The sequence below is a fragment of the Pinus tabuliformis genome, chromosome Q, assembly GCF_031772625.1.
Source record: "Pinus tabuliformis cultivar Carrire ecotype Pingquan chromosome Q, CPIR1, whole genome shotgun sequence".
Taxonomy (NCBI): Eukaryota; Viridiplantae; Streptophyta; class Pinopsida; order Pinales; family Pinaceae; genus Pinus; species Pinus tabuliformis.
The window spans coordinates 468,565,702-468,637,790 of NC_142296.1; the positions used below are offsets into that span (position 1 = coordinate 468,565,702).

At 36.7% G+C, this 72,089-nt stretch overlaps 1 protein-coding gene and 1 pseudogene across 1 annotated transcript; both read left to right on the forward strand.

Annotated features, from left to right (window-relative positions):
• Positions 1-16,625: 16,625 nt before the first annotated feature.
• Positions 16,626-22,473, forward strand: LOC149220228 (uncharacterized). The gene is made up of 4 exons (XM_089387027.1): positions 16,626-17,318; positions 17,493-18,083; positions 18,257-19,904; positions 20,144-22,473. The coding sequence occupies exons 1-4, from the start codon at positions 16,626-16,628 to the stop codon at positions 22,471-22,473; spliced, it is 5,262 nt and encodes a 1,753-aa protein (XP_089243153.1).
• Positions 22,474-23,667: 1,194 nt separating this feature from the next.
• LOC149220229 (nuclear transcription factor Y subunit A-2-like) lies at positions 23,668-49,871 on the forward strand (annotated as a pseudogene).
• Positions 49,872-72,089: the final 22,218 nt, after the last annotated feature.

The window sequence follows — 72,089 nt, forward strand, 5'->3', positions numbered from 1 at the left end:
AACATTTTGGAACTAATTTAATTGAACTTAACTCAGTAAACTGAGTGATCTAATTTCCAATTGAATTTAAACTCATACTAGACCCCTAAAACTTAGGGAGAAGATATACATGACTATAGAAAGACTTCCAACTCGAAATTCCTAATTTAATTAAGTTAATTAAACTTAATTAACTATTTACAAGTTGCTATGAGAATAGAATTCGATTTTAATTCTTAGTTTAACTCAAGGACAAATTAAACTGGAATTTCTTGTTGCCATTTCTCAACATCTATACCTACTGTGGAATTTCCTCTTAGTTCAATGATATTTTCTATGGGTTATTTTTTCCTTGATGAATTTATTTTCTAACAATAATGGTTCTTCATGTTTGAATGGATTGTAATTACAATGAGACAACAAATTTATTCCAATCACAAATAAAGATATAAATTGTCTTCTCGTTACAAAAATTATCCTACAATTACACAAGAAGATGTATTGTCTTCCAATCTTAGAAAAAAGGACAAAAAATGTTTTCCAACTTAACAAGATAAAAGTTTCTTTCCAGTTATACTAGAAGAAAAAAAATTATTTTTCATTCCTCAACAAGACAATATTTGTCTTCAAAATTACTCAAATTTCCTTATAATTACATAAAATTTGTCTTCTGGTTACACAACAAGATAAAAAATTGATTACTAATAACATAAGTGAATAATAGAAGTATTCTTTCCAATTGCAAAAAAACTCATACAATTTTTTAACATAGTCTCTCCTCTTTTATGCTTCTTCACTAGTTTTTGTTTGGAAGTCATGTGAGTATCAAACACATGGGGAGAAATACTAGCAAAAGAAGCATACATCCTTTCTTAGGAATGCACATGCATTCTAAATAATGTGCACATATTTTCAATACTATGCATACCTCCTTGGTACTAACATCCAAAACATTAAATTCCCTATATACCTTCCTCTCTAAACTTTTCACGGTTGTTTTTTCATGGCATGACCATGAACACATAACAAAACATGTGTTCTTTCGTGGCATTAGTTTTCTCCCTTCTCTCCCATTGTTCCTCCTTCCTTCTCTCTCTCTCACCTCCATCTTTTTCTCTATCTCCATCCCTCTATCCTTTTTCTCTCCCTCTCTCTATCTCTTCCCTCCCATCATTTTCTATGATTCTATCTCTCTTCTTCCATATATCTCTTTCCACACTTGAGATTTATCTCTATCTATATCTTCCTCTCCTCTCTCAATCTCCCTCCATGCCGAGCATGATGAACTTGCATGACCTTTACTCTTAGAGGCTTTCATTCACATGTCAAATTTCTCCTCTAATTTATACCATGTTCTTTTTGGTTTTGTTGTCATATGGTCAATGTCTTGCACTTGAACTCACCGTGAGATCATTTGGTTTCCTTATCATGGGAAGATGGCCCTTTCCTTAGAATTCCTCTATTTTGTTGTGCTAATGTTCACACTAAGGCTCAAAACTCTAGGAGATGTTGAATTTTGTAGCTATGATTAGTCTTCATAATGTTCTACTATCCTTATAATATTCAAATATGAATTGTATCTGTAAAAGAAAAAATTTATAAAGCATGTTCTTCATGTTGGTAAGAAGAAATAAATTATTTATTTGTAAGTCCTTCAAGAGCAGGTAAATGAAAATGTTAAATTTGTAATTTTTCATCTACAAAGACCAAGTCATCCCTCTAAGGATCAAGTTGGCTTGCCCAAGGGTCGTGACCCTTCGCATGGATGAACAACTATAAATAGAACCTATTTTATCTCCAAAATAAACAACTTCAGATCACATATATCTTTGAGGCTTATGCGAAGATGTAAGGTAATACGAAGAATTTGGGGAAGATATATCTCTTTGTGGAATGTGAGTTCCAAGGCCTGAATTATTTTTGTGGAATGTGAGGCCTAAGGATGTAACAATGTGAGTTTTGAGGTTTCCAGAATATGAGTTCTGAGGCTATGACAGAGTGCAAGTATGAGGTTGTGATAGAGCACAAGTCTAAGGAAAATATATCTCTATAACAGTGCGGGTCTGAGGCACATAAACCTTTGTGGAATGGTGCAGATATGTGACACACTCTTTGTGGCATCATCCGAACTTAGAGGCAGATATAGAGGTATTGTTTAAGCCCCATTTGGATGTCTCATATCTGTGGCATATCTCTATTTGAGTGCAGATTCTAAGGCAAAGTTACAGGACCTCTTTCAGACCTTATTTATGTAATATATCTTTGAGATATAGTACACATTTTGAGGCTAATCTTTGAGACATAATGTGAGTTCTAAAGAAGGCTTGGAGAATGTTTTCTTGACCTTGTGGTAGAGCTTCTTTCGACATAATAGTGGAGGGTTGACTTAGTTTTTGGAGTTTAGTTGACTTTGACGTATCTCTTGTTACATTAATTCTCTAAGGAAAAGGTTGTGTGGGTTTTCCTAGGGTAAAACTTTGTGTTCTTTGTGTATTTATCTCTTTATGATTTTGCTTGTTATATGGTTTTTTTCTTCTATGTAATTATTGAATGATGGAATTAATGTATAAGAAAGTGAAAAAATTATAAACCTCAAAGATAATTGCTAGTAGCGAAGACTCATAGAAAAATATTCCCTTTCATGGGAAGGTAGTCTCCACATGGTTTCGTTGTACAAAATTTTATCCATAACACAAAGATTTCAAGTTCTTCAAGTTTTCTTTTTATGTACATTTATGATAATATACAAAAAATTGATTTTCCTAAAAGAAATTAATTATGAAAAAGAAAACTTTCTTAAAAAATAAAATTCTTTCTCATATTTCTCTTTGGTAGTCTTAATAAATTTGTCAATATAAATTTGTGTATTTAAGAAATAAGTGAACATTATAGTAAATAATTTTTTTAACAATAAATTTGTTAATATAAATTAGTGTATTTAAGGAATAAATGAACATTACAGTAAATACTTTTTTTTTAACAATAAATTTGATAAATATATGATAATTTTTTAAATAAAAAAGAATTTACCATTATGTAAAGTATTTATATACAATGAAATAATATTTTTAGAATTTCATTTAATCTTAACAAAAATAAATTTGTTACAGTATTAAATAAATCTATATATTTAATTCAAGAAGATCCCAATGGAATACATATTAATATAAAAATAATAAAATATCCAATAATATTAATAATAATCAATTAATTAACATCTTAAAATTTTATATTTTATAATTATATGTTTTTTCAACTTATTCAACATGAACCTCACTGTGATAACTTTCTAGTAATAACTAGCTCTCATTTTTCAATATGCATTCTAAATGTTCTTAAATTATATGAATTCAATAGTGGAGTTATATATATCCACTATGTATAATATATAGTAACTTATTTATTATTAAAAAAATCTTATTTTGATTATAAATTTAACCTAAAAATTTAATTTAATTAGGTAATAAATAAAGTTAAATATTTTATAAATTTGAAATTTTGTAATTTTGTCATCATTTTAATTGGGTTATATTATTTATATCAAAATCATAACTTCAAATTTAATAAAAAAATAATTTTAATATAGAAGTGGATTTCTCTATACAACATTAATTTTTAATATATTTAATTCTATCAATTTAAAATGATTTATGTTGGATTTCATTTTGCAATAACTAATATCACATTATTTTGAGAGACCCTAAAAGAGAAATTTTTAGTTTACAATATTTATAAGGGCTTCTCAAGCAATCACATTATTTTGAGAGACCCTAAAAGAGAAATTTTTAGTTTACAATATTTATAAGGGCTTCTCAAGCAACATTGTTTATAAAGGAATTTAATGCTAAAATGAAAGCTTAAGGATCTAGATTAGCATAAAGCAAGTAACATTAACTATTGAAAGCATCCCAACATACTCTCATGCTTACAACATTTAACAATATTTACATATAGTGATATTAGATTTTCAACAACATGATAATCATAATAATCATGTAATCATATAATAAGGTAGTAGGTTAGAATGACACAAAAAAAAAACCCAAAAATCCCATAAAAGTAACAAAATAGAGATGTGCTATTAAGAGACATTGTTCCAACCATGTGGTATAATGATATTTTTACCATTGAGGGGTAGTCACATGGCCAACACATGGGATACATATTTTTCATTCCATTCCTTTCACTTCTCCACATCATAGCATTGTATTGCTTGGAACAATTTTTTTTAAGGTATATCTTATAGTAAAATATTTTCTGAGTTTACACCACAATAATATTATCACTAATAGGCTAAATGGGAGTGATAATATATTATATCTTATTGTTGGAGTAATAAACAACTAGCTATGTTAAATAGTTTTTCTTCAATATTAGCAGTTAGCATTCAAGCTAGACTTTAGTTCCTATGCATATCTTTTTAAAACTTGGAAACTTATTTTCATAATTATATGTTTTTAAATTAATTGGATTGTCTTTAAATTTGAATGTTTGCTACTCTTTCACTTTTGATATGAAGTTGAAGGGGAGAAAATTTAATTGAACAATTGAGCAGTTGCAAGATCTTGAGTATACTCTTTACAATCAATTCATAACATTCAAATGCATAATTAGTTGAGATAATAAAGTTGTTTTGTTGGTAACATTTAAATACAAAATAAATAGATAAAGTAATATATTTACCAATAACTTACATAACTTACATCCTATTCTATCACAAAGTGTAATTAATAAACATTAAGTAGAATGTAATATCCATTTAAAATTTATATATTCACAATACAAATAGAATAAGATATTCTTACATTTCTTATTTTGAAAAAAAATTATGTTTAAACATATTAATGTTAGTAACTTAAAAATATAGATTATTAAAATTTTCAATGGTAAAAATATTTTGTGTAAAACATTTTGATTATCAAAATTTAATTTCTAGAAAAATGTAAAAAAAACAATTTTATTTAATTTTTAGTTTTATTTTTTACTGAGATTTCGCAATTATTTTCCATATTTACAAATTTACAAATCTATTTGAGTATCAGATATCCTTGAATGAGGTTTATGTTTCAGTGAGGTCTCATAATTTCCTTGGGATCTGTGAGATATGAACGTGATCTTATGATCTACAAATCTGATTAAGTGATGATTTGGATCAGATTTATTGTGAAAATCTCACGTCTTCAAGTTTAAGGGTGGAGCGTTGTGTGTCTACCCGCCTCTCGTTCATATTCACGACCAACAAAATCTTGCACTAGCAACACTCCTGGGCCATGGCTGTGGAGAACCGCATGTGGACGATCAATGTATAAAGCCAAATGACGAGGGATCGAATCTTGTAGAGATAGAAAACTCGATTAAGGAGTTAGAGTTGAGTCAACCAGGTAATCATAAAGCCAAAGCCGGGTAGCTGCAATTTTATGTTTTGGTTGTAGAGAATGAAAATTCTCACGCGAGCAGTTGCGATGGCCAGTGTGAGAATTTAAGTTGTCATGGACCACGTCAGGCCATGCATAATTTTTTTTAGGGTTCTCGGTCATCAACGGTCGTTTCACCACCGACCCCACCACTCCCCCCGAAAAAACACCTGCTCAACTAGTTCTCCTTGTAATTTCTAGCAATTGAATTCATTTCGGCTCCTATTTCGAGCTTGTAACTTGTTTGTTGGTTGTGAATAGAAAAATCCGCGATGAACACGCAAAAAGAAAGCTGTCTGTTATGGGATCTGGAGATTACAATCTCTTTCAAATGAAAGATACTCTCCACCATGGTATAAGCTCGGTAAACGGACTAGAACATTCGGGACTGTTTGGAAAGAAACATTCCTTGTTCTTGTTCAGAGAAACAAATAGAGCAGAAATTAAAAGTGCTTCCTACGAAGGCGTGGAAAATCTGAGATTCCTGGAAAAAAAATCAACAATCAAAATTCTGCCTGAAAATTCCTGAGATTTTTGTCTATCTTTCTTCAAGTGAGCGTGTTCATGAGATGAAATGAGAGGTTTCTTGGGCGTGACGTGTTCTTTCTTGCTGCCTGTGTCGTCAGTGCAAAGTGTTCGTTAACAAAGGTGGTTTTTCACTAAGGGTTTTTAAAGTTTTTTAAAGTATGGAGGACTTAAAAAAATTAAGGGGTAAAATTCTATGAAAATATGTGTTTGATCTATTCTTTTGGCTTAAGAATGGTCTTGCATTTTCTCTCTCCCACATCATAATTTTTTTTTACAAGTCATTTTTCTTTGCGGGTGTAACTATTGAAAATATATTTATTATTATTATGTTTTTAAGATGGGTAAAAGATGGTAGGAGCTTTGTGAGAAGAAAGTAACAAATGAATTTCGTAAAGAGGTTTTTCAATTGCAGTCAGTAATAGCCCTTTTGCAAGCAGAGAATGCAACCCTTAAAAATAGGTTGCAAATTTGAAAATCCAGAAGGTTGATCATCTGGATTCAACCATGGGAAATATTTCTAGATGCTTGTAGATGAATTCCAAGAGAAGATTGATCTCCTTGATGACTTGCAAGAGGAAGTTCAGTCTTTTTCTCACTCAAATCTGAAAACGAGGCTGGAAGAGAAAAATAGTCAACCCATTATGGAGATTTATTGTTTAAAAGAAACGATGATCAAGCAATATCATTTTTTGAAACAAGATTATGATGCCTTCTCTCAACAACTAATTAAGAAGGTTGAGGTCATTTAAAAGCTACAAGAATCTAAGCGGGAACTTGAATTAGAAGGTAGTCATCTTCAGGAATTTGAGATGGAGACAATTGATGTTAAGGTGTCAAGCTCTCCTTCTTCCACACTTGATGATCATGAATCATCACACGTTATTGTCACACCCAGTTTCAAAAACCATACAACTAGTATTGGGTCTCGATTGCTAAGAAAAATGGGATATATGGGAGGTGGACTTGGGAAGAATAGACAGGGAATTGTTGTTCCTATTAACCCTCTAGTGTAGAATTCAAGAGAAGATCTCGGATATGATCCTACTACTGCCTCATCACCTACATCCAACTTTGAGGTGCTTGAAGAAAATTCTCTTGTTAATTGTGATAAACATATTGATGACATGGCTTCTAATGTCATTCTAGATGAAAATGTTGTGGCACTCAACTCTGAGTCTACAGAGGAAAAAACTAAGCTATTTGTACATCCTCATCAGAAGAAATTACCTAAGCATCAGCATTCTTAGTCAATTACTAGTCCTGCATTAAGATCGTTATAGAAGAGAAGTGAGAGAATGAATCGTGGACTAGTGTTGACCATCAAGATCATTTGTGGATGTATCGATGAATGGTCGTGGCATCATTTGAACCAATGCTTGAAGAAGTCATAGCATCATGTTGCATCAATTATTCATTGTTGATTTCCATTGTTCCCTTAGTTGTGCTTCAAGGGATGGGGGGGGTGATTTTCTAACAATGAAGATGGTTGATTCTTGCTTCTTCCGCAATTGTGTTTTTTTTGGGGGGGGTGGTTAGATGGTGACAAATATTGTTGTCATTTCTTTGTTTGATCAGTGTAATGGTGATGGTGTTTAGACAACTTTAGGAATGTTGTTGTATGAAATTTTCCATACTTATAGGCCTCATTGTTTGTTTGTTGGTTGATGGTGTTGCTTCTGTTTGAAGCCTTTTTCCTAGTTTTTTACCAACGCCTTTTTTCTCTGGAGATTTTTTGGGAGAATTTGATAATGTTTTCCACCTGTGTGACTCTACAACAATCCTACTTCAGAGATCGACCAACCTCATTTAGGATTCATGGCTCTCATCTTCAAAGTTTTGGTACTTCAACACTCTGTACTTCTTTATTGGAGCAAGCCTATGTTATTTCCATTCAATGGATCATTATGGGGATCTACAGTTTCAGCCCCATGATAATTTGAGCAATGACATCTTTCTCCCTTTTGGGGTGAGATTTTTCCTACGAGTTTTCCTCTCTTTCTTCGCTTATGAGAGTTTGTACATGGGTACTTAATTAGGCCTTGAGGTTGGGACCCATTCTTTGTTTTTTTTTTTTTTAGTTACTCCCTATGTTTCACTTAAGGGGGGTGTTAGAGTTGGCTTTTCCAATGCTTCATTTCCCTATGAGCTAAGTATGGTGAGTTGTAAGCTCACATAGGGACTTGCATCTGTCAAGTTGTCATAGTTATCCTGATCCAACAATGGGCCTCCTCCATTGCTATATAATGGAGATATTTTATACACTTTGACACAATAACATTGTGAGTAACAATACACTTACATAGTATTAGAGCCTCGGCCTAGGTTCGATTCCTCGATTTGCATTTGAAAGGGGTGTTGGATTTTGACACTCACTTCTTTGGGAATCGATCACGTGGACTAACTGCAACTATGGGATCCACCCTGGGACCACTTAAAAACATAATGATAATGGTTTGGAAGTTTAATAATTCCTGCAGGTTTTGGTGTAATGGAAAACCTCAACATATATTCATTATTATTTTTATTATAGATGACTTCCTATTTTTATTTAGATAATATTTTTTTTCAATTTTAAAAGAGACACATATCAACTCTAGGTTTAGCATGAATGGAATCACACATCACCCTCATACTGCACTATAGAATATGCCTATTTTCTCAACAACTTAAATTTACGATTTTAAAAAATCTATACCAAATTTGGAGCAAATTTTACCATAAAACATGCTATAAAGATAACCGTTTCTTCCAGTAATATATATATATATATATATATATATATATATATATATATATATATATATATATATATAGATATAGATATATCCTCTTTAGAGGTTTCTTCATCGATTTTACCTACGCAAATAGGGTTTTCCAGTGGCGATTTCTTGTTGGGAGGATCCTGTATAGGGGAGATTGTTCACAGTAAAATTGACACAAAGGGGAGGCTTTTACAAAATTTTTGTATTTTTCTCCCACATATGACAGACATACTTAGTGGCTACCTGCTCCATTACAGTTTTCATTGTTTACTGTGAGAAGTTGTCATGGGGGAAATCTTGACGGATTATTTGGAGGACCTCGTGATTGTCCAAAGAATATTCATTGCACCTATTGTTAGACCAAGGCTTGGGGAGGTTTTGGGTCTTGGGTCCATGGCCCTAGATGTTGATGGGGATATATTTCATCTAGATGAGTGTTACGAGGAGGGTTTTCATTAGCATAAAATAGAACAAGGTGGTTGTTCAGTTCCCCCTAAAGCTTCGGGGTTACCAATATCTATTGTTGATGCTCCTACCCTCTCTGTGAGCTGGGGTCCACTTGGTTCAAAAAGGGATCCATGCCCTCATCTATCCCTTCCTCCCATGGCTACCACCAAAGATACACATTCACTAGGGTTCTCTTTTGGGGTTGATATAGTAGAAAAATCTTTTTTAGATTCAACCCTTCCTTTTTGTGGGTCTTCCTACTAATTTTAGCACAAAACCGTTGGACATTTTTTTCTCCCCTTTTCAGTTCTAGTTGAACCCTGCACTGTTGCAGTTTTTCCCTCATCCCACCCAGCATCAATTTTTGTTCCATTAGGTAGCTTTGAGGGTTTCTAAATAACCTATCTTCCAAAGGTGGCTTCTCTTGTGGGAGACTTTGATTCCACCTAAGACTTGGTTCCAATAGATCCCCAAACAGTCACCTCTAGGGTTTCTGCTCTAGATGATGACTATTTCTTTAAACTGGTGTTAAGTCCTCAACCTTCGGGAACTAGAAAATAGAAAAAAATCATCTGTAAAGGAAAGAAGGGGAAACTCTTTATGGTTCTAGGTGATAGTACTGAGATGCATCAGGTCATACAAATGTTCGATCTTTCATTGGTGGGATGTTCGAGGATTCTGCTTCATTGGGAAGACAATCAATGATTGGATGTCTAAGGAATGGAGGAATAGATCAATCCTTTTCCATATTTTAAGATCCTGGTAAGGGGATGATACCATTTTTTCTTCAACTCTTCTATAGAGTTTCAATGGGTTATGAATAATTTTTGGAGTATAGACACATATCCAATTCTTCTCAAGCATTGGACTCTATTTGATCCTATGCGTGAAAAGATGGATAAAACACCTCTCTAGGTTCCCTTTCCAGGAATAAAAGTACATTTTTTGTTAGCGCATGTGATCTGAATTTAAATAGGAACATAACAAATTACAGATATAACCATAAATACAGAGATGCAGCAGGAATAACACTTCATTTCATTAATATGAAATGTTGAAATATGCTTACAAATAAAATGGAAATAAGACTAGCTCGGGTGATGGTAGCTTATCTCTAAGAAGAAATGTGGCGGTTACATGCCTTTGAACTGTGTTACAATGAGGCTTGAAGGCCTTCTTATTATTGAGAAATAATGGAAAACCCTAAACATCTAAAAACATAACCTTAGGAGATGAAACACCAAACTATGGGCCCCGTTGGGGTAAGTTGGTACATCAACTTCTTGGGGTTGTAACTTTGGCATACGCTCTCTGTTTGACACAAAAGGTGCCTCGTTAGAAATATATATATCTAAGGATTACAACTGATAACAACAAATATCAAGTTGAAAACTGGTATTTGCTAGTGGTTTTCCCAAAGAACATCGTTTAAGGCCTCAAAACAGCTCCAGAAGTTCAGGACCCGAAAAACTGCTAAAAATAGTAAATTGTGCTACAATTAAGGAAACTAAAAAAATCAAAGAATGGTGGGGGTCTAAGTGGAACAAGCGGGTGGCCACGAATATCCACCTAGATCATTCCTCTCTCCTTAGGAAGCAATGGTCCCCATTGCGTTGAGTTTCTCCATGAGATGAGGAAACTTCTGCTGAACTTGGTCCTTGGTGAGCCACTTGTCCTGGTGAAGGAGTTGGCTTGCTTTGACTACTCGATATAGTTGGATCCTTTGTTGTCGGGTGTTCTTGGTATGTGTGTCCATGATCTAATCAGTTGTGACATTTTCCATGCAGTTTGGGTTTAACTCTATTGGTGTGAGTTGTTCTGCAATGTCGGATGTGTCCAATAATGGTGGAAAGTAGGGCTGAAGGCGGTCCACATTGAACACTAGGTGTAGACCAAGGAATGGTGGAATAATGAGCTCGAAGGAATTGTCCCCTACTACCTTGTAGATGGTGTATGGCCCATATCGGAGTGGGTGAAGCTTGCGATGGGGCCCAGCGAGGCACTCCTTCTACAAATGTAGCCAAACTTTTTCACCCACCTCAAACTTGTGTGGCACCCGATGCTAATCATTTCACTGCTTGTACTTAGCATTGGCTTTGTGTAAGATGTCATGGACCTGTTGGTAGATGTGTTGAATGTGCTCAATGAATTTGTTTGCCTTGTCGGCTTTGGACTGGACATGAGCTGAATTTACCTAAGTAGCTGCAAATGTTATGACCACATCAATGGGACATAGTGGCTAGAATCCCAAGCCCACCTGAAAAGGGTTGTGGCTAGTCGAGCTGTGCAGAGCACGATTATAGCTATGCTAGACATAGGGCAGGCTCTCCCATGTCTGTGGATTCTTTGAGTTGTAAATGCATAGAATGTGTACGATCATCCTATTGATGACCTCTGTCTGGCCATCAGTTTAGGGAAGGAAAGTTGTGGACTTAGTGAGCTTGGTGTCCAGCATCGAGCAGAGACTAGACCAAAATGTATTAAGGGACCTGTTGTCCTGATCTGAGATGATAGACTGTGGGATCCAAAAGTGTACCCACACTCGTTCAAAGAAGAGTTTAGTAGTAGCTTCTGCTATGATATTCTTCTTGCAGGCTTCCATAATGGCCATCTTCAAAAATTTGTTGACGACCGCAAAAACACAGTCATTTCCATGCTTGGTAGAAGGAAGGCCCTACATGTAATCCATGGAAATGGATTCCCAAGGTCAATTAGGGGTAGGCAGCGAAGTATAGAGGCCTTGCTTCTTGATGGTCGATTTGGAAATGGCGAAGTCAGTGCAGGATCTGATGTACTTTTCGGCATGATGTCGAAGATTCGGCCAGTAGAAATACTTCTGCAGTACTGCCACTGTTTTCTTAACCCCACAATGTCCAACGACTCGATTGTAGTGCATTCCCCAAATCATCTTGGCATGCTCGCTTGAAGGAACACAAAGGTGTCCTAGGTGGCATAACAGTGCATCTTGGAGGTGAAAATTTGGCACGTGCTGACCCTCCAAGAGCGTCTGGCATGTGTGGCCAAATTCTGGGTCACTTTTGTAGAGAAGTGGCCAATCAGAAGTCTTGTGCCCACAAGAGTTGAGCACAGTGGTTAATGCCATGATTGGGGGTCGTTTGAGGCAGTTTGCAACATTATTGGTGTTTCCCTTCTTGTACTTGATATTCAAATGGAACTGTTGCAAGTATGTGGACGACTTATGATTGAGTTAATTCTGCAACTTCCCTTGCGTCTGTATGAACTGCAGGAGTCGGTGGTTTGTGTGGATGACCATTTCCTTCCCAAAAATGTAATGCTTCCATTGTTTGTAGGCCTGCACAATGGAATACCTCTTTTTCATAAGTGGGATACTTCTGAACTGTGTTTGAAAGTGTCTCGCTATGATATGCCATTGGATGCCCCTGTTGAGTAAGGACTGCCCCAATAGCATAGTCGTAGGCATCTGTCTTGATCTCAAATGGTTGTTGCAAGTCTAGTAATGTGAGCACTAGTGCAGAGTAGAGGTGATGTTTCAACTTTGTGAATGCCTTATGTTGAGATTCAAACCAAAAGAATTTTTCTTTTGGTCCTCCCTTAGTGACTTGACTCAAGGGCCAAGTGATATGATAGAACCCAACACAAACCTATGGTAGCAATTGTTAAGGCCCAGAAAGCTGTCGAGCTCTTTTAGAGTGGTTGGGTCTGTCCCGAATTACTTGGATCTTGGATGGATCCACATGCACCCCCCGTTCATCAATTATGTATCCAGGATACTGGACTTGGGTCATGCCAAAAGTGCATTTCTCCAAATTGGCACAGAGGGAGGTGCTCTTCCTAACTCTGGATGAAGATAAAGATGTCATCCAAGTATACCACTACAAATGAGTTGGTGAATGGTCGCAAGATGTCACCAATCAGCCTCATGAAGGTTGTAGGAGCATTTTTGAACCTGAAAGGCATAACCGGCGATTCGAAAAGGCCCTCATTAGCTTTGAAGACAATCTTCCACACATCGGAGGGTTCAATTGCTACCTGGTGATATCTAGACTTCAAGTCAATCTTGCTGAAATATTTTTCCCCCTTGAATTGGTCCAAAAGGTCATCAATTTGTGGGATTGGGTACCTATTACTTATACTGATATTTTTCAACACCCGATAGTTAATACAAAGTTTCCAAGTCTTGTCCTTCTTCTGTACCAAAACATTTGGGCTCCCACAGGGTGATGAACTCAGCCAGATGTCACCTTTCTGCAACAACTCCTAAATTTTGCTCTTTATTTCGTTGTTCTCCAGAATAGAGCACTCAACACACTTGGGGTCAGATCAATGGAGTGCTTGACCTGACAGTGCAAAGGCACCCCTGTGGAGGGGGTGAATGTGTCCTCATACTACTCCATGACCTTGTCCATCTATTGTTGTCATGTGGAGGGGCTCTGTATGAAGGTCGTGGCCACCATATTCTTCTTTTCCTGAGGGCGTATCATTAGGAAAACAAAATTCCTGGTTTTGGAAATGATCTTACTGCATTGTTTTGGAGTAACCAAAGAGATGGCAATAGGCGGTGTTACCTCTAGTATCCTGTACAACTTATTTCCCAAGGTAACAATAATAGCGAAAGGCCTTGAATCATACACAACATGTTGCTTCCATAAGTATGGTTGGGCTAATAATACATCAAAAACATCAAGAGGAGCAATGTCACATAATACCTCATCCATGAAGGGCTTGATGTTGTATGGAAGGTGACACTACTGGCTGACGCGAAGATCCCATCCTTGGTGAAGCCACCCGATGGTGTACAGTTTTGGGTGTGCTGTGGTTAGTAAGCCCAACCGATTCATGACCTTTGTTGAAATGAGGTTCTTTTGGCTCCTGCTATCAACAATGAATTGTAGTGAGGAACCCTTTACCCACATCTGGGAGTCGAAGAGGCGCTTCTCCTCCTATCGATTTTCAGGTTCCTCCTTGTGGATCTTCATGGTCACAATAGTGGCATTGGGCTTCGCATCTATAATATAATTACCTTTATCATTACCCTTGTTAGGTTATGACTCAGAGTTGGAACATGCATCTGATTTAGAAGCCTTCAACTTGGCCACCAGTGACTGCTTGGCCTGACAGTCACTTTTGTTTTGAGTGGAGCTCTTATGGAATTCACACCACTTTCCTATTTCCTTCTTCAGCTTCATGGTGTTGTTCTTTATTTGTGGCTTTGGCGAGTTTTCCTGGGCCACCTCACCTTGGCTTTTTCCTTTGTTCTATGGTTTGGGGGCACCTTTCCATTGCTTCGGATTCACAGGTTTAAAGTCTCGCTTTTTCTGTTTAAGCCTATGCTCAATTTTGACAGCGTATTGGTAAGCCTTGCCAAGTGAGGATATGTCCAGGAAATTCATCTCATCCTAGATGTACCTGTGTAGGTAGGTGCAGTACTTGAGTACCAAATGTTTCTCAGAATCTTTGATACCCAACCTTCCTATGAAGGGTATAAAAAAAATTCGTAAACTCTGACACATCTTCGCCCCTTACCTACTATAGCATGGTCCACTTTATGTATTTATCCTCGTAGCTCCTGACAAGGTAGTACTGCTCCTTGATGGCATCCCAGAACAAATTCCAAGTGGGTGCGGCTGAAAATAGTGAGGGCATACTTTCATCCTTCTGCTCACAATATGTTTCCCACTAGTCCTTGATGTGGGGGGTGACTTTATGAAGAGAAAAAGAAATATTTTCCCAGATAGAAAAATCATGAACATAAAAATATCCTACTAGCAGATTTAACCATTTATCTACAATGCATGCCTCTATTTTTCCCTCAACTATGGGAATGTTAAAATTTGCTTATACCTTGAAAGGAGTGGTGCCTCAAGAGTGGCTCTTGGATGTGGATGCGTTGCTGGTGGGAAACCGTTGAACGAGCTGACAAAGTTATCCATCATCACATTCCTTTGTTTCTCAAGGGCCTGCTTGAGAAATATTTTGATAGGATATCCTACTCTCTCATTTTTCGTTTCTTGCCCCATGGGCAGTTGTTTGGGTTTGCGAGGCTAATCTTGTAAAGTTTCAACCAGTTCGAGCCCTGACTCCTTATACCCTGACCTCATTAGGGACATGAAAAGAAAAATAGAGAAAGAGAAAACCACTTTGATACCATTGATCTGGATTTAAACAGGAACACAAAAAATTACAGATATAACCATAAATACAGAAACACGACAGGAATAACACTTCATTCCATTAATATCAAATACTGAAATATGCTTACAAATAGAATGGAAATAAGACTAGCTCGGGCGATGGTAGCTTATCTCTAAGAAGAGATGTGGTGGCTACATTCCTATGAACTGTGTTACAATGAGGCTTGAAGGCCTATTTATTATAGAGAAATAATGGAAAACCCTATACATTCAAAAACCTAACACTAGGAGATGAAACGCCAAGCTATGGGCCCCATTGGGGTAAGTTGGTACATCAACTTCCCGGGGTCGTAACTTTGGCTTATGATCTTCATTTGATGCACACGGTACCTCGTTAGAAATATCTATTCGAGGATTACAACTATTGACAATGAATATTAAGTTAAAACCCATCTTTGCCACTAGTTTTCTTCCCAAAAAACATCATTTAGGGCCTCAAAACGGCTCCGGAAGTTTAGGACCCGAAAAACTGCCGAAAATAGTAAACTGTGCTACAATTGAGGAAACTAAAAAACTGAAAGATACAATGGTGGGGGTCCAAGTGGAATAGGAGGGGTACCACCAATATCCACCTGGATCAATAGGCACTGGTAGAGATTAGAAACAAACTTAGGGAGTGCAATGAGGTAGATAGGACTCTAGGGTGAGATGTTTCTTTCTCACAATGACACTATTTCCTCATAGTTAACTGGATTACGAAGGCATTCCTCTCTATTGTTGATGATGCTATAAGCATAGTCACAATGCGATAGACTATAAGTTCGGTTTCCATGGAAAGACATGGACGAATAAGTCCTCTCCACATCAGAAAATATATGCAAAGCATGCAACAAAAGAGGTGGTTGCGATATCCTGATCACTTGGGATTGTAGATAAATCACCTACTATTCAATAGTAGAAAATGAGAAATTAGTGACTAGGTGACTAAAAAATTTAGTCATTGCAACTTTTCCAAGTGAAATACTACAAAAAATGATCAAATATTAAATGACCCAACTAAAAATGACTACATAAACGACTAATTTAGTCCAGGGTTAAACGTATATGACTAGCTAATAAGTAATAGAACTAAAAATGACTAACATGAATGACTAATTTAGTCTACAAACAAAAATATGGTTATGTAACAAGAACTACAATAATATGGTCTAGTCATCATTAGCTGAGAGTAGGGATTGGACGACAGATGACCTAAGGATTCTGCAACCCATCCTAGGGTTTCTGCAGTCCCTGCAACGGCAGGCTTGACAGACACAGTACAACACTGAAATAACCAGAGCGGATTTGTGGTTAGCATGAGCCGGCCATAAGCAAACAGTAGAATGCAGTCCCCTCAGGGGGAGGGCGATGCACCTCCCCCCAAAAAGGACAGTCAAACGCAACCGACGAAAGAATCAGACAAAGAAAACGAACAGAGCGGAGGCAATACGGGACACAGCAAGCAACAGGGCAAGGAGACAGATCAGGAAGACAAAAATAAGGCAAGTTCCTCCACATGCAAGCCAGTTGCAACTCACAGGCCAAGAGTGGAGTTCCCCAGTCATCGTATCAATGCCAGAATACAGTATATGAGAGATCATGCGCTGATTGGCAAATTCATTGGAATATGGCCGACTGAGAGAGCGCTGAGAAGCTGGATAAGCACCAAATGGAACCCAAAAGGGCATATTACTCTGCATCTAGGGCCAAAGGGGTTCTTTACTGCAGTCTTCAACTGCCTGGAAGATCGCAATAGGATTCTGGATGGGGGTCCTTATTTTTTCAACTCTGCAGGATTATATCTCAAAGCGTGGGTCGAAAGATTCAATCCAGACAAGGAAGACCTTAGCTATGCCCCCGTGTGGATAAGGCTGTACTCGCTTCCTTGGGAATACTGGGAAGAAAAATCTCTTCAGGAGATTGGGAACACACTAGGCGAGTTTGTCAAGGTCGCAGAGGAAACAAAACTATGCAGATACACGTCTTATGCACGGATCTGTGTTTACATGGACCTTAAGCAAGCCCTGCCAGACACGGTAAGTTTCTTTCATGAAGATGTTGAATGGATTCAAGTTATAGATTATGAGCATGTACCATTTAGATGTAGGAAATGCCATGATATAGGGCATCTCTACAGAGACTGTCCACTGAACAAGAAACCCCCTTCTCAAGAAAGTTCAGATAACCAAACGCCTGATGGTTATACTAAGGTAACAAACCGTAGAAGAGGGAACAAAAGATCAACAGTCAATCCCAAGACAAATCCAGTCAACATGAAAAAACCCTCAACGAGTAATAGCTTTGAAGCCCTAGCTAAGACTGACATGCAAGATCTGGAGAAGGAACCGCAGAAGGACAAAGAATCTAATAAAGAACAGTTGGAAGAAACTTCACAGCAATCAGGAGATATCCCTCTCAAGAAATCAATCCTTCAATCTCAATCCAAATCTCAATCCTGGCATTCCCAGGGAATGGAAGTTGACAACACTGAACCAAGCGCCAAGTCACCAAAAGAAAGAGAGGAACCCTCTCAAGAGCCTCAAATCATGGAAGAAGATCCTGAGTCTTTAGACATAGGGGATCTGGATATCCTAGGACTGGAACAAGCATGCAAAATAGGGAATTTTGAAAAAATACCAGATCGGCAAGTGGACAACCTGGTAGAGGTCCTAAATCGGGCACAAAAGAAATACTCTTTAGGAGTCCAGATAGGAAGTCCATGGGATGGCAAATTTATCACCAAGGACAATAAGAAGAGAGGCAGAAAAACAACACTTGAGAGAACCATCAAGATAGGAGAGGTGTTAGTGGAGTCAGGGAGGTATGCCAAGCTGACCAAGTACTTTAATATTGACCCCCACCCTTCTCAATGAAGCTAATATCATGGAATATAAGGGGGCTCAATGGCCCAAGGAAAGGCATATTATTAAAAAATATGCTTATGCAAGAAAAACCAAGCATACTTTTTCTGCAGGAGACTAAATGTAACTCGACAGTTTTGGCAAAAATAGCAGCAAAACCCTGGCCAGGAGGGCTAGTAATAGCTGTTGATGCTCAAGGGGCATTGGGAGGACTTGCAATACTCTCGGATGCGCGAGCCATTCAACTAAACAACATACATGCTAATAAAAGCTTCATTCAGGCAACTTTTCATCTAATCGGCACCAACACCTATGGACTTGTAACTAATGTTTACTTCCCTCAGGATACTACTCACAAAGCTCAAATCCTGAATACACTGTCAGACCTCAACTCAGACAGGCCATACCCGCTTTGGATTTCTGGAGGTGATTTTAATATGATAGCAAGAATGGAGGAGAAGCAAGGTGGTAGAAGCAGAACAAATAATGATGGGAATCTGCTAAAAGACTTCATTCAAACCAACTGGTTGGTAGATGTTCCCTCAAGCAATGGCATCTTCACTTGGAGCAATAAGAGAGAGGGATCGCAACAGATTGCTTCGCGTCTTGACAGATTCCTCATTTCAGACAATGCAACTCACCTGGGAGGGGAATTCATAGCGTCCATCCTACCTGTCTCAGGATCAGACCACTGGCCTATCGAACTTCAATGGAATAGGCCAGGTAACAGCATCAGGCGTCCTTTCCGATTTGAAGAATTCTGGTTAACTCATCCGGATTTTGATGAATTAGTTAGATCAACTTGGCTCAACTTCAATCCTATCAGAGGTACAAAGATGTCCATGTTTCAGCAAAAACTAAAGCATCTTAAAGGCGAAATCAAACGCTGGAATCACAATACTTTTGGCAACATTTTTAAAGCTCAGGCTACTCTTAATCAAGAAATGAAGATGATCCAGCAAAGAATCATCACTGAAGGACGCTCAGATGAACTCACCAAGCAGGAGCAAATCATAGAATCTCAAATATTAGAGAGAGCTAAACAGGAGGAAACCCTTTGGAGGCAGAAATCGAGGATTAGATGGCTAAAGGATGGGGAAAAGAATACAAAATTTTTCCATAAAACTACAGTGCAGCGCAGAATGAACAATTGCATCACCCACATCAAAAATGAACAGGGGAATAGAATAGAGACTCACAAAGGCATTGAAGAGGAATTTCTCAGATACTTTAAGAAAGCACACCAAGAACCCAGTATGGACAGAATGCCGGCTATAAATAAGCTCCTAAAGGATATCCCAAAAGTAATAACAGAGGAGCATAATAGTCTCCTCCTCAAACCCATCAACTTGCAGGAAGTTGAAGAGGCTGTTCAACAATTGAAGGCAGGGAAAGTGCCGGGCCCGGATGGATTTACATCAAACTTTTTTCATAAGTTTTGGGACCTTATAAAAGCTGAGGTATGGCAAGTGGTGGAGGAGTCCCGCGCATTACGTTGGATGTACCCAGGGCTAAATGCCACATTCATTGCTTTAATTCCAAAGGTGGAAGAATCCAACACTCCAGATAAGTATAGACCGATTGCCCTATGCAATATTATCTATAAAATCGTCTCAAAAGTTATAGCTACCAGACTAAAGCCGCTGCTCCCTCTTATAATCTCGCCCGAGCAGTCTGGTTATGTAGAAGGCCGACAAATAACGGATGGGATTATTTTAACTCATGAGATAATCCATTCTTTAAAGCAGACCAAAAAACCAGGTATGCTGCTTAAGATAGATCTATCTAAAGCTTTTGATAGTATCAGTTGGGTTTATATTCAAAAAATTCTTACTGCCTTTGGTTTTGCCCCGTCATGGGTCAGATGGATTTTTAATCTTTTGTCTTCAGTTTTTTCTCTGTTCTTATCAATGGTATCCCCTCGGCAACGTATCGTCCCTCCAGAGGTATCAGGCAAGGAGACCCCTTGTCACCCTTTCTTTTTGTTATTATGGCTGAAGGACTAGGTAGAAGTCTAACCTCAGCCCGGCTCTCTCAGCATCTAAAAGGCCTTTCATTCAACAACTCCCCATCTTACTCCCACCAGCAATTTGTGGATGACAACATGCTTTTTGGTTATCCATCGGTGCAAGAAGCTCGCCTCCTCAAATCCCTCCTTTCGAACTTCTCTGATGCCTCTGGTGCCCTTATTAATCGCGTCAAATCTCAATTTTTTTTCTTTAATACCCCTGCTCCCACCCAGAAAGCCATAGCCCGTATCCTGGGCTTCACCATTGCTTCCCTGCCCTCCAAATACCTTGGAGCTCCTTTAATTGCCTCAGCCCTCAAACACTCTTCTTGGAAACACTTGCTGGAAAAGCTGGAGGCTCGGCTCACCCTCTGGACTCACCGAGCCCTTAATATGGCCAGCAGACTTGTTCTCATCAAGGCAGTCCTTCATTCCATGCCCTTGTATCTCTTCTCCATCCTTGCAGCACCAAAATGGGTACTCAAAGAAATTAAGAATCTCCAGCGCAACTTCTTATGGGGAAGCTCAGGCCACAATCGAAAATGGGCTCTAGTAAAATGGGACAAGGTATGTCTTCCGAAGAAAGCCGGGGGCATTGGGCTAAGAGATCCTGAGCACAGCAATAGGACAATGGGAGCTAAAGTCTGGTGGAGATGGCTAGCCAATCCTAATACCCCCTGGGCCTCCCTCTGGACAGCTAAGTATGCAAGCAACTGTCCTATGGAAGAGAGAATTCGAATGATGGAATTAAGCACGGGGTCGGTAATTTGGAACTCGGCTATTCAACATATAAATCTCATACAAAAGCACAGTTTTTGGGAAGTCAAGAATGGATGCACGGCTAGATTTTGGGAAGACTCCTGGCAGCAATTCCCAAAAATAAGGGACGTATTCCCTAACCATCCAATATCAGAGCAGGATATCAATCAGTTAGCCAAGGTTAGTCAGTTCTGGAACCCCTCTGCCACACAGGGACATAGACAATGGAAGGATGCAAATCAAATTATAACGCACAACTCTGAGCAAGTTCAGCAGTATCTTTCCACAGAATTACAAAAGAGGCAAATCCCTATCTCAGAAGAACCGGACATTCTAAGATGGGGATATGAAGAGAAAGGAACATTCACCACAAAGGAAGCGTATAAGATAATAGTCCAAGATCAGCTAATCAAAGACACTCTATGGGACAAAATATGGCACTCATCCATCTGGCCGAAGGTATCCACTTTTTTATGGCTCCTATGTCACAATAAAATTCTAACTTGGGATAATCTCCGGAAAAGAAGCTTCTCAGGCCCATCCATATGTCTCAACTGTATGCAAGAAGAGGAAACAGCTATACATCTCATGCAAACCTGTCAAATTGGACGAAAGCTGTGGGAGAAGGTAGCCTTCCGTTGCCAAAAAGAGGGCAGAGTGCAAGGAGATCTAAGAGCCACTATTCGCAACTGGAGTCAAACGCCATACCAAAGCAAACTCCTCAACACTCTATGGCAGCTTATACCTAGCCTACTGATGTGGAACATCTGGAAAGAGCGAAATAGAAGAGTTTTTAAGGATCAATCTATGCCCTTAGAGCAGATATGGACCAAAATACATCAGAATATCAAGGAGTCTCTATCAATTAGAGAATGGTACTCAGAAGATTTTCCCTCATTACCGCAGGAAAAAACAGTGTGGGATAATTGGAGGATCCAGATAAATCAGCAAACGATCATCAAAAAGAATCCTACCATGAAGGAAAAAGAATCAGGTAAATGGACTCCGCCGCCCAGTAACATGTTCCAGCTTAATTTCGATGGGGCCTCAAAGGGGAATCCAGGGAAAGCAGGGTATGGGGGGGTCTTCAGAGATCACCATGGCACTCCTCAGCTTATTTTTATGGGTTCAAAAGGTTGGGACACCAACAACTCTGCCGAATTGGAGGGATTATGGAGAGGTCTCACCCTGGCTCAAGAAAGAAGCTTTTTTCCGCTCATCATAGAGGGGGATTCACAAATCATAATAAGAATGGTTACAAAACTAATGCATGGATCCCCCATTCATAAAGTTAGTAATAGTTGGAGGATGGCCCAAAGGCTTGAGCTAATAGACAGATGGCTTTCTCAGCATCAAGCAATCTCCTTCAGACACACCAGGAGGGAAGGAAACAAGCTCGCTGACTTTCTTGCTAATCTCGGAGTGGAAACTGGGGTAGGATTCTTTGCAGGCACAATCTCCAGCATAGCCTCCGAGGACCAACTCTCTGAGTTCCAGAAAATTGTGATACAGGATAAACTTCAGGAGAATGACACACACCCGGATGTGGGTGGCATTCAATGATATTAATGGGACGCCGCACAGAGCAGGCAGCTGGCCTGGCACCTGGCTGGCGGATGGCCCTCATGGCATGCGCCTCGGGCTGGCAAACTCCTTCAAAGGCATGCGAAGTTAATTCGTTGCAGATTGGAATGATGGTCTCGCAGCTTAGCATTTATGAGCGCCTGGTTCAAGCGCATACAGGTCAGTTCTTATGTATGGATCCGTTTTTCATTCATGCAATTGTCACTGGTTTTATTCACCTCTGCGCAGAACTCTTCCCGCACTCCTGCCTGGTCCATCGAATTTGGAAGATTGCTTGGTCTTTGAATATCATTGGACTCCTCTGCGCTCAAATTCTCACCCGCTTGCTCCGCCTCAACCCCTTTCTCAGTCAATCTGTTCTCCCAAGCATGCCTCACCGTCGAGGTATCTCGCGCAGAGGAAGCAACACGGGAAACAGAGGCCGAACCTCTCGTCCTGCTCCACAGAACGTCATTCCCATTGCCTCAGCCTCCCCTTCTTCTCCACCCCTGGGTCAAGCTGGGTCTCTTCCGCATAACTCTTTTCAGACCTCCAGGTTTACTTTCCACAGCAGGCTCAACAGGCCTGTATTGACGGCAAGCATCACAATTATTCTCGCGGAGGAGGAGAATAATCATGTTAGCTCGGCTCAAACCACTTCCTCTCACTCTCAGGAAGACAGTGTTCTGCAAGGGGATATGGCTGGGGTGGTGTTTAACGCGGACAATATGCAGGAGGACACCCCTGTCTCTGAAGTGCCTCAGCATCCCGTCGACCCGACTCAGAGCGAGATTCTGGCCTGTGGACCGTCTCAGCGTGCATGCTGCATTCTCAATTTGGTGACCACTCCTGAAGGCGACACAGAAGGAAATGATGACAATGGCTTCGTCACCTGGGTTGCTTCTTCCAGCCTAGTGGAGAGGGACACGCCTGACTCTCCGCAGCATGCAGACTAAAGCCGGCTCTTCACTGACGGGTGGCATTCTTGCCTATGCGCTGTGCAATTTTGATTTCGTGTCTTCATTTCCAAGTCTATGGGTCTATGTCTGGTTTATGTTCTTGTTCCAGGGCGTGGCGATAGCCAATCTGTTCTCTGTTTATTGTTGCAACTGTGACTATGTTGGGTACCCTTGTGTTTTTTTGGTCAATGGGTGGCATGACAGTGTGAGTCTTAGTAAAATTTCTCAGTGGGTCATGGCCCAAACAAAATCTTTTGAAGGTTGTACTGTGAAATCGGCAGAAAGCATGAATTGTAATATCTCTGAATATCTGGCTGAGGAATGGCTTCGGCCTCCTCTGAGGTCTTGACCTCACTGTACATATATTTTCTCTTTTTAATAGAATTAGTATTTACGCAGAAAAAAAAAAATATGGTCTAGTCATTTATGTTAGTCATTTTAATCGTGTCACTTCAACAATATAAATTTACAAGTGATATGGGATTCAAAGGATGTTTTAGATTGGCTGAAAGATTATACTTCCTTAAACACTTTTTTTTTGATAGGCTAACTTTGCAGTTGAGCTTCAACATTTTGCAGACTAATATTGACTTTAAAAGGTCATATGTTTGAATCTTAAAGAACAAAGAAAAACATTACTAAACCAACATAGAAGTTTCCCATAATTTTAATAAAAGGATTAACCTCAAAACATATTAACATGGTCAATATCCTTGTCATAAATAGAAAAATTGAAATATATATATAGACACATAAATGATTCTTCTTAATCACTAGCATCACCACCACATTTTCACCCCAATTTAGTTTTTAACAATTGAATATATAAGTATACATAAAATGAGAAGAGATGTGTATTAATGCAAAATAAAGACTTGAACATAGGGAAGTGGTCCATTTTCACAATTAGCATTTATTAATTTGAAAGAACATAATAAAGAAAAATTAATCTAATCCAATAATTCCATCTTGTTATATGAAATCAACAATTTACAAGGTGCAACGGACATAAATTTTCCACCATGCATGCTAGTATCTTTACGTCCACTCCTCATGTTACACTATCACTTGTGATTTTTTTCCGCCTCTTGTAATCGTCTAAGAATTTATTTCCATGCCTCTATATCAATATCTATTAGTTTTTTTTTTAATCATTTTAGTTTAGGGAGATGGTTTTGACTATTTGCTTAAATTTTCCTAACAACATAGAAAATATTTTTATTTATAAAAGTCAATAAAAAAACATAAAAATATAGAAAAAAAGGAAAAAGATAAAAAAGCATGAATAAAAACTAGAAAGAATATTTTAAAAAATCTAATGTTAGTGATCTCTTCCTTCTAACAACCTATACCACCCTCTTCAAGGCAAAGGACTAGAAAAATGACTAAAAAAAATAAAGAATTATATTTAGAAGTCATCTAATGTGTGAAATATTCCTTATTATAACCTATAACATTCTCTTCATTACCCATTTTTCACCCAATTAAGAGTTAACGGACCTGGGTTTGTTTCCCTCTTCAATTTTTTTTTTTTTTATTTCAACTTTATTTTTTGCTTTTATATTTCCCTCTATGCATTTATTAATTTGGTGGGAGTTTAACATTTCATGGTTTCAAAGTTTGTTTTTTTGTTCCATGGTTGAACAGGTAGTCATTCAAATTCTGTCCTAGTTGATCGTAAGGTAATCATCCCAAATGCTGAATCCCAAACACTGAATGCATTGGATCGATTGTTATTATGGTCTTTAGTTTGAATGTGGTGTGTTATAATAATTTTTTTGTGAGGTTCCTGGAGGATTTAATCCATCGTTGGCATCATTGGTAATGGATTTCAATGGGGTTACTATATGATTGACTTTTGGAAATAAGTTTGTAACCATGGTCATGTGTTTTCATTTTGGTAACAGGGTTGTGAAGAGGAGTAGTATATTGGGGGCATTGAAGAGAGGAGTGGGTCCAAATATGGTAGGGACAAAACCTTAATTCACTTAGTCTCAAATAGTGAATGCTCAAAGGGAGTGGGGATATTGCAAGAAACAATAAGCACTCATAGAGGCCATTACCTTTGAATGACGATGGAGCAGTGAGTCGTTATCCAATGAGTCATCATTCAATGAGCAACACTTCTAGTGCCAACCCTACTTATACTTATGTTATTCTTCCTGTCTTCTCCCCTTCATCCTCGTCGCTAAGAAGTTTCACGGGAAGGATGCATTATCATATGTTAATATACTGCTCTTCTTCCTGTTTTCTCCCCTTAGTCCTCGCCTCTAAGAAGTTTAAGGGAAGGATGAATTGTCATGTGTTAATATACTATAATCAAGGAATAAGTTTGTGGATGCACTTGGTCTCTATGAATTTGTTTTGGAAACAGAGCCTATCACTGTCGAGGCTCACATTGGAAATGGAATTTGTTACCAAATACAAGGTCTCATTCCAAAGGCATTTGAATGCTTTGTAGAAGCTCTCGCACTTGATCCCCCTAATGCTTGTTCTCTCACGTACTATGGAGTTTTTTACAAACATGAAGGGCACTTGGTAGATGCAATAGAGGTTTATTTCTCACATCTGACACTCTTTGTGTTTTTTCCTTTTATGTACTTATTTTTTGTGTTACTTGTTTGTTCAAGCTTCTTTATAGTAGTAAGTTTTTTATATTGTATTTTGAAACTAGATGCATTGGAATATTACTAGGATAACCAAAATATATCTATAGCAACCAAGCCATCAATATAGAAATGTAGAAATTACATGATCTTAGTTTTGAAAAAAATAAAAACAAACTATGTCAGTCCTTATACATTCCATTAACACAATTTTTGGGATGGCACCGATAGATCTGTGAAGTTTCACCAAAGTCAAATTTTCAAAATTTTATTGTTAATGTACCAAACTTTTTTAAGGAATCCCTACCTGTTATCATATCAATCAATTCTGATGACATGGCATGGACATCTACTAACTCATGGGGTCACACTTCTACAAATGTATGCTACAAAGAAACCTGGAACATAACTGATAGGATTTTGAACTTGTTGCCCTTTCATCAAATAGGCACTCTTGAGTATTTGGCATGACATCCTGACAACATTCACAATCTGGGTTATTTCAGACAAAGATATTTCTTGTACAGTATCGATACATTTTAGAACTGCCCAAATGAATGACTTTGTTTTGGGGATAAACATATACCCTCTTTAACCAATAGATCACATTGAATTCATTTTCGTGGCAGTTTATCATATTTACTTATTTATTTAATGCGACATTCACTGTAGATTTTCCACGAAATTCTGATCTGCTATTATGAACAATTTGAAAACAAATTTTCCTTTCACATAGACACATAATTTATCTACCAAATAGCAATGAAGTAGAACAGAAATAATTTCACAAAATTTACACAATAAAACACACAATTTTTCTAGGGAACCCAACAAGGAAACCCTCGCTTGCTTCATATATTTATTAAGAAAAATTAAGCAATAGATCTAATACACATACAAGCTAGTTCTAATATGAGAATACAAAAATTTTCCTGCCTGCCCTAGGCCTGAAACTTATACCTAATAGCTGACCTGCTTCCTTCTCCTATATGCACTAGAGGCTATTATTTTCCAACAAAAAACCTTAGGAAATAATATCCTATTTCCTATCGTTGGCTAAGCTCCTATTAAATAGGTATTTCCTCTATTTCTATGCACACTTGAAAGAGAAAATTTCCTTCCTCAATAATTTGCACAAGGAACACTTGGATCATTCCTCCATAAGCTCTCTTGCTCACAAAATCATGCTCAAGAATTGTTTGATTAATTGTGTGCCTTTTATCTCCTTATAAGCTTATCGATTAGGCTATTTTTACTGCGTTTTCTAAATTATGAGTTGAATTGGAGCTTTTCTAGTTAACAAAAGTCAACAATCTTAGGTAACTAGATCCTCCTAAGATTTAGGAGGCTAACTCCACTTATTCACTCAGTTCCCATTTTAACACACACTAGAGGATAAATAACTCATCCTCCACAAACTCACACTAGTTGAACTAGTTCTTGAACTCATACTCATCACTGGAACTCATAGATGTCGAAGAATATCTCCAAATCAATTCCTTGAATGAAGGCACAAATCAAGGAATGATTCCTTCGCTACTTTTTAACACTTCCTCTTAGTGAGGAAGGGATTTTGTACAACTCCCAACTTATCTGTGTGATGAACCAAACTACCTCTTGCCAATTCATTGGTCAATATGTTTATCATCTACTCCCCTATTGGAATTTACTATAGCTTGACTATCCCCTTCTACACACAATCTCTAAGATGGTGATACAGGATCTGGATATGTTTTGAGTGATCATGAAACATTGGATCCTTAGAGAGTTTAGTGCAACTCCCCTTATTATCAAAATGTATCATGGTCAAATCCATCCCGTGTCTAAAAACTCTCACAAGTAACTTCCTCATCCAAATAGCCTTGTAGGTTGCCTGAATAGAAACCATGTACTTGACCTCTATTGAACTGCGTGAAATTGATCTCTGCTTGCTGCTGTACCAAGAAACTGTAGCTAACCCAATGTTGAAGATGCCACCTAAAGTAATATTCCTATATATGGAGCTCCCTGCCCAATCTACATCAATGAAGCCCTCAAGCCTCACTAAATAAACTTGTTTATACCACAATCCATAGTCTATTGTGTGTCTGAGATATCTCAACACATGCTTTGAAACAACCCAATGAACTATGGTCAGTTCAACCATGAACTAACTTAGTTGGTTGACTGCAAAAAAAATGTCAAGTCATGTGTTGACCAACTACATCAACAATCCACTGAGTTTCATGTATACTCTAAGATCCACTTGCTATGTTTTAGTAGCACCCACCTTCGTCTAGTTTGTGACTAGAGGTGTGGCCATGGGGTTGCAATCTTTCATATGAAATTTCTAGATAATCTTTGTTGTGTAATTTCCCTGTCCCACAAAGATCACACCATAACCCTGCCAAACCTCCAAGCTAAGGAAATGGTGCACAAGCCCCATATACTTCATCTCAAACTCCTTTGCAAGGTCCTCCTTCCAATCCTGTATCAAGCTCTCATCTCCAGTTAGTATAAGGTCGTTGACATAGAGAACGAGAATGAGCGGAAGCCCTCCAACCATGATGTAGTACAGCTTGGCATCTTCTTCATTCTTAATGAAGCCAAATCCTCAAAGGTAGTTGTCAATCCAAGTATACCATGCTCTCGGAGCTTACTTGAGCCCATAAATAGATCTCTTTAGCCTGAACACACGTGTGCCTCTGTTGAACCGCTCAAACCCCTATGGATCCTCTCTATAGGTCTCCTCCTCAACAACTCCATTGAGGAGTGTTGTCTTCATGTCCATCTAGTGGATATTCCACCCCATCTATTCCGGAAGTGATAGAATAGTCCTAATGGATGAATACTATGCTACTGGGGCAAAGGTATCCTCACAGTTTATGCCCTTAATCTGTGAGATGCCTTTGGCCACAAACTTGGCCTTGAACTTCTCCACACTCCCATCTGCTCCATGCTTCAACTTGTACACCCATATAGATCCAACTACGATTTTCCCCTTAGGTATTGGAACAACCTCCTAGGCGTCACTCTTCATGATAGATGAATACTCCTCCACCATGGCATCATGCAAAACTTGTTGAGAAGTTGTCTCCCCATAAGAATAAGGCTCAATTTCAACCAACTTTGTCATCAGTTCCATATAAAATGTGTACCTTTGTGGTTTATTACTCTACCTAAATATGGTGTTGGGCACCTCAACCTACTCTTGAGCCTCTTGGATTAGCCTCTTGACCCACTTGATCTTCTTCCTCCCTATGGTGGCTAGATCTCACTGATCTATTTTCTCTCGGCCTGGTTTGTCCTCCTCATCCTACTGCAATACCCTCTTTCCACTTGACTGTGGTTATGGCTGACTTTGAGGTGTTGGTTTTGCCTCCTATTTGAGAGTGAGTAGCTCCTCCTCATGTGCTGGAATCTACTCGCACTCTAAGGAAACTCTTAGAGCCTGATCCTCCTGGAATCTCACATCTCTCTTGAGAAATGTTTTCCTGGATCCTAGAAGATACACCTTGTATGCCTTAGATGTCTCACTATACCCCAGAAAGATACCCTTCTTTGATGTGGCATACAGCTTCTTCCCGTCATCTTTGGATACATGAGAGTATAACTTTGTGCCAATGATTCGAAAGTGTGACACATCAGGCTTCTTGCCCGTGAAGACCTCCTCTGGGTGTAGCTCGTCCAAGCACCTTGTGGTGACTCCTTTTTTATAGAAATACTGTAGTGTTGCATGCTTCTTCCCATAAGAACCTAAGCAAATCTCGATTATGCAACATAGCTCTAATTGTTCTAGCAATTCTCTTGTTCTTCCTCTCAACCACCCCATTCTGTTAAGGGTTATGAGGCGCTATCAACTCTCTCCTAATACCTTCCTTGGCACAAAACCCTTGAAGGAATTGGAGATATATTCTCCACCATTGTTACGTCTCACTGCCTTGATTTTCTTCCTATTTTGCTTCTCTACCAAGGCCTTAAACTCCATGAACCTATCTAAGACCTCATTTTTATTTTTCATAAAATATATCCAAGTTTTCCGAGAAAAATCATCAATGAAAGTAACATAATACCTATTTCTCATTAGTGATGGAGAAGAGAAGGGCCCACACAAATTTGAATGCACCAACTCCAAAATACATTTGGCCCTACTATCCTGACCATGGAAGGAAGATTTGGCATACTTTCCAAGTGTGTAGCCCTTGCACACTCCACTCTTGTCAAGGCCTCCCGTTGGTAATCCTATGGAAATTCGCTGAAGAATATTTAGCATCCTGTGATGCAAGTGTCCCATGCGCCTGTGACAAAATTCACCTACATTTGCACATCATGCCTTGTTGCTCAAGGTTGCACTAGTATCTACATGCAACTTGTAGATATTTTTCACCCTTACACCTATCTGCTTCTTACATCTAGAAGCCAAGTGCTGGAGGTAAGCCTTACCTCTATTGAAGGTGACATCATATCCTTTATCCTCAAGGATAGCTACTGAAACCAAGTTCTTTTTCAACCCTAGAACATAGAGAAAATATTTGAGATGAAGAGTATTACTAAACTACCTTTCAAAGCTGACAATACCAATTCCCTTAGTAACATAATTTCCATTATCTCTAAGCTCAATATTTACCTGCATATCCTTCTCTTCCATCTAGTTGAAATACTCTTGATTTCTAGTGATATGGAAAGATGCTAATGAATCAATATACCACGTACTACTCCCTACTGAGCTTTCCATGCAAGATATCAATGAGAAGTCCTTCTCAAATTGAGAGGAAAACTCATCTACCTCAGCTGATGCAACTACATGCTCCTTATTCGACCCCTTCTTCTTTTGATTAGGACACTTGGAAGCATAGTGTCCAAAAGTATGGCAATGGAAGCATTTGATCTTACTCGAATCTATCTTCTTCTTGTCACCATTTTGACTGTTTTCGCCCTTCCCTTTTCCTTTCTTGCCTTTGACTTTACCTGCAAGAACAAGATTATCTTCCTCCTTCTTGACCTTGGAACCCTTGCCATTATTTCTAGAAGTCTCAACTAGCATGAGCCTTAGCTCCTTCTAGATGAAGTCACTCCATAGGTGTTGCAAATTCGATAACTTATCTCGTCCTCTAATACTCTGAAAAAAAGTATGCTAATATTTGCAAAACCCATTTAGATCCACATGCACTAGCTCTGTGTCTATAGAATTCTCTCCAATAGCTACTATCTCATCACAAACTTCTTGAACTCTGGTGAGATAGGCAGTGGAACTCTCACCCTTATGCATCTTGATTGTCCTCAGATTCTCTTTGAGGACCATCTTTTGATTCTTGGAAGAATTCTGGTAGAGCTAGACTAAGGCATCCCACATTTCCTTAGCTATATTTTTTACTGCAACATGAGGGATGACATGATCCCGAATTCCATCCAGGATCATCCTCTTGGCCTTGGCCATCTACTTTTTGAAGAGCCTCAACTCGTCTAGATATGAAGGTTCTCCAACACCTTTCTCAATGAATTCCTTCAGCCAAAACTTGCCCGACAAGAACAATATGTGGACCTTCCAAACACCAAAATTTGAGGAGCCATCCAATCTATCCCGCTCTCTCAATCCCAATCCTGTGTGATTTGTCATATTGCAAACTTGAAGACTCTTATGCTAATGGATTCTTGTTCAGAGCTCTGATACCATGTAGATTTTCAACAAAATTATGATATGATGTTATGAACAATTTGAAAGAAAATTTTTATTTTCACACGGACACAAGATTTCTCTACCAAATAACAACAAAATAGAACATAAATAATTTCACAAAATTCTCACAATAAAACACAATATTTTTCTAGGGAACCCAACACGGAAAACCCTAGCTTGCTTCAAAATTTTATTAAGGAAAATTGAGCAACATATCTATTAGGTCCCTATAATACTATTGTATTCCCTTATTATTATTGTAATTGTACCCCTTATTGTTATTGTTGTGCCCATGTTGTCCCCATATTGTTATTATTTTGTTCCATAGAAGCTCACTATTGTTATTGTTGTACCCTTACATTATTATTGTTATGTCGGCTTTGATTATATTGTGAACCCTTAGACTCCTATATATAGAAAGGAGGTCTTGTCATTTGTATCATCCAAGAATTGTTCATTTGTGTAATGTAAAGGAGTTTCCCCCCTAGAAGAGGCTATTTTTTAAGTCATTGATCTATATCTTTCTTCTATTTTGTGAGTTGGTTGCATAACAATTGGTATCAGAGCTTTGGATTCTAGGGTTTCGCTGCTTCAAACAGATCATCGTGGAATTTTCACTATAACGTTTTTATATGAAGATTTAGAAGCAGAAATTAAAACAAATTTGAGACAAAATCGTGATAAACCATGGGACTGAATTTAAGATCTTGTCTCGCTATATTTTCGGAGATATGAACTGAGGATGTTATGGTTTTTGTAGGCTTCTGAATTGGATCTCAAACAGGTCACCTTGGTAAAATCATCGTAACTTTCTCTCTAAGAATCTGAATCAAATTTTGTAAGAAGTGATAGAAAGAATACTGACTGTAGTTTTTTGGGTATCGTTTTCATAACCTAAGTTCTAAACAGTGACACGTGGCACATCGTACAAGTTCTCTCTATTGAACCAATCTATAATTAGTTCATTGCGAGAGATTGGGAATAACTCTTTCTTCGGGAATCCAATTGCAATCCAAATTGTGGGGTTGGAAAGAAGACTCAGAGGGATATCACAGGCTGAAATTTCAAAACTTGGAGATCCTAAATTATAGGGTTACAGGTATTTCAAGATCGAGATCATACAAAGCAAAAAAAAGGTGTGTAGTTTGTTTTTTAAATTTGCATAAGCCTTGTTTGAGAAAGTAGTTTGAAGTGATTCAAAGGGAATTGTGAAACATAATTATCTTTCATTGATGACTCGAAGAAAGAAAATAGAAACACCTAGTAAGAAACCTAAAATCTCTACTATGACACATGAAGAAGAGGAAGAAATGCAACATGATACATCAAAATTACAAGACCAGGTGCAAAAAAGTTCGCTCTCACAAAAAGTAACTGAAGCTAAGATGGATGGTTTAAATAATGGAATGGAAGCTAATATGGATGGAATGGAAGCTAAGATGGATGGTATAGAAGCATAACTTAAAGAAAACATGGAATATTTGAAGATAGATTTGGCAAAGTTGATACAATATATGCTTACTAATGGTGAAAGGGTAGTGAAGAAAACTCATGATGAGAACAAAAGAAATGTTAGCCATGATTTCATAGAATATAACGTTGGATTGAAGACTCACCATGTTCCAAACATTGATATGAGGAAGTTTGATGGCAAGGATCCCGTAACATGGATACTACAAATGGAGAAATATTTTGATCTCCATAATGTGCAAAGCACACAAAAGGTACGCATTGCAACTTTATATTTGGAACCAAATTAGTTTTTATGGTATCGATGACTTTACACTTGTAAACAAATTTTCACTTGGGAATTTTTTATGGAAGAAATGATAGCACATTATGAGGATACAAAAAGCAACACCTTTTTTAGCCAATTGATAAATATCAAACAAAAGGGTTCAATGGTAGAGCACATTGAGGACTTCCAAAGATTGAATGTAAGGGTAAAATATATTCCAGAGGTGCATCAGATTGATGTGTTCATAGGGAATTTAAAGGATAACATCCAACATGAGGTTCACCTTTTGGAACCTGATTCATTGAAGAAGGCATTCAGGCTGGCAAGAAAAATTGAAAGAAAAATTATGGCAACAAGGAATCCTATCACTCACAACTATGAAGATGGAAGTGTTGTTGCCCCTAGCCTTCCACAACCTACCAGGTTGATACCACAACAATTGGAAGAAAAAAGAGAAAAAGGGATTTGTTACAGTTGTGATAGAAAATACACTAAAGGTCATAAGTGTGCTGAGAAGAAATTATTTTACATATATTGTGAAGAGGAGGAAGAAGAAACATCAAAAGAAGAGGATACACACCAAGAACAAACCCTAGAGAAAGAAGAAATGAATCCAACCATATCTTGTAATGCATTGGTTAGAATTACCACTCTTCAAACTATCAAGATAGAAGGACATGTCAAGGAGAAAAATGTAATAGTGTTGATTGATTCAGGCAGTATACATAATTTTATTCATTGTAAGATAGTCAAGGAATTGAATTTCTTCCTATATCCAGCACCAGAGTGTCAAGTGATGGTTGCAAATGGAGGAACCATAAATTGATCTGGAAAGTGCCATAATATCAAGCTATCCATGGGAGAACATGTGTTGAATAGTCCAATGCTTTATTCCAATGGGTGGTGCTGATGTTGTAATATGAGTCGAATGGATACAATCTTTGGGTACGATAAATTTTAATTTTCAAGAACTTTTCTTGAAATTTGTTTTGGAAGGAAAGGAAGTTGAATTAAGGAGTATCACAGGGAAATCAGGAAAGATAATCAACTCTAATGGCATCACAAAGCTTCTAAATAAAGAACAACAAGGTGTAATTGCACAATTATGTTTGCTAGACGTTCCCACATTAGAATCATATATTTCTCCAGGTCTCCAAAAAGTCTTAGACAATCATTCTAGGGCATGTGAGACTCCCAAATTCCTCCCACCTATTCGTGACCATGATAATGCTATTCATTTTATTCCAAGAAGTGTTCCTCCAAACATCAGGCCTTATGGATATCTCTATGCCCAAAAAAGTGAAATTGAACGTATGGTTGCATAAATGCAAGAGGATGGTATAATTCAACCTAGTCAAAGTTCTTTCTCTACTTTAGTAGTATTACCGCACAAGAAGGATGGATCATGGCGCAAGTGTCCAGATTACAGGGAGCTCAACAACCTCACTATTAAAGATAAATTCCCCATTCTTGTCATTGATGCATTATTGGATGAATTGCATGGAGAAATTTACTTCACCAAGTTATACCTTCATTCAGGATATCATCAATTCAGAATGAAGACTGAAGACATTCTAAAAACAACATTTAGAACTAATGAGGATCATTATGATTTTTTGGTCATGCCTTTTGGCCTTACCAATGCACCTTTTGCATTTCAAGGTTTTATGAATTCCATTTTCAAACCCTTAGAAAACTTGTGTTAGTATTTTTTGATGATATACTAATCTACATCAAGTCTTGGAAGGATCATGTTCAACATGTTGATAGAGTGCTCAAACCATTGGAGGAGAAACAATTATATGCAAAAACCTCCAAATGTTTATTTGGAGTACAAGAGGTGGAATATTTGGGTCATATTGTATCTCATGAAGGTGTTAAGGTAGACACTAGAAAAATTAAAGCCATTACTGAATGGAAAATCCCCACATCCATAAAGCATCTGCGACGATTTCTCGGGTTGACAGAGTATTATTGCAAGTTTGTTAAGAATTATGGGAGAATAGCAGCACCTCTAACAACATTATTGAAGCAAGATGCATTTTCTTGGACTCCAAAAGTAACGAAGGCCTTTGAACATCTTAAAGAGGAAATGTGCCAAGCACTGGTCTTAGCTATGTTAGACTTCCCAAAAACCTTTATTGTGGAATGTGATGCCTCAGGAAATGGAATTGGTGTTGTTTTAATGTAAGAAGAAAGACCCATTTCTTTTGAAAGTTGTGCAAACAAAGGAAAATATTTACACAAAGCCATTTATGAGAAGGAAATGTTGGCAATACAACATGCACTTAAGAAATGGCGACCTTACCTAATGGGAAGACACTTCAAAGTAAAGACGGATCATGATAGTCTTAAATACTTTTTAGAACTAATATTATCTTCAAAAGAGAAACAAAAACGGGTCACAAGAGATGTTGGGTTATGACTTTGAAAGCATCTACAAAAAAGGGAAGAAAAATGTTGTTGCAGATGCACTCTCAAGAAAGGATGAGGATGTGGAAGTATTGCTTTGTGCCATTTCTATTATCCAACCAAATTGGATAAACAAAGCAAGGGATGAATGGAAAAATGACAAAGAAGTGTGGGCACTCATTCAAAAGTTGCATCCGACCCTAGTACATCTGATACATTTAGCTGGAAAAAGGATTCATTATCGTACAAAGATCGTTTATACCTCTATAAGAATTCCCAACTCAAACAAAATATTCTTAGGGAGTTTCACACATCTCCTTTAGGAGGGCATTCAGGATTTTTAAAAAATTACCACAGGGTTAAGAAGGAATTTTTTTGGGATGGCCTTAAATATGATATCAAAAGTTTGTGGCGAAATGTTTGGTTTTCCAACAAAATAAATTTGAGACAATTAAGACCCCAGGTCTATTACAACCTTTATCCATTCCAAGTCAATGTTGGGAGGAGGATTCAATGGATTTTATCACAGATTTACCCAAATCTGAAGGAAAGAGTGTCACCATGGTGATAGTTGATAAACTTACCAAGTATGCACACTTTTGTGCATTATCTCATCCATTTAAATCCAGTACAGTTTCTACTGCATTTATGTAAATAATTCAAAAGCTACATGGAAACCCAAATATTATTGTAAGTGACAAAGATCCTATTTTCACTTGAAATTTTTGGACAAAATTATTTTCTTGTCTGGGTACTTAGTTAGCTCATAGCTCATCTTATCATCCTCAATCTCATGAGAAAACTGAGATAGTGAACAAATGTTTTGAAGGATATTTTTGTTGCTTTGTATCTGATAAATAGACAAAATGGGTCAAATGGTTTCCTCTCATTGAATGGTGGTATAACACTTCCTTCCATACTGCAGCAAAAATGACCCCATTTATGGAACTTTATGGATATCATCCACCATCCATCACATAATATTTAAGAGAAAATTCTAAGGTTCAAGCAGTGGAAGATCACATCGAGCATCAACAAAAAGTTCTCCAACTCTTAAAGGATAAACTCACTTTGGCGCAGAATATAATGAAACAACAGGTAGATCAACATCGCAACGAAAGAAGTTTTGATGTAGGTGACTGGGTATTTCTACGACTACAACCATACAAACAAATGTCCCTCAAGCAAGAAAAGAAGGATAATAAATTATCACCAAAGTATTATGGTCCATACAAGGTTTTGAAAAATATTGGTACTATGACATACAAATTGGAACTTCTTGCATCTTCCCAAGTGCACCCAGTTTTCTATGTTTCATGCTTAAAGAAGGTTATAGGTGACAAGCTCCCAGTTCAAACAATATTTCCAGAGCTTGACGAGGAAGGAAAAATCATATTGGAACCTAAAGCAGTCACAGAAACAAGAATTCAATAGCTGTGAAATCGATCAATTTCAGAGTATCTCATCAAGAGGAAGAACTTACCTGCTGAAGATTCTACATGGGAGGATGAGAATTTTATACAGAAGCATCCAAAACTCAAGCGTTGAGGACAACACTTTTTTGAAGGAGAGGATCATGTTAGGTCCCTATAATACTAGTGTATTCCCTTATTATTATTGTCATTGTACCCGTTATTGTTATTGTTGCACCCATGTTGTCCCCATATTGTTATTATTGTGCCCCATAGAAGCCCACTATTGTTATTGTTGTTCCCTTACATTATTATTATTATTTTGGCTTTGATTACATTATGACCCCTTAGACCCCTATATATAGAAAGGAGGTATTGTCATTTGTATCATCCAATAATTGTTCATTTGTGTAATGGAAAGGAGGTTTCCCCTTGAAGAGGCTACGCTTTAAGTCATTGATCTATCTCTTTCTTATATTTTGTGAGTTGGTTGCATAAGAAGATCTGATACACATACAAGATGGTTCCAATCTAAAAATACAATAATTTTCCTTCCTATCTTAGGCCTGAAACCTCTACTTGATAGTTGACTTGCTTCCTCCTCCTATATGCACTAGAGGCTCTGATTTTCCAGCACAAAACCTTAGGAAATAATATCTTATTTCCTAGCACTAGCTGAGCTCCTATTAAATAGGGATTTCCCCTATTTCTATGTGCACTCCAAAGAGAAAATTGCCTTCCTCAATAATTCACACAAGGAACACTTGGCTCATTCCTCCACAAGATCTCTTGATCACAAACTCATGCTCAAGAATTGATTGATTAATTGTGTTCCTTCGATCAACTTATAAGCTTTTTTATTAGGCTATTGTTAGTGAGTTTTATAAATTAGGAGTTGAACTGGAACTTTTCTAATTAAAAAAAGTCAACACACTTTAACTGGATCCTCCTAAAATTTAGGAGGCTAACTCCACTTGTTCATGCAGTTCCCAATTTAACTCACACTAGATGACACATAACTCATCCTCCACAAAGTTTCACTAGTCAAATATCTTCCTGAATTCGTCCTGATCATTGGAACTCGTACACAACTAAGAATACCTCCAAATCAATTCCTTGAATCCAGACACAGATTAGAGAATCCATTCCTTCGATACATTTCAACATTCATAGTACCATAAAAATTATGGAATCCATATTAGTATCTTCTTTCCAAAATGCGACATTGGAAAATAAAATCATGTAGATTTGGCTCTTTCTACTCAGATATCCTAGTGACTACAACATGAATCAATGCATAAGAAACCTAGGCAAGTGGATTTGAAACAAAAAAAAGAAGATAAATCACACGGATAACTTCTTGTTTAATCAAATTTCTGTCATGGCAATAATAACCAAGGTAGTAAATAACAAGAACATGTTTTTGAATTTTGAAAACCATATAAATCTCGTAATGCTTTATTTTTGTCGATTGAAAAACATATAAAGCTCAAATTGCTTTCTTTTTTTCCAATCAAAATTTTCACTATTTCCCCCATCCAAAATAGTTGCAAGCCAAACATTTTCTACTTACAGTGATTTGTCTTTTTTGTACACTTAGATATATAAATGCTAAAAGCTAGCTTTTTTTTCCATCTTCGAAACCTGTAGGGCATCATTATAGATTCCAACCCTAGCAATTCAAGAGAAATACAATAATCTATTCATAGGAGTATTATTTAATATTTATCATGTGTTGTTCTTTAATCCCTTTGGAGAAAACCTAAAAGTTGGTTTTTGAGGCTCAATTTCATTGGAGCCTCCAAGAAAAATTTGTCAGGGGCAAAATGTGGAGGGCCTAGTAGAAACCTATATTACACAGGAGTTCACTTTCCCCTCTCATTATTGTGATGGATATGGTGTTGTAGGAGTGTGTGATTGACTTTGGAAGCTACACATCCAAGTGCTCCCAAGAATGTTCCTAGCACTCATGGGAACACTCCCCATATGGTTGAAAGATGACTAATTATTTTCCTTTTTCTAAAAATATTGTGGACTATGTGAAGGCCCTAGTAGGCCCCAAACACTATGGAGGATGGTTTAGAGATTATAAAAAATCCAATCCATATTCTTTGCATATTCCAATTGTCATCGACTCATTTCATTCATTTCTTATTAGGGTTTTGAGAATTTCTCATTGAAAGAAAAATCAAGAATAGATAGTAGAATTGTTTCTGTTTTATTTTTTAATTTTTATTTCATTACTTGTCATAGACTTCAACTCTATTTAGTTTTTCACTTTCCAGTATCTATTTTATAAATTAGGCACATGGCCTATCTTGTAAACATTATTGTATACATGTTATAACTCTTTGGTGACGATGGCCTCTTACATTTCATATTCTACACCTTCTAATCTGGTTCATAACTTTTATAATTTCTAGATGGATGATGTTATTTGGTTCAATTTCATTCCTATTCTACTTCACACTATTTTTTTTGAATTCAAAACTTATAAATAGTTTAGCACTAATTCTTGAGACTTATACTAAATCCTTGATGTTCTAATCTACTGTGAATCACATTTCTAAGCACTTAATAATATTCTATTTCCTATTATTAGCATTAAAGTCTACATTCTCCCACAACTAATTTGGCATTATATACATTTTTTTTGAAGGTGTTGGCACTAATTATAGGAACTCTAGTTATCATAATATTCATTCCATTTGCACAACCATGGTGGATTATAAGGGGCTAACATGTTTTTTTCTTTTTCTTTTGTTAATTAGGGTGGGTTGGGTGGGGGCGATATCACCACCCTTGATTTATCAATGAGTTAGATCCTATTGTACAAGTCCATTTTAATTGAAAATATATGCATTATAATATACAAAATGTAAATATATGTGTATAGAATGTCCCTGGGAATGCTTCACTCCCAAGTCTTTTTTGTAAAATATTTCTTTAAGAATCCTTCAAAGTTTGAAGGCCTCGTGGCTTTTCATGATTTGTAGATTTGAAAGTAAAGGATGCTAAAGTCAGTATAGAGTTCACAGTCAAGCAATTGAGTTTCTTTGTCAATTCATTAAGATTGATTACTATTGGTGGTTGTTGTGCCTGTGTCTCGATAACCTTGTGACCATTTGTTTCTAGTCATATATATTTTTTCTTAATTTTGATTATCTGGGCCTAAGGTCAAATAATTGAGATACATTGACATTATTCATATATATTTTTTCTTGATTTTAATTATCTGAGCCCAAGGTAGAATAATTAAGATAAATTGACCTTATTCTATGTTATGGTCTTCCTTCATTTTGCATGCATACATTTGAATCACGATAGTGAGTAACTCTCTTTTGTTGCTACCTCATGCTATTTTCTTAGATTGGATTTTGTATTTTTTCTTAAATGAATTGTTCCCACAATTGTTGATTCTTGACCTGTTTGAGTGTTTTGAGTGCGAGAATCTTGGAAGAACCTTTGATAACACACTCTTGTGAAAAACCTATTTGGGAAGAATCTTTAGGGTATGAGGGAGTGTTACATGCCCCCATGGGAGATACTCTTAGAAGTGCACTTTTCTATTGCTTTTGGAATGAACATGAGGAAATTAAAGCACTCCCTAAGTGAGCCTAGAGGTTTCCTTGGGTGACTGAGAGTGATCTCACCATTTAAAAAATTCTCATGAACCATTCTTATGCTTAGTGAAATTGATTTTACAAAAGTTCACATTTGTAGGGTATTTTTCATGAGAGGCCTAAGGGAGGGTCTTAATATCCCTGCAACTCATGTCTATGGTTTATGGAGAACTTGGAGGGGAGTTTAAAAGATACTATAATCATTATTGTTGAATATATGAGAGACAAGCTCTATGTATGCTCTTGCTTGTCTTTTTTTCCCTTTGTGTTGAATGCTCTATTTTCATACTCTTCTCATTCCTTTTCCTTAATTGTGTTGCATGTTTTTAACAAGACGCATGTTGGGTATATGTTTTATTCTTACATGTTTTAATGATGGTGTTTGTTGGAAATACAAATGATGGGAATGGATTTGAGAATCTTCATGCTGAGGATGGCCCATTTTGTGGAGAGGGATTACTCGCTTTGCGATATATTTAATTCCACCATACAGGTTTTTGATATGTTGTTGACCATGGAATGGAGGAAACTCCTCCTAGAAGATTCTAGATTTCATTGCCATCCAAATGGCTCTAAGTGCAATTAGATGAAGAGATCTATGTTTTGATAGATTTATCTTCAAACCATTTCTTTTTACAGTCTAACTAGGATACCTCCTGCCAAGATTCTTGACCTCAAGCTACTGGAAGAATAACCTTTGAGACCTCCTTAGTAAAGGATAGCTTCATGACTAAGATCAAGGATTGGAGAGAGTAGGAAAATATGCCTAGATCAAGGGGATAAAAACAATATTTTTTTCCACCCTTTTACGAATCATTGAAATAACATTAACATTGTTTGGAAAATGCCAAAGGTAGATGGCATGATTGCTTTCTTCCATGACAATGCTCAGGGCACTTATCATTTCACAAATTTTTATGAAGAATAGAAAAGGGTGACTATTGCAGAAGTGGTGCAAATGATGACACCTTTTGCCCAGTTTTGTCAATGTCCTTGGGCTTCTTTGATAAAGCGAGTCAAGGAAAAGTATCTCTTTGTCATACTAGAAGTTGTTTGTATATCATTGATAAACATTTTTTGGTCTTTAAAGTAGGTATGGGCATGGGAAAAAACAACTATGTTGAGATGTTTGCATTGAAGTTCCTACTAAAATTGGCAGCAAACAAAGGGATACCTATGAGGATTATGAGATGATACAAAAATATATAAAAGGAAGCTACATGACAAGAACCTGAAACTAGAGCCAATTCTGGAACAGGTCAAGCTCATGGAACATAGTTCTCTAGCATATCATTCCTTCACATTGATAGGGAACTTAATATATATGTAGATGAGCTTTCAAAGGGTGGTATGTAGCTGGTAGTCAACATTGAATATATATTTGAGTATCAAAGAGACATATTACAGGCTGAATCTCAACTGGTAATTGAGGTCTAATTTTATTTCCTTAAAGAATCTATAGGAGACACAGATTAACCTCTCATAAGGAAGCCTATGGGGACTATTGCATCAAATCAATGGAAATTAGGGGTTATAGAGGACCTTCAGGAAATGGTATTGAAGTTTCCGTGGAAATTTTTGCTGAGGATTCAATGAAGGGTTTATCAAAGTAATGAAAGAACTATTTCAAATAATCATATTAATTTCTAACAAGAATTGAAGTATTTAGTTTCACTAGGAATTTTGCTATGGTGAGATTGTGTTTAGTAAAGTTGTATGACTAGCCTCACTGTGTTTTAAGGACTTAAAAAATAATTAGGGATCCTTTGGGATGTAATTTGATATGACTGCTTGCATGATTCAAAGTGAGTTTCTAAAATTATTATTGGCATCAGTTTTGCAGGCCTTAGAGCTATAAGACAGTTCCATGAATTTGAAGTTTTTCTGACCAGTTATGTCGGTGGCATACTTTTGAGAGCTTGAGGGGAATTCTTATTATTGCTTTAGATTCCTTTGGGAAGATTACTAGTGTGGGATTGGGTTCACCTAATATGAAAAGATAAAGTGCTTGGATGTGTACTTGAAGACTCATTGAACAAGTAAGATTTTATTATGGGAATTATTGGAATTTTGGTATGTGGGGAGGAGCCTCAATGGAAGAAAATCTAAAAACCTGGTGCACAAAGTTGTCTATTAAAAGATAAACCCTCTTCCTTTCTTAGTGGCATGGAAAGTCAGGCTGTCTTGAAATGCTCAATATTTTTATGAGAGGTGCATATCTACCTTCAACATGCAGTTCAAAGTTTGGTGATCCTTGATCTTAGTCATGAAGCTATTATAAAATTTTCCATAATATTACTGTTTCTTGATTTTCTTTGATATAATTCTTTTACCTGTCACCAAAGCTTCTAGTCCCTGGCACTTACTTTTCAACATTTATATACTTCCTCTATTGCTATGTGACAAATGTTGATTTTGTAGCTTAGAATCAATACCATATTAAAGTTGCACATGCACATATGTAGAACACTTGTAATGAGAGGAGGGACATTTGATATAGTATTCAATGTTTAATTATCAATACACAATGATATCTCCATGAGAGAGAGATGTAAGGTAGACTAGTGCCACTGGACAATGCAGCCATAAAGAAAATAAATGTGAATTAAATGCTTAAATCACTTCATAAATGCTTGTAACTCAAAAGTACTCAGTATCTTCCAGTGCAATTTTGGTAGGTCATGTTGGTGGTTGGTACTAGACTTACATTTTGTGCTTCTTCAAGGATAACTTCATTAGTGTGCAAATATTCTTGGTGACTCGGGGTCCTTGTTTTTATCTCAATTCTTAGTTAGGGCTTTGACCTCCTAGATGCTAATTGTGTAGCTTGGCATCATTTCCATATCAAAATTGCACTTGCACATATGCAGAACACTTGTAGAGAGAGGAGAGACATATGATGTATTATTCAAAGTGTGTAATTTATCCATACAGAATGATATATCTGTGAGAGAGAGATGTATGGTAGAGAAGCAACACTGCATAATGCAGCCATGAAAAAAGGACATGTGAGGATTTATGAGAGCCTCAGATTCTGAGCCCATAGGAAGTATGGTATAATTCTGTTAAGGGACCATTACGTATCCTGGTACTTATTGGGTTAACACCATGATTTAAGCATGCCTAGAGGTTAGAATGAGGGATATTGACCTGCAAGCCATCTTATCTTCAACTATCTTAACTATGCCACCTCAATTCATTGAGTAGCAGATAAATTGGAGTTACCATAACCTTCTCCTTGGGAGATTCTGAGTAGAAGTTTGGGTTGGTATGCTCTTAGTGTTGAATTCTAGACATATTTGTTAGTTTCTGCTGCGCACAAAGAAAACAAGATGGAAATAAATTAATTAATGTACTCATGGTTGGCTTCCTCTATATGCAAACATCAGTTTGTAAACAGTCTTTGTGGCCTCCAATTGCACTTCCTGCATACTTACAAGGTGTCACCTTGCTAGGTATAAGGTGTTATTACGACAATATTTATTTTACTATAATTTTGTTTCATGTAATGATTGTTGATGCCAAGTACAGTCAACCAAATGATGTTGTTGTATTGTCACTCCAAAAACCTAACACTAAAGGTGTTGATATGAAAATATTTCTTTTACTATAATTCTTATTTATGTAATGATTGTTGATGCCAAGAACACTCAACGAAATGATGTTGTTGTATATGATAAGTTTGTGAGTCAGCTTCGTTGTATTGTCACTCCATAAATCTAACGCCAAATCCTTGGTCCAAGGACCTAAAGACTCTACAAGTTTTAGGCCAACCCTTGATTGAAGGGCATGTACATACTACATTCTATGCATCCAAGATTTACTTCATCTAGGAATAAAAATGTTTTTGACAATCTATTTATTCCATTACCTACCCAACCGTAAGTGAGGTCCCTAAGGCTTCCCAACAATTGTACCATTTCTGGCTGACAATAACAATTCAAACCAAGCCAAAATGAACAGAGTATTCTCCTCACACTATCAAAAATGTAGGTGTATGTTTTTGGGTGCCTCCCTGTGTGTAGAATAGACCTCCTTGGGGCTAATCAGGTCTGAAGTTTGGTTTCTTTGGAATCTCTTTCTATACTTTTGAGTTTCCTCTTTATGTTTAACAAGAAAATTAGAAAAAGTTGTAAGACTATGAGTCACCACATATCAACTTTCTTGTTTAATATTTTCCTATAACTGAAAGGAACTGTTCTGCTTATCTAGTAATTAATGAGTCACTTTTGTGGAACTGTTGATGGTGTTGGACCCGCCAACATGTAAGGGGATCTCCTTGATAAGAAGTCCCAATTAAACCTCAGACCGTTTGGTGTAGGAGTCCCAGCAGTGAGTTGTATGGTAATGCCTTGACCATGATTTCACACAGAGGAAAGTAAGATAACTTTGTTAGTAGTAAGGGTGTGATAGCTGCGGTAAGCCAAGGAAGGTGCATGAGAGGTTCTAACACACTCAGGGTGAGTTGAGTGCGCCCTTTGGAAACCTGTAATAGTATGTGGCTTGGAAGGGAACACACGAGCGAAGATGCATCACAAGCTGGAAAGCAAGTTAGTGAGCAATCCAAAATGATGGTTAAACCAAAAACACATTTTAGAAAGATTCATACATACTTACACAGAATAGTCCATACATGCATGCGTAAGAAAACAAATACATATATCATTTAGAGTAATAGAATACAATACAACATATGCATGAAACGTGATGGCTCTGTTATATTAAGTGTAAGTTCCAGACATACAATACATCCATGTCCAACCACTAGTTCCAATAGTGGAACGTTACAGCCACAACCGCCTACTCCTCCAAAGAGATGTACTAGCTTTGCGCTGTGGAGAAGCCAAGGCTCATTACAATACTGTCCAAGATTTCTCTAAGATACTCCTATCGAAGCTTGGCAGACCAAAAGCCTTTACAATGAGTTTTATAGTTCTATTTATAGCAAAGGGTGGGGTGACTATTGACATTCCCCTTTGTGATAGTTCATCTACCCTCACGACTCTTCATCTACTCTATGACTATTACATCCAACTATTGACACTTGAACTTCCACTTGACACGAAGTTAGATTATAATGCCCATGTTCTCATGTGAGACAAAATGGCTTGAGCAAGCTATGCAAGACATCACTAACACTCGATCTGTTGTGGTGAGACCAACTCTTTGACATGCTTGTGATGGTGAAGCTGGTGAGATGATGCCAAGCTTGGTCATCCGTGATGGTGTGCATGCACCCCATGGTGACATATTGTTGAAGCGAACTCTTGCTTCCACTGCATCCGGGTGCATTGGTGTGGCTCCTTCATCCAACTCATCTGCTAGCATGCACATGGTCTTCCTGGTGCAACCGAACAGGAAACACACTGATGCATAGTGTCTCTGCGGATCTTCCTGTGTGTCCTGGTGGTCATGCACATCAACTGTCAACTACATGCTAAGCTCTAGTCAGACTTGCTTCTTGTCTTCGCCTTGGTGAGTGTACTGAATGGGTTGGATCGCATGCGTGCGCACAATGACATGCATGTTGTTGAATCCATTGCATGCGATCAACAACACTTCTCACCATATCTACTTCGTTTCAGCTACTGGGATGGATCTATAACTTGTACGGGAGCAGTTTCATCTGTGAGTGCATGTTGTGCCTCCTGCTGTTCCTGTTCCTGCTGCAACTCATTCGCTTGTCTCTGCAGCTCATGTTCTTACTTGAGTTGCTGCTTTAGCACATGCAACTCCTTCTTTTTTGCATTCTTTTTCTTCACGCGATTGCATCATCACCTCATAGCCTGAGTCTCCAAGGTTTATTTCATCATTAGTGGATCTACTTGACCTTGCAACTTTCTTCTGCCTCCATATTGTCAACAACATTCCTCTTGCATTCATTGCATCTGGTATGCTGCCTTCAGTTATTGTTCATGATGTTGCTTGTTGTGATGTTTTTGTCGTCATATCTTGATGTCCTTCTCTATGAACAACTTGATGTCTTTGTGAGTAGGAAAGCTCATAAACACTTGATTGACTGCATCCCCAAGTGTGCTCTGAATGGTGTCTTCGACTCTGCTCTCTTAGAAACCATTGTACATGTGCTGCTGAGAGGCAGATGAACACCTGCGATAACTGGAGACATCGCAACACTCATGGAAAGAAATTTGTTAGTCGAAAACCAAAATGAACTTGAGAATTAACTTGCAACATACCTATGTGACTGATCATGAAGGTTGCGCAATTTCCATCGGTATTTGTGGGACTGGCTGCCAAGACTACGCAAGGCATAGTCTGGGCTGCTAGAAGGCTGACTGACTACTGGAACTGTGCAATGCATAGTCCAGTTTGGCTGCTGACTGCTGGAATTGTGCAATGCACAATCTCAACTGGCAATGAATGCATACTTAGTGACTGCATTGCACAATTTTCTAGGCCAAAAATCACTCTCCCTCAGAAATGTGCAAAATAGTGCCTGGGTAGAAATGCACATTTTTGGAGAGGAAGACAGAGCCTTGCTTCCCTAGATTGTGCAATGTTGTCTCAGTGAAGGCAGAGTCTGGGCCAAGGTTGGCCAGACTTATTGACGGGAAACTGAAATAAAATATGACAGTGAATGCATGGCAACACTAAGTGAAATAGGAAGTGATTGACAATGCATGCAAACATTGAATGAAAGATTCAGTAAAAAAATCAACATGCATGTGGGAGAAGTGAGTCGTCGAATCGACGACTGTTCATGCAAAATAGTTTCATGCATGCGACAACTGAAACAGTGCTACTACAAGCTAGTATGAATCAAAATGATAGCAAGCTCTCATTGAAATCAAGCAGACAGTGTTCACATGAAGCGAAACACAAAAAAGTGCTAGAAATGCAACAAGACATGGAAAGTGGGCTTACCCCAAAAGCACTGAGTTGAATGTGTCGATAGCTCCTAGATGCAATGTGGGATGTCAGAGCTGCAAGATTGATGTGAGGAATGCCATTTGTAGTGTCTGGTTGATAAAATCGAGGTTGTGATGCACATGCCACAAATCTATGGAAAGTAACACATGGTGGGAGGTTTCTAAAATGATCCTTGCATGCAACCTAGAATTGCCAAAAATAGATCCCTGAAACAAGGGATGCCTTTGCATGCTGCCTTGGGAGAAGCAACCCATGCATGAAAGTCTGTTTTTCTTGGTTTTGGAGGGAATTAGTCAAATTATCTCCACATGTAAGAGACTACTAAACTTCTGGGAGAAAATGCACATTTCTGGCTGGGAGCTCAACTGGCTGCTTAGAAGATTTGTGCAATTTCCGGGCAAAGCAGCTGACTGTTGCCTAGATTTGTGCAATTTCTAGGTAAAGCAGCTTACTGCTACCTAGAATTGCACAAATTCTGGGCTAAGTAGCCCAGCTGGGAAGGATTGCGCAATTTTCTGGGTGAAGCTTGCTCAACAGAATTGCACAATTCTGGAGCCCAACAAACTCCAGTTAGGATTGCGCAATTTCTGGAGGGAAGGATAGTTGACCTCCATATTTGTTCAAATTCTTGAAGGAGTTGCTCAGCTTGTTGCTGGACCAAGTCTGGATGAAGAACCTGTGAAGGGAATGCATCACGCTTTGATCGAAAAGTTTTATTTTTGCAGGAAAATCACTGGAGCTTGTGTACTTGATGAAGCAAGACATGCTGATGTGAATGTGGGTAGGGAGGCTCCAAAACAAAGCTAAGGAAAAATTTTGGAGGGTGGTTGTAGCCACTACAACAGGAACCTATTTACATTGCTTTGTCGTATGCAGAGGCATCCCATTGTATTATTTTCCATTCTTCCCGTACCTCATAGGATGCATGATTTCTTTATCCATCATAATAATTTAAATTATAATTGACACCTTTGTAATACCCAGACACTGGTGTTGAAAGACTAGATTACCAGATAATTCTAGTTGTGTCAACTATGAGTCACTTAGACTATTTTGTACCTAGAATAATATGAGCCCACAAAGAAAATGAGGAATTTGGAGAGCTAACTCATTTGATTTCACTATCTGATGTGATTGAATATGAACCAGTCTATGTCAATGCTAAACAATACCATGGAATTTTGTGACGTCAACAATCTCGAGCCAAAGAGGAATTAGAAAATAAGCTCATCAAAGTAAGGAAGGTAAGGAATAGTTGTGTTTATGATTATTTCTCAAATACCTAACATGTTTGTTCAAAATAGTGTTGCATTGGAGCATTTTAGGGCCTCTCACTCCCAGTTTCTCCCAGGACCACTCCTAGGACCACACACACACACACACATTCTAATAATCATATGTATAGAATGCTCCTGGGTTGGCATTGTTCCCTAGATTTTTTGGGGAAGGACCACTCCCTGGTGTCAGAATCCCTGCTCCTTCACAACACTAGTTCAAATGCACTTTCTCTCATCCTCTTTTGGCTAGCCAAATTGTATTGATTTCATCTTCTGAATTAAGCATGTCAACATATTTGGTTATTGATATACTGGCATGTTTTCTGTCTTTTAATGTATTGTTTCTCATACTATGATGTCTTCTCTTCAGCCTTATCTCCATGAATCTTGTCATCTTCATGCAATGCGAAGAGCAAGGGGATGTGGTGGTTGCTTCCTAAATACAAAATTGTTGGAGACAAAAAAAGGTTAATGTTGATGATGGGAAATTAACAGACGAACAACATGCACAGGCTGTTAGTTCATCAAGCACTGAAGCTTTGCAGTCTGAAAATGGAAATATGAATTCTTTAGAGGTACATGGTAATTCAGGGTTGTTAGGATAAGAAGTTACAAGCATGTCAGAATAAATACCTGATGAAACAGGTGATAGTTATACATAAGGGAATAGAGGGTATCTTTACCACCATGCTAGTTCACATTTCCATTTATTGGGTTTCAGTCCTCTTTCAGATGGAAGTGGTGAAGTAGAGAGTGGGCAAGGTATGGGATATAACATCAAATGGGTTGCAGCAGATAACTATTGTGATCCAATGAAAGTTTGACATCAGTTTGGTTGGGCTCTCATTTGTTTCAGTATCATGTTTCATATAATTATAACACTAGAGTATGGGAGAAATTTACTTCAGTTCAAGGAAAGTGAAACTTATGGTACTGGGAGGGGAGGAAGTTGAACTAAATCTTGCATATTTATTTTTGTTTTCCAATGTTATCATATCAGAAAGTAACTTGTTTCAGGTTTCTTTTCGGATGATGATGTTTGATGTAAAAATATCTTGGAAGCTTTGGTCATATCCTTGTGCATTTGAGAGCTTGATTATGGAAGCAACCAGATATAAGACCTGCTAGACTTAAGCATGTTTCTGATACAATGTTGACTATTAGTAGTACTATTATTTAGTGTTTCAATGTTTGTTCAATAAATTTACCTACACCATCTGGTATTTCTAAGAGGGAAATCATTCTTGTTTGGTTATCATTAGACAATTGATCATGTCATGATTTAAATTAGAAAGTATTTTATTTAGGAAAGTATGATTAACACTATGATGTTTGTACGGGTTGCTATATGCATATATTCTAAGACTACATTGGCATACAGAATTACCATAGTGAGTGGATGGTAATCAAAGAACTGGACATGCAACAAAAGAGTAGTTATCCTTTTCAAAAACTATCTCATGGCATGATTAGTACAGTGAAGAATTAAATATTTTGGGTATTGTCCGTATATAAGCTTGACATAGCTACTATTTTGGGGAGTCAAAACACTTTCATGAATTTCATTAAACCATTCATTTTCTTCTTCCAGCTGTCCTCCTTTATACAACCCTTCAATCAATGTAGTATAAGTTGCAACATTAAATACTATACCTTTTCTAATAATTTCATCATGGATTATGTTTAGCTATTTAATATTTCCCTTGAGGCAATTGATCTCCACAACTGCAAATAAAATCGTTGATGTAGGAACCAATACTTAGTCTAACATTTGAAAGATAAGATTATTCACTTCCTCTACCATTCCAAGCTTAGAAAGTATGCTAATGAATGAACTGTAGCTATCCATGTCAAGGAGAAGACCATGTTCTAGCATCTTATTGTGTAGCTCAGTAACATGTCCAATGATTCCCTTCTGAAAATGAGTTTCAATTAAAACTTTATAAATTTCAAAGCTTGTTTTCAATCTCCTTTGATGAATTTGTTGTAGGAGGTAGTTGGCATCCTTCAAATTACCTATCTTGCAAAGACCTTTGATAAGTGCATTATAAGTTTTAATTTGAGGCACAAAGCCTCCTTGTGAAATGAGATCATTCACAAGATCAAGAGCCTCCGACACTCTACTTTCCTTGTAGTGTCCATAAATAATTAAATCATAGGTACAAAGGTGAAAAACACATCTTGTTTGATGGATGGCTTGTATAATTTTGGGGGCTTTTGGTAGCTTACCCCTATAACAAAAAATTTCAACAACATAATTCCAAGTATTAGTAGGACAAAACCCCCTTTCTTTCAATTCTTTAAATATTTCCATCACTAATTCTAGTTGTTCCATATGATCTAAAGCTTTAAGAATCATATTGCAACAATGAACGTCACTTGCAAAGACTTGTGATATGTCAACGACTTCTAGCATCATTTGACGTTGTGCAAAAGTCTTGTTCATCTTGTTAAGCACTATAGGTATTGAATAACCTGGATATGTAGAAATTAATGCCCTAAAAATGCCCAAAATTGAGGTTTGATCCTTGCATGCAATAACAAAATGATCCATTACAACCTGTGCATCATTGTACAACTTTTCCCTTATCAATATATGAATCAAAGTTAAGTGAACTTGTATAATTTGCTAAATATGTTATTTTTCTAACCAGCTGAAGAATTGCAATGCCAATCCAACATTATCCTGGATTTAAAGCAATACATGAATTACAAAACATGGAATCAATTTAGATGATAATTCCTCTAACATATCCCAATGATGTCCCATCAACAAATTACAGATAGTAGCAAGATTACTCGAATTAACTTCCCGAGTGAAAAAATCTTCTCCAAACCGACATTAAAATTACACGAATAGTAGTCAACAGATAGTATTCAACAAATAGTTGTCAACAAATTTCAGTGAAACTCATATAATTATAACACTCGAGTATGGGAAAAATTTACTTCATTTCATGGAAAGTGAAACTTATGGTAATTGTACGGGAGGAAGCTGAACTAAACCTTACAATTTTTTATTTTCCAATGTTATCATATCATAAAGCAACCTGTTTCAAGTTTCTTTTGGGATGATGATGTTTGATGTAAAAATATCTTGGCAGCTTTGGTCAAATCCTTGTGCATTTGAGAGCCTAATTATGGAAGTAACCAGATGGAAGACCTGCTACACTTAAGCGTGTTTATGATACAATGCTGACTGTTAGTAGTACTGTGATTTAGTGTTCCAGTGTTTGGTCAATAAATTGACCTACACCATCTGGTATTTCTAAGAGGCAAATCATTCTTGGCTGGTTACTGTTAGAAAATTGATCATGTCATGATTTAAATTAGAAAGTATTTTATTCAGGAAAGTATGATTAACACTATGATGTTTGGACGGGTTTCTATCTGCACATATTCTAAGACTACAATGGCATACATAATTACCATAGTGAGGGCATGGTAATCAAAGAACTAGACATGCAACAGAAGAGTAGTTCTCTTTTTCAAAAACTATCTCATGGCATGATCAATACAGTGAAGACTTAAGTATTTGGTGTAATGGCCGTATATAAGCTTGACATAGCTACTCTTTTTGGGAGTCAAACCCATTTCCTATAATTCATTAACCATTCAGTTTCTTCTTACAGCTATCCTTCTTTGTACAATCCTTCAATCAGTGTAGTATAATATGAAACATTCAATACTATACCTTTTCTAATAATGTCATCATGAATTATGTTTAGCTGTTCGACATTTCCCTTGTGGCAGTTGATCTCCACAACTGCAAATAAAATCGTTGATGTAGGAACCAATCCTTAGTCTAACATTTGAAAGATAAGATTATTAATCTGAAATGATCATAAACTACAAATTTATATAGAATTGATTAGCCATTATTGAATTGAATGTTAGCTTCAAAATGTGGAAATCGAGGATAACTGCTTGAGAAGATGACTTTACGACAGCTAATTAAATACAAGATAGATGCATAACAGAAATGAAAATAATAAAAACACAGCGATACCAGACAACAAGTTTGATTACGGAGTTCATCCCTAATGGACTAAGTCTCTAGGTCCGCTTTTAAGATGGCCAACCGCTTTATTAGGATTGAAATAGGAGAAGTTGATTACACAAAGAAAAGACCATATTGAATCTGCATGCAAGCACTTCTGATCATTGTCAACAGATAGCCCTCTGAACCAGCTATCCAATTCCTATCACAGTTCCCAATTCCGACTCTGGATGCTCCTATTATACTGAAAACAGAACTGCCTATAACCACCAGAAACTGCAAACAAAAACCAAAACCACCCTCCTTGATCAATGAAGAAAAACCTCCTCTTATAGGCTTGTAGGTACATGAAAACCTCCTTGGTTGAATTCGAGATGGATTTGAATGTTTTTGGACAAGTTTGGGAACTCGGTCTAGTTGTTTAATGACACATAGACTAGGTTCTAGGTCTTCGCATTAGTTGTTTTCATGAAACTGTTAACAAAACCCATAATCAACCATACAATAAAACTTAGAACTGCTGGCGAATTACTTACCGGGCGGAGGGGGAACTGTCACATGTGAGCACTGGGTGGTCGGCTGCCTGACTACCACCTGGTGGTCTTCCCTAGCGGTTCTGGCGATGCCTTCATTAACTGCTCGCATGTGACAACTATCAGCTCTTCCCCACGACGGTTACCTCCAAGGTTGACATTATATACTTATTGTTCACATTACCTGTTGCGGTTTGATACCCCATGCAGTGAACTCTCCGGCGGTGAACTCCCAACACTGGTCACATGTTCTCTACTACGATGAAAACTCAGCGATTCTTGTCTACTCACCTGATGATTTATACACACTGATCACATGCTGACCTTTCTCCGATGCGATTAGGATGCCCACGCGGTCAGAGGTCTATACATTGTATATTGTGTTATTTTATAATGTTAAAACAAGGCCAAAAGTGGGTTTTAAACCATGTATTTGAATTCATAGTGTTAGGGTTAGGTTTTGTGGCATAGTTCTTTTAGAACTAGACTTGATGCATAGTATTAATGTGGTAGGTTAGGCTTAGATTTTAACATAGGTTTTGAATCATAGTTAAAATACAATAGCTCATGTCCTTTTTTTTAAATGAACCACACCAACCCCTTTTTGTCACATTGTGACATTTTCACCATGAGACCTTATCGACGAAACAACCCTGAGAAAACTGAAAACATTGGTGAAAATTGACGAGACTGATGACAACCTGACTTCTCTGGATACATTGGACTGACAGATCCTCCTATATCAATCCTCTCCACTTGAAAGCTTTTGGACCACAAAAGTTTGATTTTAAGCAGATACCATGTGAGGGTACAGTTCCCTCACTTTTCCGATCTCCATCCACCATGCCTTGCTTGGATTCATGCCCTTGAGTCCTACTCGAATATATTCAACATATCCATGCCTCGAAGATCGAGCCTTCGTATCCAAGATGATATCTTCCTGCAACTCATTCATGTACTCAGGTGGGAAATCATGAATAGTTTGAATCTGTGTATCTTCCTCGAGATCCATGATCATTGGAGGTTCATACAATTTCAGATTTTCCACATTTACAACTGAGTAAATTCGCATGTAAGGAGGTAAATTTAATCGAAAAGCATTATTTCCAATATTTTCCATAATCTTGAAAGGGCCATACTTGATGGGTTTCAAGGTCTTACCTTCTCCTTTCAACCTGTCTTTATTGATATACAACCATACCTGATCGCCGACTTGGAAATGATGATCGACTCGATGCTTATCATGGTGCATTTTGTATTTGGCCTGACTCTTCTCTAACTGATCCTGCACTGCTGCATGTATTTGTTGTATCCATTGAGCGAACTTAACTGCTTTGTCCACATCATCATGTTCACCCACTTTGTCCTCTTCACCAAACATGAAATCCATTGGTGACTTTGGTAGATACCCAAAACATGTTTCAAATGGCGATCAATTAGTTGATGAATGTAAGGCTCAATTGTAAGCATGCTGCACATAAGATAAAGATTCATCCCACAATTTAGGATGTTTACTGCAATACCCTCGGATAATATGTATAACTCTCTTGTTTACCACTTTAGTTTCTCCGTTGGTTTGTGGGTGAAAGGTTGTGCTCTTTTTCAACTTTGTTTCCATGAGTTCCTATAAGGTGGACCAAAATTATCCTACAAAACAAGTGTCTCAATTAGAAATAATAGAAGTAGGTAATCCAAAATGAACCCATACCTGATCAAAGAACGTCTTTGTAGTCTGTTCAGTCACTTTCTTTTTGCAGGGAATAAGAATACACATTTTTCTGAATTTGACGACCACAACATACAAGTAATCATGCCCTCTCCTAAACATATGAAGTCCTCCAACAAAATTCATGGAAATGATGTCCCATGGTCGCAAAAGAACTAGAACTGGCATGTATAAACCAACCTTTCAATTGCCTGGTTTGCTGGTCGAACACATCACACATCCTTTAATCTATTTAGCAACAGTTTCATACATATGAGGCTAGTAACAATACCTTTGAACTTGTGCCATTGTTTTGCTTACTCCAAAATGCCTTGAAATGCAAGAAGAATGTGCTTCTCTGACAACATGCACTATTTCTATTAGTGGTGTGCCTAACTTACCTAGATGATATAACAACCTGTCATGAACATGATAATTGATTTCTTCGACCTAAGAACCATGAGTTAGTGATTCATAAATATCTTTGAAATCAGCATCCATTTTATATTGTTCTATATAACTTTCATGTTTTAAAGAACTACTATGTAGAACTACGGAAGCATTCAAAGATGGTATAGATAACATATCAGCTGCTTTGTTTGTGACACCTTTCTTGTACTTAATTACTAAGTGAAATTCTGAAGAAACCCCATCCATCTGTAATGACGAGATTGTTGCAACTTAGTTTGAGATTGTAAGTATTGAAGCGGCTAATGATCTGTGTGAACCATTGTTTCCTTACCCATTAAATAATATTTCTATTTCTTAACACTTTCAACCAAAGCAAATAGTTCTTTATCATATGTCGGATAATTCATTACTAATTTAGAAAAAGTTTCTAAATGAAAACAAATTAGTTTCCCTTTCTGAAGTAAGATTGCACCCATTGCATAACCACTAGCATCTGTTTCAATTTCAAATGGCTGTTGAATGTCCGGTAAAGCTAAGATTGGTGCTGTGACTATTTTCAACTTAAGTGTATCAACTTTTTTTTTGTTGTTTTCCTCCCCATTGAAAGGAAACTTTAGAACCTGTTAAAGCATGTAATGGCAAAGAAATCAAAGAAAACTGAGCAATGAATTTTCTCCAATAATGAATTGCACCTAAAAAACTTCTAACTTCAGTCACATTCTGTGGTCTTGGCCACTTAACAATCACATCAATTTTAGCTGGATCTATTTTTAAACTTCCACCTCCAACTATGTAACCAAGATAATTTAATGAAGTTTTCCAAAACTCACATTTGGAAAGTTTAAGGTACAATTGTTCCCTGTTTAATACTTCAAAAACCTGCTTAACATGTTTAACATGCTATTCTATACTAGAACTGAAAATTAGAATGTCGTCTAAGTAGATTATGACAAATTTATCAATGTATGGGTGAAAAAAATCATTCATAACCCACATGAAAGTTGTTGGTGCATTACACAAACCAAAATAAATTACCAACCATTCAAATAGTCCCTGTCTAGTTTTGAATGCAGTCTTCCAGATGTAATTTTCTGCTATGCGGATTTGATGATACCCACTTCTTAAATCTAACTTAGTGAAATAGACAACATTTTTTAGTTGATTAAGTAAATTATCTATCCTGGGAAGGGGATACCTATTTTTGATTATTATTTTGTTTAAAGCCCTGGAGTCGACACACATTCTCCATGTCCCGTCTTTCTTAGGAACCAAAATTATGGGTGAGCCACATGGAGATGAACTAGGCCGAATAAAACCTTTTTCAGCCAATTCCTCTATGTTTCTTTATTTCTTCGTTCTCTATAAATGACAGGAAATACATTCCAATATTAGGAAGGGGGCATCTGACATTAATTGGATTTCATGTTGTATTTCTCTTTTGGGAGAAAGATTTTTTGGTTCCTTAAATAGATTTTGAAAAGAATCTACCACTTTAAGCAAACTATCTTTAAACTGATATTCACAACCTGAAAAAGCATCCTGTTGATCCTTATGTTGTTCTTTCACAACCATAACTACATATTTCTTACTTGAACTTATTAATCTCTTCATCTGATTAACTGAAACTAAATCCAAGTGTGTTTTAAGTTTATGTGCCTTGACAATAAATTCAATCCCATCTCTCTTAAGATGATATTTATGCTCTTTCCTATAAAAAACCGCATCACGATCATAGAGATAAGGACTTCCCAACACTACTCCACATATATCAGCTTGAATCACATCTAAATCTACTTCATCAATGTAATGGTTTGTAATGGCAAATTTTAATCGACACTGCTTTGTGACATTAATCTAAGTTTCTTTATTCAACCAACCTAGAGGGTATGGTCTTGGATGATTATGTGTCTCCAAACCCAATTTCATAACTAAATCTTCAAATATTAAATTTTCCTGTGATCCACTGTCAAATAATGTATCTATCTTTGTGTGCTTAGAAGTTATCCTTATGTGAAATAATTCAACCCTTTTATCCTCATTTAGATGACTTCGATTGGACGAAGGTATAGAAGTATTAGAACTTGAACCAGTATCATAAGTTTTACCTATTGAAACCACTGCGGTTATTTGACCTTCATCAACTGAGTCGGAACCCAAATCTTGTTGGATTGCTATATTGGCCTTCTTCTCACCTTTCTTCTTCAGAAACTTCTTCGGTTTGAGTTTTGGGTGAAGTTTCTTACATTTTGGACTCATCATGTCTGATCCTCTGGCAATGAGTACAAGTAGGTCTTTCAACTTCCTTCTGAGTTGTTGTTGTTCTCTTTCCCTTCAGATTACCCTTCTTCTTGTTGTCTTTGGAATCCTTGATTTCCAATTGTCTAGTTGGTTTTTGTGAAAACTTGAATGGCCTGCCACCTGATTCAATATGTATGGCCTAAACACACACCTCATCAAAATAATCAGGATTAAACATAATAAAGTATGCTGCAAATATGAATGTAAACTGCTTATGTATTTTAACAAAGTTTCATGTGTATCCAATGAAATACCAAGTGCCAATGCTTTATTTCTGAACTCCTGAGTAAACTCCTGAACACTCTACCCTTTACCTTGCCTCAGATGCTGCCAATCAATCACAACTTGCTACATATATCCTAAAGGATAAAACTATTTCCTAAGAGCTTTCAAAACTTAGACCATGAAGATATGATTTTTCCTTTTCACTTTACATCTATTTGAGTTTTACTTTCCCACTAGATTAAAGTCATTCCCCCCATTCTATGTGTACCTAACTGAATTTTCGTTTTATCGTCAGAGATGTTCTGAATACAACAATACACTTCTATATGCTTAATCCAGTTATCTAACTTTTCGGGATTCATTTCACCAACATAAATAGGTAATTCAAATTTTACATCAAGTTTCAAAAAAGATGTTTTCTTAGGTTTATTTTCCATTTCATATTTTTCACAAGAAGAAGAAGAAGAAGAAGAGGATGATGGAGATTATGGAGATGAAGGTGGTTTATCAGTCTTCCCTTTACCTTTTTCCTTCTTCAATGCCTTTGAATAAGAAGCCGCATCTCTCACCTTCTTGTCTTCATACAATTCTCCCAACGTCTGCTGCATAGTTAAGAATGCTTGCTGAAATTGTTCTTCACTCATCTTATTTTCAATGTTTTCACCTGCATCAGGTCCTGACATGGTCGATTTATGAATGACTCATCACTTTCTAATCTTTGGATTGATCTTCTCAAGGATTCCTTCTCCTTGTTGCTACTTTGACCTGGTTAACATTCAATGGAAATCTACAAACGCAACCTTCTTCGATACCAAATTATATGATCTGAAATGATCATAAACTAAAAAATGATGTAGAATTGATTAGCCATTATTGAATTGAACGTTAGCTGAAAAGTGCAGAAATCAAGGAAAGCTGGTTGAGAAGATGACTTTATGACAACTGATTAAATACAATATAGATGCATAAAAGAAATGAAAACAATAAAAACACAGCGATACCAGACAACAAATTTGATTACAGATTTCATCCTTGATGTACTACGTCTCTGGGTCCACTTTCAAGATGGGTGACCACTTTATTAGGATTGAAACATGAGAAGTTGATTACACAGAGAAAATACCAAACTAAATGTGCACACAGGCGCTTTTGATCACTGTCAACAAATAGCCCTCTGAATGAACTTTCCAATTCCTATCACGATTCCCAATTCTGACTCCGGATACTCTTGTTATACTGAAAACAAAATTACCTGTAACCTCTAGAAACTGCAAACAAAAACCAAAACCACCCTCTTTGATCAATGAAGAAAAACCACCTCTTATAGGCCTGCAGGTACATCAAAACCTCCTTGGCTGAATTTGAGATGGATTTGTTTGCTTCTGGATGAGTTTGGGAACTCTGTTTGGTTGTTTAATGACACATAGGCTAGGTTCTAGGTCTTTGCATTAGTTGTTTTCATGAAACTGTTAACAAAATGCATAATTAACCATATAATAAAACTTAGATTCGCTAGTGGCTTACTAACCAGGCGAAGGAGGAATTATCGCATGTGAGCACTGGGTGGTTGATTGCCTGACTACCACCTGGTGGTCTTCTCCGGCGGTTCCAACAACGGCTTCGTTAACTGCCTGCATGTGACAACTCTCAGCTCTTCCCCACGACAATTACCTCCATGGTTGATGGTTATATACTCAGTGTTCACATTACCTGTTGCAGTTTGTGACCCCGTGCAATGAACTCTCTGGCGGTGAACTCCCAACATTGGTCACATGTTCTCCGCTACAGTGACAACTCAGTGGTTCATGTTGCTAACTCGATGGTTTATACACATTAATCACATGCTGACCTTTCTCCGATGCGGTTAGGCTACCTGCGCGGTCAGAGGTCTATACATTGCAAATTGTGCTATTTTATAATGTTAAAACAAGGCCAAAAGTGGGTTTTAAACCATGTATTTGAATTCATAGTGTTAGGGTTAGGTTTTGTGTCATAGTTTGTTTAGAACTAGACTTGATGCATAGTATTAATGTGGTAGGTTAGGCTTATATTCTAACATAGGTTTTGAATCATAGTTAAAATACAATAGCTCATGTCCTTTTTTAAATGAACCACATCAACCCCTTTTTTTGACATTGTGACATTTTCACCATGAGACCTTATCGATGAAACAACCCTGAGAGAACTGAAAACACTGGCGAAAATTGACGAAACTGTCGACAACCTGACTTCTCTTGATACATTGGATTGACAGATCCTCCTGGATCAATTATTCACTTCCTCTACGATTCCAAGCTTAGAAAGTATGATAATGAATGAATTGTAGCTATCCATGTCAAGGAGAAGACCATGTTCTAGCATCTGATTGTGTAGCTCAGTAACATGTCCAATGCTTCCATTTTGCAAATGAGTTTCAATTAAAACTGTATAAATTTCAAAGCTTGGTTTCAATCTCCTTTGATGGATTTGCTGCAGGAGGCAGTTGGCATCCTTCAAATTACCTATCCTAGAAAGACCTTTGATAAGTGCGTTGTAAGTTTTAATTTAAGGTACAAAGCCTCCTTGTGAAGTGAGATCATTCACAAGATCAAGAGCCTCCGACACTCTACTTTCCTTGTAGTATCCATTAATAAGTAAATTGTAGGTACAAACGTCAAATAATGCAGCTTGTTTGATGGATGGCTTGTATAATTTTGGGTGCTTCTAGTAGCTTACCCCTATAACAAAAAGTTTCAACAACATAATTCCAAGCATTAGTAGGACAAAATCCCATTTCTTGTGTTTCTTTAAAGATTTCCATCTCTAATTTGAGTTGTTCCATATGATCTAAATCTTTAAGAATCATATTGCAACAATTAACGTCACTTGCAAATACTTGTAATATGTTAATGACTTCTGGCATGATTTGACGTTGTGCACAAATCTTGTTCAACTTGTTAAGGACTACAGGTACCAAATAGCCGGAATATGTAGAAATTAATGCCCTAAAAATGCCTGAAATTGATGTTTGATCCTTGCAAAAATAACAAAATGATCCATTACATATTTTGCATCATTGTAAAACTTTTCCCTTATCAAGATATGAATCAAATTTAAGTGAACTTGTATAGTTTGCGAAATATGTTTTTTTTCTAACCAGCTGAAGAATTGTAATGCCAATCCAGCATTATCCTGGATTTCAAGCAATACTTGAATTACAACCAATGGAATCAATTCAGATGATAATTCCTCTATCATATCCCAACAATGTCTCGTCAACAAATTACAGACAATAGCAAGATTACTAGAATTAACTTATTGAGTCAACAAATCTTCTCGAGCTCAACACTGAAATTACACTAATAGTAGTCAACAACTAGTAGTCAACAAATTTTAGTGTTGAGATTCTGCGAGATTGCCTCACCTAAAATATATCTCGTTCTGGTAGCATGATCAGGAAAATAATTAGTCCCATGATCAAAATATTTTGTTCTTATGGCATGAAATCCTTGCCATCTCCCTAAACTATTTTGAAATTCAAGCCTTCTTAGTAGGAGTACTGTTGCAAGTGCTAGGGATTTAAAGCTCATACAGGGTTTAAAACTCATTATTTTAACAACTCTATATAGCCAAGATCACCTCAGTTCATTATTGAGTTCAATGGAGTACGAGGCCTTTCCTACCAGGGCCACATTTTCACTTGGGTTTGCCCAACCCATATGTCATGTCGAAAAAAGGATAAGGCTATGAGCCGTATTAGGGGCCTTGGTAAAACTAATGCCCTCAAACCTCATTAATAAAAAGGCAAGCATCTGAGAAATATTATTCCCATCATTTTTTCTCTCAGTATAGTAACGTGGTTCCAATTAGCTATGGCTGGCTTGTTGTTCGTGGCTTGGTTTTGTATATAGCTTTCTTCTCATTTGGTATGGGTGACGTTCAATGGAAAATCAATTTCGAAATTTATCCTTCAAAATATAGAAGTGTGTGTGGAGGCATTGCTGCAACAGTTTGTTGGATATTAATTTGGTTGTTTAAGAGATTTTCCTATCTTTGATTGATGTGTTAGGCACATCCAAAACATTTATAGTATTCGCCGCTATTGTTGGGGTTGTATTCCTTTTTTTCCTTTCTTTTGTTAATGATATGAAAGGCCTGATCTTCAAGGAGGTTGATAAATTATGGAAAGGGAGATCATATAGCGGTATTATAGGAGAAGAAGGTTCTTTTAACTAACCCCTTTTTTATGATCATCATACATTTTGAAGTAGCAAATTAGATGCTGAAATCTCGCGTGAAAGAGGGCATTCAAATCAGTTGCTGCAAATATGTGGATGACATTTTTGAGGTATTATAGGATAATTTACAAATTAAATGGCATAACACTAATCATATCAACAATTTTTGCATGGTGGCATATTGACATGTTTTACATGGTGGTGGTGTCGTAATTTGCACTACTTCTTGATAAGATATTGTTATTTTTTTTAAATTCGATTGGATATGTTGGATAACGGATGCTTCTACTTGCATCATTCATAAAAATCCCCTTTGAAAATATTTTTTATTGAAAGCACTCCCCAAATATAGGAATTTTAATTTAGCACTACATTTGCACATGTGAAGGATATATATTTTATGCTTTCCTTGATTTAGGATATACATTATTCTGCTCTATTGAAGTTACATCATTTGTAGATTAGGTTATGCACAAACCAATGGGTTTTTTTGGGTTACTCTCCTAACACTTGTTGTGGTCCAAATACTTTAGGTATCAGTATTTGCATACTGTTTTTTTTTTTGGGATGATGGTTTTCCATTGGAAATACAAATATAGACTAAAGAAATGCATCGACAAGTTTAGTTTGGAGTTGTTTCACATTGGAGGTACAAGGAGGGTGAAGAAACACACTCTTCCTTCATTGTTTAGATGGTCGAGTGGGCATGATGGGTGCTAATGTGGAACAGTGATATTATGGACAATAAACTATGGTTATCTCCCTAGGATGCAGACATGAGACCACCTTGCCCTTTCCCTTCCCATAAAGATGGTTGTCCATATATGGATAAATTTTGCAGCCCACCATGTGGCACAAATGATATTCTCCTTATTATTATGTAAGATGATAAAATGAGTATGGTATTCTTAAAAAAACCATATTATGATGTAGTTTCTTTGCAATCTTCTTGTTTTGAAATTCATTTGCTAATCTTTTACGCAATTGTTTATGTATATTGTTTGAAATTTCTACCATCATATCAATTTCATGAATAAAGGATTGGTTATTGTTGTTAAATAGATGGTTGTGGAAGAACTACCTCAAAATTCTATTGTGAAGGATTTGCTAGATAAAATAACTTATGCCAGTTATGATCTCAACATGTCACTTATCGAATTTGAAACTAGGTGGGAAGGATAACAAGCATTCCTCACAACCACCAGAGATAAACCCAATTGACAACTTTCTTTGTGGAGCTTATAATTAATATCATGATGACCACAATTTTTTTGTAGCAAATTCATTCTACTCTTTGAATAATTTAAAGCACATTATTTTAACAAGGCTAGGAGATAGGTATGGATAACTAGGAAAGGAAGGTTTGGATTGTCTAGGCTATTTTGATTATCATATTTCTATTTCACTTCTTTAGAGAAAATTATATATTCAAATACGAACTCAATTCAAATCAAATTAAAATAGAGAAGCCTAATTATGAAGATGTTTCTCTCTCCATAACCTTGCAATGATGTTATTTTTTTGAATTATACTTGAATTTCACTAATAATAACGTGTATTTATAAATTGTTTTTAACACCAAATTGATATCATGGTAAACATACAAATATCCCATTAATTATGACCTAAATATGGTTCAAAGAATCTCAACTTTAGCCCATGCATGTGGCAGAGTAATTTATGAGGTGTGAATTTTTATTAGAGGCACTATTTGTTTGTTTGTTTTTGTTATAAAAAAGGTTTTCTCTTGGTTTTATGTGACTTTAAATTTATCATTTGTATCATGTTGAGAAATGGAAAAGAATAATGTGTGACATTTATCTTATAGAAATTGATGTTGAATGAAACAATATAGAGTTTAACCAAGCTACATTTTACTTTGGTAAAGGCAGAAGAACATCTTAACAAGATGCCTATGAATGAACCATATAGAGAGTTTGAAACAAGTAATATATGGGTTTTTCTTTTGTAGATATGTTATTTTTTCTGCCCACGATATCATAAAAAGAAAGATATTGATATTGTAGGAATTTCTTGAGGACATCATTAAGGTCAATTTTTCTGATGTCCTACTTGATTGATATCTTCTCATGACAGGAATACTTTAAATATGAATTAATATGTTCATAAAACAAATCAGATTCCAATTTTATGATACAAAATATTAAAAAAATGTCAATGTCTTCATTTGATTGTTACTTGACTCTGATGTGGGCAGGTTACAGGAAATGGGATTGGAAATGGGGAGACAATGCAGAGCATGTCTTGGATATGATTCATTTATTGTTGGAGATCCTTCACACACCTGAGCCTTTGACTTTGGAAATGTTTCTAGTAGGGATTCCTATTGTTTTTAATGTTGTGATTATTTCACCTCATGGTTATTTTGAGCAAGAAAATGTTTTAGGAATGCTATACAAGACACCGGTGGATAGGTAAACAAATTTCTTATAATTGTAATGTTCATTCCATGATATTCTCTCTTTATTGTTTGATTTTATTTTGAATGTTTTTTTTTATTTTGTTTTGTCGTTTAACTATGAAATTGAAAATAGTTGGTATCATGTCCATTTAAAAAACATCCAAAGCTTGAAGATGAGTTTAGTATTACACAATATTAATTGAAATCCTTTTAGTTTTTTTGTGTTAAAATATTTTCCTAATTATTAAAAAAGTTTAATTTCATGTTGTTATTTGAGCACAAGTTGTCTATATACTTGACCAAATTCACGTGCTAGAGAATGAAATGTTGTTCCAAGCAAAATGACAAGGGTTAAAAATCACATTGATTATTTATTTTAACAATTTATCTACAATTTGAACTTTTTAACACGTAACTTAGTTGGCATGATTGTGCCTAAGCTTCCTTTGAAGGTTGAATATAACTAAGTTACTAAGGTGTTCCTTTCTATGGTGTTGTTTTATTTTCTTTGTTTATATAGGTCATATGGCCACATAATGGCCACTATCCTGAACTAAAGAAAACTTGTTCGAGTTTCTTTCTTTTATGGGGGAAAATGACATTGACATTGTTGATGTTGAGGTATATGTCGTATAAATATTTTATAGTCTACTTTAGTTTATATTCAATTATTCATCATCTTTCATGTCTTATACTTTAATTGTATCTTCTTTCATTTTCAGGGGAGGAACTCAATATTGATGGTAAGAAGCAGGAATTGAAGAAAGAGGAGAATAATAACCGTCGAGCGACAAATGCAAAATGAGAGGGAGAAGAGAATTGGTCTAGTAATACCCTTAGAGCCAATATATTGCATAAGAAACACACATAGAGATTGATGGTCAAATATTTAAAGTTGGTGAATTCACTTGCAATGCCTTAACAACACAATGATAATGTTTTGAAATGATAAAACAATATTTCATGTGTAAATTGTACTCCAACCAATATTAAGTTGGAAACTCATATTGTAATACTTGACATTTTATATAATAAAATATGTGGTTGAAATTATTTTTATTTGCACTTGATATTATTTAGTCTTGTAATTAACATATGTAAGTTTGTGTTATCATACTAGATGATCATGCACATTCTATGACAATATATTTTTTTAATTAATTTAGTCACAAAATAATACTAATTAATTTACGTCGATTAATAATGAACACATAAAAACAATCTAAAACAACTAAATTATTAGTGTCTATTGATTTATCGTGCACACAAATAAAATGAATATATGACTAAATTAATTGTTTATAATGATTATGAATGATTAAATGAAAAGTATAGAAATTACTAAATGAGACGTTTATATAATGAATATGAAACTACCAAAAAAAGATAAATGACTACCGCAGATGATAAATTTGTGATTACAAATGATGACTAATTTTTGCATATATACGACTATTAGTAGCTAATTTACAATATCTTATAACACAACTAAAATTTAGTCATATTTCTTTGGTCATTAATTCATTTCAAATGATGACTAAAATTTTCATATATATGACCATTCGTAGCTAATTTACAGTATCTTATAACATGACCAACATTTTGGTCATATTTCTTTGGTAATTAATTGGTTTTGTCAGGTAATCATATAGTAATATATTTTGTTGTATATTTGGTCATTAATTGTGGAAATTAATTACTAAATCAATGACTAAATTAATGACCAAATTAATGACTAAATATACTACTAGATGATAAAATTGAGACAACCAATTAATGACTAAGCTAAAAATGACTAAAATTTGGTCGTGCTATAAGATACTATAAATTAGCTGCTATTGGTCACCAACTGAAAAAATGGTCATTTATATGCAAATTTTAGTTTTTTTTTTAGTAACTAATTAACCATTTTGTACTAGTGATTGTTATTGGAATATGCATCTCCTCTTTGAGGTTGACAGTTGCTCATTCATCCACATAACCAATTGTGGAGGCTATGGAGTTACACTAGGATAGACTTGAAAATTCTACGGACCATCCTGTGTTATCATTGATTGTGCAGAACAAGGTTACTTTCTTTTCTACTCCTACTTTTTCGTCTTTTATTAGTAGTTTCTCATAACTGGGGAAGGAATGTAATTTTTTTAGGAATCTATATGTTATGCATAATGATGGGAACCCTTCTTCTCCCATGAAACTGTTTCCAAGTGTTTCCCCTATATCCTCGTTAATAAGATTGATCCTCCTCCTATCATATCATCTCTTGAAGATGACTCCTTGGAACCTAACACCCATGAACCCATCTACTTCTTAAGGACCCAAACCTCCTCTTACTCTACCTCCAGTGTCAACAAAGGTTTAGGTTTCAATCCATCATATGAGAGTGCAAACAATAATCATGTTCGAAAGTTGAACCTTTCCAAAGCACAAAACAAAGCAGTCCTAAAACAAGATTCTCTAAAAAATACACAATTCATGGGGTTTTCAAAGAATTGCAGACCCCAACATAAGCGTCCCCATGATCTTTCTCTCTTTTAATATTCGAGGTCTGACCTACCCATCTAAAAAAATGGCCCTTCATATAATCATTGCTTCAAATCATGTATCGGTGCTCCTTCTGAAAGAAACTTTATGGAACAGGGAAACTATTTGGGGTAACTTACTAAAACTCTTTTCGGGTTGGTAATTCATATGTTTGGATGTAATTGGTAAATCAGGTGGTCTTTCAATTAGGTAGAATCCTTAATTTATAAAGGATTTTAGTTCTTGGGGCATGCCTTAATTTTTTGGGCTCTAATTTCAATCTCTCGAATTGGACAAAGATTTTTTGGTCATCAATGTATATGGTCCCCAACTAGGAAAAGATCTTATTCTAGGAATCTCTTGCAAAAACATCTTTCTTCTTAGTAGGAAACTTAATTCTGGGGGAATATTTAATTTTTTCGATTTGTCTAGTAGAAAGTTAGGGGCTAAGGTCACAAGCTGATCCAAATACATATTTTTTATATACATATTTGAGGGATCATCAACACATCAATGTAGATCTTCTAAAACTAAAGCCTACTTGGAGGAATAATAGAATAGGACTAGAACGGATTGCCATTAGGTTAGATTTTTTTATCTTGGTGGAGTAGCTCATGGATGACATTCCACTTATTCAACAATGGATTGGGGAGGGCAGTGTCTCTGAGCACTCTCTTATATTTTTGGAGCTAAAAGGTCATGGTAAGAAACCACTTGACCCTTTCAAGTTAAATGTTGTATGGCTCATGGATGAATCCTTTTTAGAAATAGTCCAAAATACCTAAAGGCCTTTTTTTCCAGTTGGATATTCAATGATTGCTCAATTTTCCCATAAATTAAAGTCTGTCAAACAAGCTATTATTTCTTGGTCAGTTGTTAAGAGTCTTTAGGAGACTCATGATCTTTGAGCTACTGAGGAGGATCTCAAAGCTATCATTGAAGAGGCTTCCAAAGGTTTTGAATCAGAGGCCTCAAAGGCATGATTAGTTGGATTCGAAGGTAAGAAGAGAAAAATCCTAGATGACCAAGAAGCAACTTGGTGTCTAAAGATTCAAGATGTGTGGCTGAAGGAAGGGGATGAGAATACTAATTTCTTTAAAAATTACGCAAAAGGGTGGAAAATGAGCAACACTATCGAGAAACTAAAATATTAAGATGGTAATAGTGTCTCTTATTTTGATGATTTGGTTACTCTTGGATGCAGAAATTTTATTGGACTCTTCATGGCCCCTCCAGGAGTCCCTATTTCCATGGTAGTTCACACCACATTTCTCTTCCCTCGTTGTTTCTCTTGATGCAAACAACAAGCATCTAATGAAAGAGGTTACAAAGGAGGAACTAATGGGGGTCCTATCTAGTTTCCAAAAATACAAGAGTCTAGGTGTGGATGGATGGTCGATAGAATTTTTCTTGTACTTATTTAATATTATTGATGAAGATATTATTTGATTGGTCGAGGATTCACACACCGCATAAAGTATTCATGCAATTTTCAACACAAGTTTCATTTCTTTTATTCCTAAGGTGGATACCTCAGTCTCTTACAACGATTTGAGACCTACCTCCCTATGAAATGTATCTACAAGGTCATAGAAAAGGTCATTTCTTAAAGATTAAATCCCATTCTATCAAATGCCATCTCAAAGGAACAATTTTCCTTCCTTAAAGGAAAATAGATACATAACGCTATTGGTGTTTCTCAAGAAGGTTTGAACAACCTAAATCAGTGCAGGTTAAGGGGAGCCATTATGAAAATTTCTCTTTCAAAATATTTCAATAGGGAAAGCTGGATATACATTAGGCTACTTCTCACTCATCTAGGGTTTGAAATTGCTTTCATTAATTGGATCATGAGATGTATCACTATAGTCTCCTTTTTGGTTCTCATAAACATATTTTCCTCTCCCTTCTTCTCGACAGAGTGTGATCTTTGTTAGGGATGTTTGTTTTCCACTTTTCTATTTCTACTGATAGCCTAGGGTCTTATCATATCTCTTAATGACCTCAAAATAGGGGGCTCATTGGTTGGCATTAGGGTGGCTCCCAATTACTGCATCACCCATTTGTTGTCATTGATGACATACTCATTTCCTGCAATGGCTTAAGAAGATATGCACTTGCAATTAAAGATGGCTCTCCCTTTTTAGTGAAGTTATAGGTATGAATTTTAACCAATGTAAATTCACTTTAACACCATATAATCTAAGTGTTGATGAGATACATTTTATTCAGGAACTTTTCCACTTTGAACTAACCAATTTGGATGAAGTTATTAAGTATTTTAGGTTTCACCTCAAACTTAACTCATACAAGAAATAATATTGGACTTGGTTTCTTGCCAAGTTGGAAAAGAGATTGAGCACTTGGAGCTTACAATGGTTATCAAGAGAAGGAAGACTTGTCCTTATCAAATCTGTCCTTGAAGCCATCCCTGTCTATTGGATGTCCCTTTTGTGGATTCCAGAAACAGCTTTTAAAAGTGTAAGGAAACTCTATTATATGTTTCTATGGACAGGGACTTTAGACACTCTGATTTTCCATGGGTAAAATGGGAAATATTTGCATTACTAATGAGCCCCAGAAATGGGTAACTATATGGGCTCATTCTGCCTATTATTTTCATTTAATACACCATTCTCCATAGTTTTGTGCATGTTTTTGAATATATTTATGTCAACAGAGTGAATGGGGATAGTCACTTTGCCACATAGTCTAATGAGTGTTTATTGCAGATTTTTGGACTTTTTTGGACAAGGACCAGGCATTTATGAGCAGATTGGCAGCCAAAATCAAGGAAACAGGGCTGAGGACTTATAGGAGGGGTGTCTCATTCATTAATGACCCCTTCCTCGAGTTCTCCATCAGTAGCTCGGAGTACAAAGGCCCACAATGATGATTCCAAGGGGCAACCGAGCAAGTTTAGTAGAGTTGATGTTATCTTCAGTTTTAAGCAGCCGAGTTCCTTAAGTTTAGGAGGACTGTTGGGAGTCCCCACTTGTATAAATAAGAAGGCTTCAAGCCTCAGTAGGTTAGCCATTTCATAGTATATTTTCGCACTTTTGTGCAATTTGTACTCAGCTCATTTTCGAGCTCTTTTTGAAGACAGTTTTGCGATGTAACTCCTACTTTTTGATTAATGAAGATGAATCTAGTTTTGAACCAGCACTGATCTTTCCTAGAGGGCTGAAGCTCTTGGGTTAGGGCCCAACCCAAATTCCCAACACCTACTTTGTGTATTTATATGCTTTTTGCTTGCATTCATAAGATCATTTCTGTTGTTTAGGTTAAATCTTGCTTTGGTGAATTAGGTTGCTTTTGATGGTTAGAATAGTTGTTCTTGCTTCAAGTTGCTTAAGTAGTTTGTTGTAGTAACAGAGAAAGATCCAAAAAGGCTACCAACAGGTCTTGATCTCCTTTCTCCCTCCTTGGGACCATGATTTGAGGTCAAGGCACTGCTGCTGCCACCAAAAACACTGTTTTTGCTTTTCCAATGCAATTGCTAGTGTGATATTTCGAGTTGGAGAAGTTGATATTAGTTGGATTCACATGCTTAGATCCTTTCTTGTTCATTTACCATGGATTTCTCACATAATTTTTTGTCCATAAAGTTCTGTTCAACATTTCTCTATTTTTAGGTCAGATTTTAGGTCAAAATAAACAAACTCTATTTTTTTTGTTTTTGCTTGGGTCAGTTTTGAGAAGTAAGTGTGCAGCTCACTTGTAGAACACTCCAGCTTATCATTCCTCCATAGCACAGCCTGTACCAGTCCATATTTCAAATATTTCCCCACTCTTTCACCATATTTCACCAATCTGCCCTAATTCCTGCATTTTTCCATAAAGTTGCTTTCTTGACCTTTGAACAAATCCAACCATCTCCTTCATTCCTGATCTTCATTAACAGAGTCCTATACCATTCCACACCTTCATCCAACCTTCATTCCCCTTTTCCCATCATTTTTTCCACCTTCAAACCTCCCAAAACCACTTTCGGCCTCCTTTTGTAGATCCTCCTGTAGATCCCCTACAACCTCATGTAGAAGTTCATGAGAGGGATTTTTTGAAGTTTGATCACAATGGAAGTCTCCAGAAGGGTAGTAGGGAATCTTAGGATCCCTCCACACCTTCCTCACCTTCTGCAAAAGCCAACTCCATCTTCCTTTGCTAACAACCCTCTACACGGTCACAACCAGTCAAATCACAAGCATAATAATTCCACATAAAAATACTCAAAAGTACAAAAGATGATTTCTTCTCATTTATTTTCAAAAGTAACTTGAATAAATGCATTTTACCTTTTTCAGTAGTCAATGGCACCTATTTCAGTAGTTTCCATCTCTTTTCTTGCAAAAGTAGGGTTAGTGGGTAAACAAGGGTTTGCTAGGGTTTGTGTTTCACTCCAGTTTTCATTCTCTTTCTGCAAGTAGAATAGCTTCTTTTAAGTTAGCTTTCTTCCATCATAGTTAAAAGGTTCTTTTGAGAACTCATAGAAGTTGGCTTAAGCTCCTAGCAAACTTGTGCCAGCTGATTAAGTGATACCCTGCAGTAAGAGCTAGTACTTGTGCATATAGCACCGTCGCTTCCAAGTTTGTTATGAACTACCGGGTTGATAAAAGTAAAGTAGGGACCCTAGGAGTTGAAGCATTATTGCTGAAATACTGTAGTTCACCACCTTTTTGTCACCATTGCCAGGGAAGTGTCAGAGTAT

Coding starts and splice junctions, on each gene's coding strand:
- LOC149220228 (XM_089387027.1), top strand. CDS start 16,626: ATGCAGTCCCCTCAGGGGGAGGGCGATGCACCTCCCCCCAAAAAGGAC. Junction 17,319..17,492: donor AGCAAGCCCTGCCAGACACG/GTAAGTTTCTTT, acceptor GGTTATACTAAG/GTAACAAACCGTAGAAGAGG. Junction 18,084..18,256: donor GAACCATCAAGATAGGAGAG/GTGTTAGTGGAG, acceptor CTTTTTCTGCAG/GAGACTAAATGTAACTCGAC.